The sequence below is a fragment of the Aegilops tauschii genome, chromosome 4 (assembly GCF_002575655.3).
Source record: "Aegilops tauschii subsp. strangulata cultivar AL8/78 chromosome 4, Aet v6.0, whole genome shotgun sequence".
In the NCBI taxonomy this organism is placed as follows: domain Eukaryota; kingdom Viridiplantae; phylum Streptophyta; class Magnoliopsida; order Poales; family Poaceae; genus Aegilops; species Aegilops tauschii.
In genome coordinates this window covers 126,003,526-126,075,614 of record NC_053038.3, presented here as the reverse complement: position 1 = coordinate 126,075,614, position 72,089 = coordinate 126,003,526, and positions in this window count along the sequence as shown.

The following is a 72,089-nucleotide window of genomic DNA, read 5'->3' as shown; positions in this document are numbered from 1 at the left end:
AATGGTGGCTACTCGATTGAAGGTTTTCCTTCCAGAAATTATTAGCCCGACACAGAGTGCTTTTGTACCTGGACGAATGATTACTGATAACGTTTTAGTGGCTTATGAATGTTTTCACAAAATAAAAAATAGAAGGGATGGAAAGGAAGGATTGTGCGCGATCAAACTTGATATGCATAAAGCTTATGACCGAGTGGAGTTTTCTGAAGGAGATCATGTTGAGATTAGGCTTCCAAGAGAGTTGGGTCAATTTTATCATGCAATGTGTTTCTACCGTTGAATATCGAGTTAGATTTAATTCAGAAGAAACTGAGAGTTTTAAGCCATCCAGAGGTTTACGACAAGGAGACCCGTTATCGCCTTATTTACTTTTGCTATGTACTGAGGGGCTGTCTGCTCTCTTGTCACATGCGGAGGAAAGTGGGAAAACTGAAGGTGTGAAAGTGTGTAGAGAGGCACCACCGATTACGAATCTTCTTTTTGTGGATGACTCATTGATCCTGATGAAGGCAAGTATTCACAATGCAGAGGCTTTGAAAACCATTCGGGACTCGTATTGTAAAGCATCGGGGCAATTGATCAGTGTTGATAAATCAAATATATTTTTCAGCCCCAATAAAAAAGTGGAAATCAAGGAGCAACTATGTACAACACTCAATATCATGACTGAAGCTCTCAATGATAAATATCTGGGGTTACCGGCTAATGTGGGTATGGATAAATCTGACTGTTTTCAGTATCTGATTGACCGTATCATCATGAAGATAAGTGGATGGAAAGAAAAAAAATTATCCACGGGAGGGAAGGAAATCCTCCTGAAATCTGTTATACAAGCTATCCCCACCTATGCGATGTCCGTCTTTAAAATTCCTAAAAAAATTGTAAGGGAATCACTGATGCGATATCTCATTTCTGGTGGGGGGACGAGGATAATCAGAAGCGGGTGCATTGGATGGCTTGGTGGAAAAAGTGTGTACCCAAAAATCAAGGGGGCATGGGATTCCGGGATATTCATTGTTTCAACCTAGCAATGCTGGCAAAACAAGTGTGGCGTATTATTGACAATCCAGACTCCTTATGTGCGACCGTGTTGAGAGCAAAATATTCCCCAAACAGTGATTTATTAAATACAAAGCTAAAAAAGGGCTCTTCTTTTACTTGGCAAAGTATTATGGCAGGGTTAATTGTCTAAATCTTGGTTATATTTGGCGTGTTGGAAATGGTCACAACATTGATATTTGGGAAGATGCTTGGATTCTTAATTGTGCAAATAGAAAAATAATCACACCGAGAGGGAGTAATTTGATCTCAAGGGTATCTGATTTAATTGATCCTGTTACTAGTAATTGGGATGAAAATTTGGTCACACAAATGTTCTGGCCAGTTGATGCACAAAGGGTCCTTGCAATTTCTTTGTCACAACATGATATGTCGGATTTTGTCGCTCGGAGCTATTCAAAGAATGGAACTTTTTCTGTTCGATCAGCCTATGCAGTGCAATGGGAACACCAACACGGGGGAAATTAAGAAGAACACCAACACCAACATATGACTATCAGTCCTATTTGGAGTGAGATTTGGAAATTATCATGTCCATCAAAGGTTAAAATTTTCATTTGGTGCACACTGCATGGCACCCTCCCGTGTAGAGTTAATTTGGTGAATAGACATATAAAGATTACCCCCAATTGTCCGGCATGTTCCTTTGGATCAGAGGATACAAAGCATATATTATTTCAATGTTAGAAAGCCAAGGAGGTTTGGAAAAAACTAGGTCTAGATCAGGTCATTAAAAGAGCGTGCGAAGTTGATTATGCTGGTGAGGCGGTGCTTGAATTTTTGCTTTCTATGCCTGAACGTGTAACATCCCAAATTTTCAATTTGGAATGTTATACATTAGATCAACATTGCATATCATATTTTATTGCATTTTGGCTTGATCCTAGAAATTCTACGCAACTCAAGGACCCACGGAGAGAGTTGGGGATTTCGTTATTTTCATATTTGAGTTTTCTCAAATTTTGAAAAGAGGATCGTTTGATTTTAATTATTTTCTCTTCAAATATTTCTTTTATGAAAATAAAAGAGAGGGGATAAAATGATTTCCCCAAAATAAAGAAATATTGGAGATTTAATATTAAAATCAAATAAGAACTTTATTCGGAATTTTATCGCTATTATTTTTGAATTAGGAAAAATATGCGTTTTTCAAAATTGCATTAGAGGCCCAAATAAATATTCACTTCGTCCGCTATATTTTTAGAGGACGGGGAAAATTTATTTCAGGATTTTTGGAGTCCGTTTAGTATTTCTATTCTTTGTTATTCAGCGCGGAATTATTTAAAAAAAAGAGTTACCGCCTTACCGGGCCGTGTCCGACTAGGACACTGCACCTGGCTGGCCTTTTTAAGGCCGGGGCCCGAGCCACCAGCCCCAAACCCTAGCGCCTCGCCCTGCCTCGAAATCCGCGCCGCCGCCGGATTCGCCGCTACCGCCGCCGCCGGATCCGCGCCGCCGCCGCCGTCTCGTCGTCGCCGCCGCTTCGCCGCCGCCGCCCCGCCGCTTCGCCGCCGACCCCGCCGCCGCCGCCGGACGCCGCCTCGCCGGAGTTGCCCGCCGCCGCCGCCGTCACGCGTCCCGAGGTAGCCGCCGGTTTTCTTAGAAAACCGTGTGGTTTTTTAGAACCCGCGGTTATTTTTATTTTAGTTCTTCTTTTCGGTTTAGTTATTTAGCGAACGCCTGTTCGTACGTTCGTTTTAACGAACGGTTTTCACCCGTTAACCGCAGACAGCGAACGTTCGTTCGTTAGCCTGTTTGTCAGTTTTTCTTTTTCCAGGGTTTTCCGCGATTATTTTCGATTGCGATTTTTGACCAGATTTTCGTTTTAGTTTATCTTTTCGCTCGTTTATCGGAATCAGGCGATTCAAGCGCCTAGATCTTCGTTTCGAAGACCTCTTTCTGTTTAACCAACTTGAACAAGATTTCGCTACTGTATATTTGTCCTAAGTCTAGATTAGTAAACGGATCTTGTTTCTTTCGCAGTTTGAGTTTCGTTGCTTCGTTTGATTTGATTCTTTTTGCAAACGAGAGTTCTAAAGTTGAAATTTCTGGTTAGATCTCTTATTTGAGTTTTACCCGTGCTTCTAGTTGAGTGCTTATTGTATGCTTGTTTGTTTGCGATAGAGTTCCCGGAGTGCGAAGCGTGCTACTATGAGTCTCTAGGTTTCACGGATCATCGGCAAGGCAAGTAACACTTTGATCATACCTTTTTACTACCCAGTTTTATTGCATTAGATCAATCCTCAAACAATTGCATGGTTAGGATCTGATTAAATTGTGGGTTTTGGGAAGTAGATGAGGTAGTACCTATTCACCTGTTTATTATCAAACCTATGGGAGTTACTTCTACGTTGCTTATATTGCTATGCTATGCTCGTAGACGTGGATTGGGTTTGAGTGTATCCATGACAGATGTGAGTTTGTTAATTAATGGTTCAACTTAAGGTGGCAACTTTAATACACATCTGGGTGGATTGCTTGTGGGAACCTGGAGAATCCAGTGTTGTCCTAAGATATCCCGGAGGACCCGTGTGATCATCCTACGGCCCGCCACCGAGGCTCAAAGGGATCATAAGATTATTCATGCTAGAAACTTCCGTGTGCACCCACAAGCCAATATGGGCTTTGGCATAGTTGAGTAAGTTGCGTGAAGCCCTTGAAGAGGTAGACTAGCAGATGTAGTGGGTTGTAGGTGGTACTGTCTATCCAGAGTAGAGAGTTAATGCTTCAGAAGGACTGTGTCTCGAATCTCCGACCATGGATGTATTCGAGTCTTGTGGGGAAAAGTGCGCAAACCTCTGCAGAGTGTATAAACTAATCATGGTTAGCCGTGTCCCCGGTTATGAACATCTTGAGTATCTAGTTCTTGGATTATCATGTTGATCTCATCACTTTTAATATAATTTGATTGGGTTTAATGATGATGCTTAGTTGGGATTGAGATGGAGGAACCTTCTCAATGTTTAATGACCACCATGATAGTTAAATAAAATGTATTCCTTTGTTGTAGGGAAAAATTGGCTTTATGCAAAACTATAACCATAGAGCTTACCACCAGCCAAATATGCATGTAGTGATAGCAATTAGTCTGTTCATTACTCTTTGTGTTACCTTGCCAGCATATTCTATGTGCTGACCCGTTTCGGGCTGCAACGTTCATGTTGCAGACTTTTCAGACGACGAGTAAGGAGCCATAGGTCGTTGTTTTTCACTCAGTGATGCCGTTGGAGTTGATGGACTCACTTTATCTTCCAAGCCTTCCGCTGTTATCGTTTAGATGGCCTTAAGCCATATTTATTGTAATAAGTTCTCCTTTGAGACATTCGATGTAATAAGTGTGTGATTGCTAATCTGTTATAAATCCTCAAGTACTGTGCGTGTCAGCATTACCGATCCAGGGATGACACTAATGCACAGAGATCAGACTGTTTGAGGTCTGGTCGCTACAAGATGGTATCAAAGCACACGCTGACTGTAGGACACGACCACTAAGCTAAAACCCTAGATCACTACTCTCTTCTCATTTCTGACTCCTCTACCTTTTCTACTCTTTAGGATGGCGGATGCAAGGAACAAGTTCACTCAACCGGATGAAGATACACCCTTTGGACGACACTTGAAGGAAGTTACTAGATACCTAAACATCGGAATACCAAGCTTCACTGGGACTTACAACGCCACTTTACCAGAAGAGGAGCGTTGGATGATTCGAGTTCAAGTTCCAGGAAGGACCTTCACGCCAGTCACTGAGCCCATAGAGTTTTCCTTTGATGCACCAACCTGGAGTCTAGGCAAGAGCATGGCAGCCCACATCACCATGGGACGCATTGGAGAAGTTTACCACAAGGATCTCAAGGATACTATCTACCAGATTTGTGGGCGTCGAGATGAGCAATGGGAGATGATCAGCACCAGGAAGGATAGGTCCATTGCAGCTTTCATCCAGGAGTTAAATCAGCACATTCGTCGCCAGGAGAACCAGATGTGTGCATGCATGATAGATCTGAAGAAGGCAATGACCAGGATCATGGAGCTAGAGGAAGAACTCAAGTCTACACGCGATGGATACGAGGAGGAAATGACGATACTCGTGGAGAAGAATGACGACCTCACAAGGAAGCTAGGAATTTTCATGGGAGGCCCCGCGCCAGGAGGAGAAGACGACGATTCCACTTGCCCGGAGAACTACACCATCATCGACGACACTGACTCGGACCCCGACGATAGCGATGATGACTTTGTTGATGAAGCTGGAGCAGATATTATGGAATCTTCCACCGATCAATTTTTCTAGTCGATCACCATATCAGTAGTAGAAATTCCCCCATGTATATAGTATAGTCCGAGCACTTTTGTAACGATAGTTAGACCGATTGTATGCCCTTGTTTGAATTGATTGAAGTGATATGATTGTGTTTGTCTCATGTGCATATGGGTAGTGTTTTCCCCCTAGACCTCATTCTATTCTATTTTCTCACCTTTTCTAAACCCAGCAGATGCCTCCGAAACGCGACAATGGATTTGCTTTCCCACCGGAGCTCACTCAGTTGATCCAGCAGCAGAATGCATTGATGCAGATACTAGTCCAGAATCAGAATCAGGGGAACAACAACAACAACAATAACCCACCACCACCACCACCACCTGTTGATCACTTAGCCCGTTTTCTAAGGCTGAATCCGCCGGTGTTCTCCAGTAGCACCGAGCCGATAGTTGCAGATGATTGGCTCCGCAAGATTGGAAGGGAGTTGACCACTGCAGGATGCACAGATGCGGAGAGAGTGTGTTTTGCCGCACATCAGCTTGATGGACCCGCAGCATCATGGTGGGAGAATTTCACAGCCACTTACCCCATCGACACTGTCACATGGGACCAGTTTCAGCAGGCTTTTCACACTGCCCATGTATCAGCAGGAGCTATGGCCATGAAGAAGCGTGAGTTTCGCAACTTATGCCAAGGAGACGCACCGTCAGCCAGTATGTGGATGATTTTAGTAAGCTAGCACGTTATGCCCCAGATGACGTTGCTACGGATGCAGCTAAACAGGAGAAGTTTCTGGAAGGACTGAATGATGAGCTGAGCATGCAGTTGATGGTGGCAACTTTCAATAACTACCAGGAGTTGGTAGATAGAGCTCTCATGATTGAAGGGAAGCAGCAGCAAATTGACAACCGCAAGAGGAGGACAAGGGAAGTATAATTCTGGAGCTCAGCAGAGACCCCGTTTTACCCCGAACTCGGGAGGACCCCTTCAACATAACCATGGAGGTCACAATCACAATGGAGGGATTTCGCACAACCATAGGGGCCCCAGGAATGGGAATGGTAATGGAGGAAGCAACGGCCAGAACCGTACCAACCCAGCAACACCTGCCAAGAAGGATCTAAGTCACATTACTTGTTTCAAGTGCGGGAAGAATGGACATTATGCCACGGAGTGTTCTGAAGCAAAGAATGGAAATGGCAATGGAAGCTTTGGGAAGAAGCCCAACCCTTTCAACAGGGGACACGTGAACCACGTTAGCGTGGAGGAGGTTGAAGCACAACCCGATGCAGTAATAGGTAAAATTTTGGTTAAGTCATTTACTGCAATCGTTCTTTTTGATACTGGTGCATCGCATTCATACATATCAAGGGGATTTGTGGATAAGTTTAAACTACCAACCCAAGCCCTTAGGTCACCCATGTTAGTAACCTCGCCAGGAGCAGAGTATATGGCTAGCCTACGGTGTGATCGGTTACCATTAAGGATTGGTAACTACCTGTTTCCCTCAGACCTAATAGTATTGGAGTCGCAAGGAATGGATGTGATATTAGGCATGGATTGGTTATCGAAGTATGGAGGGAACATTGACTGCGCCAGTAAGTCGATTTTACTTACCACCCCAGAAGGAAGAAGGATTAAGTATGTACCCCGGCATGTGCCGAAGGGTACTCAAGTAAATTCCTTATCAGGAGTTGTACAGGAGGAAGTACCAGTGGTGAAGGATTTCTCGGATGTATTTCCAGAAGAGTTGCCAGGCATGCCACCGGATAGAGACATTGAGTTTTTGATCGAGCTTTTGCCAGGCACCGGGCCTATATCTAAGAGACCGTACAGGATGCCCGCTAAGGATTTAGAGGAAATTAAGAAGCAGATTAAGGAGTTACTGGATAAAGGCTATATTTTCCCAAGCTTGTCACCTTGGGGATCACCAGTGCTTCTAGTGGAGAAGAAGGATGGATCATTGAGGATGGTTGTTGATTATCGAGGATTGAATGAAGTAACAATCAAGAACAAGTACCCACTGCTGATGATAAATGATTTGTTTGACCATCTGCAAGGAGCTAAGGTGTTTTCCAAGATCGATCTGCGATCAGGGTACCACCAGCTGAAGATTCGAGAGCAGGATATACCTAAGACAACTTTTACCACAAGGTACGAGCTATATGAGTATACCGTTATGTCATTTGGTCTGACTAACGCACCTGCCTATTTTATGAACATGATGAACAAGGTGTTTATGGAGTTTTTGGATAAGTTCGTCATGGTGTTCATTGATGATATTCTAGTCTACTCGAAGAATGAAGAGGAGCATAAAGAGCATTTGCGTCTGGTACTTGGGAAGCTCAGAGAACACCAGTTATATGCCAAGTTCAGCAAGTGTGAGTTTTGGTTGAAGGAAGTTGGATTCCTCGGACATGTTATATCCGGAGAAGGAATAGAAGTAGACCCTACCAAGGTTGTCACTGTGACAAATTGGGAAGCACCCACGTCAGTTGGAGAGATCCGGAGTTTTCTTGGACTCGCAGGATACTACCGGAGGTTCATTGAGAATTTCTCGAAGATTGCAAAGCCCATGACGGAGTTATTGAAGAAGGACACCAAGTTCAAATGTACTGAGGAATGTGAGGCCAGTTTTCAGGATTTGAAGAAACGCTTGGTTACATCTCCAGTGTTGATTCTGCCAGATCAACGCAAGGATTATCAAGTGTATTGCGACGCTTCTCGTCGAGGACTTGGAGCAGTGCTTATGCAGGAGGGGAGAGTTGTCTCATATGCCTCACGACAGCTTAAACCCCATGAGTTGAATTATGCTACCCATGATTTGGAGTTAGCAGCCGTAGTGCATGCATTGAAGACATGGAGACATTTTCTCATCGGAAATCATTGTGAGGTGTACACAGATCACAAGAGTTTGAAGTATATCTTCATGCAGAAGGAGTTGAATCTCAGGCAGAGGAGATGGTTGGAGCTCATTAAGGATTATGATATGAAGTTGCATTATCATCCCGGAAAGGCTAACGTAGTAGCTGATGCGTTGAGCCGCAAGAGTCATGTCAACACACTCATGACCGGAGAGTTACCCAAGGAGTTAGCAGAGGATCTTCGTGAACTATGTTTGGAAATAGTTCCGAGAGGTTATGTAGCAGCATTGGAGATCCAGTCCACTTTGATGGATAAGATCAGGGAAGCTCAGAAGATGGACAAGGAGATTGTCGAGATAAAAGAGAGGATGAGCAAAGGAAAAGCTAAGGGATTTCGTGAGGATGAGCACGATACCCTATGGTTTGAGGACCGTGTATATGTGCCAAATGATCCAGAGATCAGGAAGTTGATTCTGCAAGAGGCCCATGATTCGCCGTATTTGATCCACCCAGGAAATACCAAGATGTATCTGGATTTGAAGGATAGCTTCTGGTGGACCGGAATGAAGAAGCATATTGCGGAGTATGTAGCAGTTTGTGATGTATGTCAGAGAGTGAAGGCAGAACATCAGAAGCCAGCTGGATTGTTACAGCCATTGCCGATACCCGAATGGAAGTGGGATAAACTAGGCATGGACTTTATCACGGGATTGCCCAGGACTCTTTCAGGCTATGACTCGATATGGGTTGTAGTCGATCGTTTGACAAAGGTAGCTCATTTCATCCCAGTGAAGACCACCTACACCTGTGCTAAGTTGGCAAAGATATACATGACCAGGATCGTATGTCTGCATGGAGTTCCGAGGACCATTGTATCAGATAGAGGAACCCAGTTTACCTCAAAGTTTTGGAATCAGTTGCATGAGACTTTGGGAACCAGGCTAGAGTTCAGTACAGCTTTTCACCCGTAGACAGATGGACGGACTGAGAGAGTCAATCAGATTCTGGAGGACATGTTGAGAGCTTGTGCGCTAGACTATGGATCTAGTTGGGACGACAATTTGCCATATGCAGAGTTCTCTTACAACAACAGCTATCAAGCCAGTTTGAAGATGGCCCCTTTTGAAGCATTGTACGGAAGGAGGTGCAGGACACCATTGTTGTGGGATGAAGTTGGAGACCGTTAGTTGTTTGGACCGGATTTGACTAAAGAGTCTGAAGAGAAGGTTAAGCTGATACGCGATAGACTCAAGGTAGCCCAGTCCAGGCAGAAAAGCTATGTGGATTCTAAACGCAAGGAGATAGTTTACGAAGTCGGACACAGAGTGTATCTTCGTGTGTCCCCACTTTGAGGAGTGAAGCGTTTTGGAGTTAAGGGAAAGTTAGCACCACGTTTTGTGGGACCATACAAGGTTTTGGAATGTATGGGAGAAGTTGCTTACAAGTTGGAATTGCCCGAAGGATTGTCAGGAGTTCACGATGTGTTCCACGTTTCTGAGTTGAAGAAGTGCCACGCAGAGATGGCTGATATCCCTCTGAGAGATACAGTGGCACTGGAAGCGATTCAGTTGGATAGCGATTTGATCTACGAGGAGAAACTAGTCAAGATTCTTGAGTTTGCCAGCCGAGTCACACGCAGCAAGGTTATCAAATTCTACAAAGTTCAGTGGAGCCACCATACCGAGGATGAAGACCTACGGAAGGATCACCCTCACCTATTTTCTAGCCAACCCGAATCTCGAGGGCGAGATTCATCTTAAGGGGGGTAGGTTTGTAACATCCCAAATTTTCAATTTGGAATGTTATACATTAGATCATCATTGCATATCATATTTTATTGCATTTTGGTTTGATCCTAGAAATTCTACGCAACTCAAGGACCCACGGAGAGAGTTGGGGATTTCGTTATTTTCATATTTGAGTTTTCTCAAATTTTGAAAAGAGGATCGTTTGATTTTAATTATTTTCTCTTCAAATATTTCTTTTATGAAAATAAAAGAGAGGGGATAAAATGACTTCCCCAAAATAAATAAATATTGGAGATTTAATACTAAAATCAAATAAGAATTTTATTCGGAATTTTATCGCTATTTTATTTGAATTAGGAAAAATATGTGTTTTTCAAAATCGCATTAGAGGCCCAAATAAATGTTCGCTTTGTCTGCTATATTTTTAGAGGTCGGGGAAAATTTATTTCAGGATTTTTGGAGTCTGTTTAGTATTTCTTTTCTTTGTTTTTCTGCGCAGAATTATTTAAAAAAAAGAGTTACCGCCTTACCGGGCCGTGTTCGACTAGGACACTGCACTCGGCCGGCCTTTTTAAGGCCGAGGCCCGAGCCGCCAGCCCCAAACCCTAGCGCTTCGCCCCGCCTCGAAATCCGTGTCGCCGCCGCCAGATTCGCCGCTGCCGCCGCCGGATCCGCGCCGCCGCCGCCGTCTCGCCTTCGCCGCCGCCGCGCCGCTTCACCGCTGACCCCGCCGCCGGACGCCGCCTCGCCGGAGTTACCCGCCGCCGTCGCCGTCATGCGTCCCGAGGTAGCCGCCGATTTTCGTTAGAAAACCGTGTGTTTTTTTAGAACTCGCGGTTATTTTTATTTTAGTTTGGTTTTTTTTCGGTTTAGTTATTTAGCGAACGCCCATTCGTACGTTCGTTTTAACGAACGGTTTTCACCCGTTAACCGCAGACAGCGAACGTTCGTTCGTTAGCCTGTTCGTCAGTTTTTCTTTTTCCAGGGTTTTCCGCGATTATTTTCGATCGCGATTTCTGACCCGATTTTCATTTTAGTTTATCTTTTCGCTCGTTTATCGGAATCAGGCGATTCAAGCGCCTAGATCTTCGTTTCGAAGCCCTCTTTCTGTTTAACCAAATTGAACAAGATTTTGCTATTGTAAAATTTGACCTAAGTCCAGATTAGTAAACGGATCTTGTTTCTTTCGCAGTTTGAGTTTCATTGCTTCGTTTGATTTGATTCTTTTTGCAAACCAGAGTTCTTAAGTTGAACTTTCTGGTTAGATCTCTTATTTGAGTTTTACCCGTAGTTCTAGTTGAGTGCTTATTGTATGCTTGTTTGTTTGCGATAGAGTACCCGGAGTGCGAAGCGTGCTACTACGAGTCTCTAGGTTTCACGGATCATCAGAAAGGCAAGTAACACTTTGATCATACCTTTTTACTACCCAGTTTTATTGCATTAGATCAATCCTCAAACAATTGCATGGTTAGGATCTGATTAAATTGTGGGTTTTGGGAAGTAGATGAGGTAGTACCTATTCACCTGTTTATTATCAAACATATGGGAGTTACTTTTACGTTGCTTATATTGCTATGCTATGCTCGTAGGCGTGGATTGGGTTTGAGTGTATCCATGACAGATGTGAGTTTGTTAATTAATGGTTCAACTTAAGGTGGCAACTTTAATACACATCTGGGTGGATTGCTTGTGGGAACCTGGAGAATCCAGTGTTGTCCTAGGATATCCCAGAGGACCCGTGTGATCATCCTACGGCCCGTCACCCAGGCTCAAAGGGATCATAAGATTATTCATGCTAGAAACTTCCGTGTGCAGCCACAAGCCAATATGGGCTCTAGCATAGTTGAGTAAGTTGCGTGAAGCTCTTGAAGAGGTAGACTAGAAGATGTAGTGGGTTGTAGGTGGTACTGTCTATCCAGAGTAGAGAGTTAATGCTTCAGAAAGATTGTGTCTCGAATCTCCGACCATGGATGTATTCGAGTCTTGTGGGGAAAAGTGCGCAAACCTCTGCAGAGTGTATAAACTAATCATGGTTAGCCGTGTCCCCGGTTATGGACATCTTGAGTATCTAGTTCTTGGATTATCATGTTGATCTCATCACTTTTAATATAATTTGATTGGGTTTAATGATGATGCTTAATTGGGATTGAGATGGAGGAACCTTCTCAATGTTTAACAACCACCATGATAGTTAAATAAAATGTATTCCTTTGTTGTAGGAAAAAATTGGCTTTATGCAAAACTGTAACCATAGAGCTTACCACCAGCCAAATATCCATGTAGTGATAGCAATTATTCTGTTCATTGCTCTTTGTGTTACCTTGCCAGCATATTCCATGTGCTGACCCGTCTCGGCTGCAACATTCATGTTGCAGACTTTTCAGACGACGAGTAAGGAGCCATAGGTCATTGTCTTTCACTCAGTGATGCCGTTGGAGTTGATGGACTCACTTTATCTTTCGAGCCTTCCGCTGTTATCGTTTTAGGTGGCCTTAAGCCATATTTATTGTAATAGGTTCTCCTTTGGGACATTCGATGTAATAAGTGTGTGATTGCTACTCTATTATAAATCCTCAAGTACTATGCGTGTCAGCATTACTGATCCAGGGATGACACTGATGCACAGAGATCCGACTGTTTGAGGTCTGGTTGCTACAGAACGGGAGCTTACGATCTTGGGTATTCCGAATGTCCGTGAATTAATTGCAATTTGAACTTGGTATTTATGGAAGGAGAGGCAAAAACTGGTCCATAAGGAGAAAACCCAAGATGCTAACCAGATCTCCATGGGAATTCGTGCAATTACGGTAAACTATGTTTTGGCTATATCACCAAAGGCTACAATGAAAAGAGGAGATTGGGTCCAACCTCCAAGGGGGTTTGTAAAACTTAATGTGGATGCTTCTTTTGATCATGACTGGCTCAGGGGCACGGCTGGTGCTTTTTTGAGAGATGATAAAGGAAAATTCATTGCAGGGGGAATTGGAGAATTGATTGGTGCACAGATGTTCTAACGGCTGAAGCTATGGTGCTTAGATATGGTCTAACTATTGCTCAAAGGGCGTGCTGCAACCGCTTAGTTCGTAACTCAGATAACATGGAGGTTATCGAAACCATGAACAATGGAGGACGGTCATCTAGTACTGCGGCGGAAGTGTTTGACGATTGTTATTTTTTAGCACGTGAATTTCCCATTACTAAATTTGAGCATTGTAATAGAGAAGCAAATAGGGTCGCACATGAACTTGCTAAGTTAGCTAGATTTTCTTCATCTTTGAACTGGTTTGAGGAGCCCTTGAGTGAAATTGCACCCCTCCTCATAAATGATGTACTTGTTATCGCAAATGAATAAAGTTTCTATGTTTCTTTTCAAAAAAGGGGGGGTCCTTTTGCTACAAGAATTTGATTTGCATACTATTGACTAAAAGGGAGCTGAGAATCCCGTAGCTGATAACTTGTCTCGAATGGAAAATGTTCTTGATGACCCACTGCCTATTGATGATAGTTTTCCTGATGAAAAATTAGCCGTTATAAATGCTTCTCATAATACTCCTTGGTATGCACACTATGCTAATTACATTGTTGCTAAATATATACCTGATACATCTCCAACGTATCTATAATTTTTGATTGTTCCATACTATATTATATTCTGTTTTGGACATTATTGGGCTTTATTATACACTTCTATATCATTTTTGGGACTAACCTATTAACTGGAGCCCCAGCCTAGAATTGCTGTTTTTTGCCTATTCAGAGTTTCGCAGAAAAAGAATATCAAACGGAGTCCAAACGGAATGAAACCTTCGGGAACGTGATTTTCGGAACGAACGTGATCTAGAGGACTTGGACCCTACGTCAAGACATCAACCAGGAGGGCACGAGGTAGGGGGCGCGCCTACCCCCCTGGGCGCGCCCTCCACCCTCGTGGGCCCCATGTTGCTCCACCGACGTACTTCTTCCTCCTATATATACCTACGTACCCCCAAACTACCAGATACGGAGCCAAAAACCTAATTCCACCGCCGCAACCTTCTGTACCCATGAGATCCCATCTTGGGGCCTTTTCCGGAGCTCCGCCGGAGGGGGCATCGATCACGGAGGGCTTCTACATCAACACCATAGCCTCTCCGATGATGTGTGAGTAGTTTACCTCAGACCTTCGGGTCCATAGTTATTAGCTAGATGGCTTCTTCTCTCTTTTTGGATCTCAATACAATGTTCTCCCCCTCTCTTGTGGAGATCTATTCGATGTAATCTTCTTTTGCGGTGTGTTTGTTGAGACCGATGAATTATGGGTTTATGATCAAGTTTACCTATGAACAATATTTGAATCTTCTCTGAATTCTTTTATGTATGATTGGTTATCTTTGCAAGTCTCTTCGAATTATCAATTTGGTTTGGCCTACTAGATTGATCTTTCTTGCAATGGGAGAAGTGCTTAGCTTTGGGTTCAATCTTGCGTTGTCCTTTCCCAGTGACAGTAGGGGCAGCAAGGCACATATTGTATTGTTGCTATCGAGGATAACAAGATGGGGTTTATATCATATTGCATGAGTTTATCCCTCTACATCATGTCATCTTGCTTAAAGCGTTACTCTGTTCTTATGAACTTAATACTCTAGATACATGCTGGATAGCGGTCGATGTGTGGAGTAATAGTAGTAGATGCAGGCAGGAGTCGGTCTACTTGTCTCGGACGTGATGCCTATATACATGATCATACCTAGATATTCTCATAACTATGCTCAGTTCTGTCAATTGCTCAACAGTAATTTGTTCACCCACCGTAATACTTATGCTCTCGAGAGAAGCCTCTAGTGAAACATATGGCCCCTGGGTCTATTTTCTATCATATTAATCTTCCAACACTTAGTTATTTGTATTGCCTTTTATTTTACTTTGTATCTTTATCATAAAAATACCAAAAATATTATCTTATCATATCTATCAGATCTCACTCTCGTAAGTGACCGTGAAGGGATTGACAACCCCTTTATTGCGTTGGTTGCGAGGAATTATTTGTTTGTGTAGGTGCGAGGGACTCGTGCGTGGCCTCCTACTGGATTGATACCTTGGTTCTCAAAAATTGAGGGAAATACTTACGCTACTTTACTGCATCACCCTTTCCTCTTCAAGGGAAAACCAACGCAGTGCTCAAGAGGTAGCAAGAAGGATTTCTGGCGCCGTTGCCGGGGAGTCTACGCAAAAGTCAACATACCAAGTACCCATCACAAACCCTTATCTCCAGCATTACATTATTTGCCATTTGCCTCTCGTTTTCCTCTCCCCCACTTCACCCTTGCCGTTTTATTCGCCCTCTCTTTTCCGTTCGCCTTTTTTTCGCTCGCTTCTTGTTTGCTCGTGTGTTGGATTGCTTGCTTGTCACGATGGCTCAAGATAATACTAAATTATGTGACTTTACCAATACCAACAATAATGATTTTCTTAGCACTCCGATTGCTCCTCTTACCGATACTGAATCTTGTGAAATCAATGCTGCTTTGTTGAATGTTGTCATGAAAGATCAATTCGCCGGCCTTCCTAGTGAAGATGCCGCTACCGATCTAAATAGCTTCGTTGATTTGTGTGATCTGCAAAAGAAGAAAGATGTGGACAAAGATATTGTTAAATTGAAGCTATTTCCTTTTTCGCTTAGAGATCGTGCTAAAGCTTGGTTTTCGTCTTTGCCTAAAAATAGTATTGGTTCTTGGAATAAGTGCAAAGATGCTTTTATCTCTAAATATTTTCCTCCCGCTAAGATCATTTCTCTTAGAAACGATATTATGAATTTTAAGCAACTTGATCATGAACATGTTGCACAAGCTTGGGAGAGGATAAAATTAATGATACGTAATTGTCCTACACATGGTTTGAATTTATGGATGATCATACAAATTTTTTATGCCGGATTGAATTTTGCTTCTAGAAACCTTTTAGATTCGGCCGCAGGAGGCACTTTTATGGAAATCACTTTAGGAGAAGCTACTAAACTCCTAGATAATATTATGGTTAATTATTCTCAATGGCACACTGAAAGATCTACTAGTAAAAAAGTGCATGTGATAGAAGAAATTAATGTTTTGAGTGGAAAGATGGATGAACTTATGAAATTATTTGCTACTAAGAGTGTTTCTTTTGATCCGAATGATATTCCTTTGTCTACTTTGATTGAGAATAATAATGAATCTATGGATGTGAATTTTGTTGGTAGGAATAAATTTTGGTAACAATGCGTATAGAGGAAACTTTAATCCTAGGCCTTATCCTAGTAATTCCTCTAATAATTATGGTAATTCCTACAATAATTCTTGTGGAAATTTTAATAAGATGCCTTCTGAATTTGAGACTAGTGTTAAAGAATTTATGAATTCACAAAAAAAATTCAATGCTTTGCTTGAAGAAAAATTGCTTAAAGTTGATGAATTGGCTAGGAACGTTGATAGAATTTCTCTTGATGTTGATTCTTTAAAACTTAGATCTATTCCACCTAAGCATTATATCAATGAGTCTTTCAAAGCCATGAGAATTTCCATTGATGAGTGCAAAGAAAGAACCGCTAGGATGCGTGGTAAGAAAGATTGCTTTGTGAAAGCGTGTTCTTCTAATTTCTATGAAAATAAAGATGAAGATCTAAAAGTTATTGATGTGTCCCCTATTAAATCTTTGTTTTGCAATATGAATCTTGATAATGATGGGACTAAATATGATCCACCTTTACCTAGAAGGCGTTCCAAAAATTTGGAATTTTTAGATTTTGATGCAAAAATTGGTAAAAGTAGGATTGAAGAGATCAAAACTTTAGATATTAATGAACCCACTATTTTGGATTTCAAGGAATTTAATTATGATAATTGCTCTTTGATAGATTGTATTTCCTTGTTGCAATCCGTGCTAAATTCTCCACATGCTTATAGTCAACATAAAGCTTTTACTAAACATATCGTTGATGCTTTGATGCAATCTTATGAAGAAAAACTTGAGTTGGAAGTTTCTATCCTTAGGAAACTTTATGATGAGTGGGAACCTACTATTAAAATTAAAATTAAAGATCATGAATGCTATGCTTTGTGTGATTTGGGTGCTAGTGTTTCCACGATTCTAAAAACTTTGTGTGATTTGCTAGGTTTCCGTGAATTTGATGATTGCTCTCTAAATTTGCACCTTGCGGATTCCACCATTAAGAAAACTATGGGAAGAATTAATGATGTTCTTGTTATTGCAAATAGGAATTATGTGCCCATAGAATTTATTGTTCTTGATATAGATTGCAATCCTTCATGTCCTATTAATCTTGGTAGACCTTTTCTTAGAACGATTGGTGCAATTATTGATATGAAGGAAGGGAATATTAGATTCCAATTTCCGTTAGGAAAAGGCATGGAACACTTCCCTAGAAAGAAAATAAAATTACCATATGAATCTATCATGAGAGCCACTTATGGATTGCCTACCAAACATGGCAATACCTAGATTTATCCTTGCTTTTATGCCTAGCTAGGGGCGTTAAACGATAGCGCTTGTTGGGAGGCAACCCAATTTTATTTTTAGTTTTTTGCTTTTTGCTTCTGTTTAGGAATAAATATTTGATCTAGCCTCTGGTTAGATGTGTTCTTATGTTTTAATTAGTGTTTGTGCCAAGTTAAACCTATAGGATCTTCTTGGATGATAGTTATTTGATCTTGCTGAAAATTGCAGAAACTTTCTGTTCACGAAAATAATTGTTAAAAATCACCCGAACGTGATAAAATATTGATTCCAATTGCTTCTGATCAACAAACAAATTTTCTAGGTCGTCCTATTTTGGCTGAATTTTTGGAGTTCCAGAAGTTTGCGTTAGTTACAGATTACTACAGACTGTTCTGTTTTTGACAGATTCTGTTTTTCGTGTGTTGTTTGCTTATTTTGATGAATCTATGGCTAATAAAATAGTTTATAAACCATAGATAAGTTGGAATAAAGTAGGTTTAACACAAATATAAATAAATAATGAGTTCATTACAGTACCTTGAAGTGGTGTTTTGTTTTCTTTCGCTAACGGAGCTCATGAGATTTTCTGTTAAGTTTTGTGTTGTGAAGTTTTCAAGTTTTGTGCAAAAGATTTGATGGATTATGGAACAAGGAGTGGCAAGAGCCTAATCTTGGGGATGCCCAAGAAACCCCAAGATAATCTAAGGACACCAAAAAGCCAAAGCTTGGGGATGCCCCGGAAGGCATCCCCTCTTTCGTCTACTTCCCTCGGTAACTTTACTTGGAGCTATATTTTTATTCACCACATGATATGTGTTTTGCTTGGAGCGTCTTGTATTATTTGAGTCTTTGCTTTTTATTTTACCACAATCATCTTTGCTGGACACACTTTTTGAGAGACACACACATGATTCGGAAATTATTAGAATACTCTATGTGCTTCACTTATATCTTTTGAGCTATATAGTTTTTGCTCTAGTGCTTCGATTATATCTTTTAGAGCACGGTGGTGGTTTTGTTTTATAGAAACTATTATTCTCTCATACTTCACTTATATTATTTTGAGATTCTTAAACAGCATGGTAATTTGCTTAGATAATCCTAATATGCTAGGTATTCAAGACTAGTAAAAAAACTTTCTTATGAGTGTGCTGAATACTAAGATAAGTTTGATGCTTGATGATTGTTTTGAGATATGGAGGTAGTGATATTAAAGTTGTGATAGTTGAGTAGTTGTGAATTTGAGAAATACTTGTGTTGAAGTTTGCAAGTTCCATAGCATGCACGTATGGTAAACGTTATGTAACAAATTTGAAACATGAGGTGTTCTTTGATTGTCCTCCTTATGAGCGGCGGTCGGGGACGAGCGATGGTCTTTTCCTACCAATCTATCCCCCTAGGAGCATGCGCGTAGTGCTTGGGTTTTGATGACTTGTAGATTTTTGCAATAAGTATGTGAGTTCTTTATGACTAATGTTGAGTCCATGGATTATACACACTCTTACCCTTCCATCATTGCTAGCCTCTTCGGTACCGTGCATTGCCCTTTCTCACATTGAGAGTTGGTGCAAACTTCGCCGGTGCATCCAAACCCCGTGATATGATACGCTCTTTCACACATAAACCTCCTTATATCTTCCTCAAAACAGCCACCATACCTACCTATTATGGCATTTACATAGCCATTCCGAGATATATTGCCATGCAACTTTCCACCATTCCTTTTATTATGACACGCTCATCATTGTCATACTGCTTTGCATGATCATGTAGTTGACATCGTATTTGTGGCAAAGCCACTGTTCATAATTTTTCATACATGTCACTCTTGATTCATTGTTATCCCGGTATACCGCCGGAGGCATTCATATAGAGTCATACTTTGTTCTAGTATCGAGTTGTAATCATTGAGTTATAAATAAATAGAAGTGTGATGATCATCATTCATAGAGCATTGTCCCAATAAAAAAAGAGAGAAAAGCCAAATAAAAAAAGGAAGGCCCAAAAAAATAAAAATAAAAATAAAAAGGGACCATGCTACTATCCTTTTTTTCCACACTTGTGCTTCAAAGTAGCACCATGATCTTCATGATAGAAAGTCTCTTGTTTTGTCACTTTCATATACTAGTGGGAATTTTTCATTATAGAACTTGGCTTGTATATTCCAACAATGGGCTTCCTCAAATGCCCTAGGTCTTCGTGAGCAAGCAAGTTGGATGCACACCCACTTAGTTTGTTTTGTTGAGCTTTCATGCATTTATAGCTCTAGTGCATCCGTTGCATGGCAATCCCTACTCCTTGCATTAACATCAATCGATGGGCATCTCCATAGCTCATTGATTAACCTCGTTGATGTGAGACTTTCTCCTTTTTTGTCTTCTCCACATAACCCCCATCATTATATTCTATTCCACCCATAGTGCTATATCCATGGCTCATGCTCATGTATTGCGTGAAGGTTGAAAAAAGTTTGAGATTACTAAAGTATGAAACAATTGCTTGGCTTGTCATCGGGGTTGTGCATGATGAGAGCATTCTTGTGTGGCAGAAATGGAGCATGACTAAACTATATGATTTTGTAGGGATGAACTTTCTTTGGCCATGTTTTTTTAGAGGACATAATTGCTTAGTTAGTATGCTTGAAGTATTATTACTTTTATGTCAATATTAAACCTTTATCTTGAATCTTTCGGATCTGAATATTCATACCACAATTAAGAGAATTACATTGAAATTATGCCAAGTAGCATTCCACATCAAAATTTTTGTTTTTATCATTTACCTACTCGAGGACGAGCAGGAATTAAGCTTGGGGATGCTTGATACGTCTCCAACGTATCTATAATTTTTTATTGTTCCATGCTATATTATATTCTGTTTCGGACATTATTGGGCTTTACTATACAATTTTATATTATTTTTGGGACTAACCTATTAACCGGAGGCCCATCCCAGAATTGCTGTTTTTTGGGCGTATTTCAGAGTTTCGCAGAAAAATAATATCAAACGGAGTCCAAACAGAATGAAACCTTCGGGAACGTGATTTTCAGAACGAACGTGATCCAGAGGACTTGGACCCTACGTCAAGACATCAACTAGGAGGGAACGAGGTAGGGGGGCGCGCCTACCCCCCTTGGCGCGCCCTCCACCCTCGTGGGCCCCATGTTGCTCCACCGACGTACTTCTTCCTCCTATATATACCTAGGTACCCCCAAACTACCAGATACGGAGCCAAAAACCTAATTCCACCGCCGCAACCTTCTGTACCCGTGAGATCCCATCTTGGGGCCTTTTCCGGAGCTCCGCCGGAGGGGGCATCGATCACGGAGGGCTTCTACATCAACACCATAGCCTCTCCGATGATGTGTGAGTAGTTTACCTCAGACCTTCGGGTCCATAGTTATTAGCTAGATGGTTTCTTCTCTCTTTTTGGATCTCAATACAATGTTCTCCCCCTCTCTTGTGGAGATCTATTCGATGTAATCTTCTTTTGTGGTGTGTTTGTTGAGACCGATGAATTGTGGGTTTATGATCAAGTTTATCTATGAACAATATTTGAATCTTCTCTGAATTCTTTTATGTATGATTGGTTATGTTTGCAAGTCTCTTCGAATTATCAGTTTGGTTTGGTCTACTATAATGATCTTTCTTGCAATGGGAGAAGTGCTTAGCTTTGGGTTCAATCTTGCGGTGTCCTTTCCCAGTGACAGTAGGGGCGGCAAGGCACGTATTGTATTGTTGCCATCGAGGATAACAAGATGGGGTTTATATCATATTGCATGAGTTTATCCCTCTACATCATGTCATCTTGCTTAAAGCGTTACTCTGTTCTTATGAACTTAATACTCTAGATGCATGCTGGATAGCGGTCGATGTGTGGAGTAATAGTAGTAGATGCAGGCAGGAGTCGGTCTACTTGTCTCGGACGTGATGCCTATATACATGATCATACCTAGATATTCTCATAACTATGCTCAATTCTATCAATTGCTCAACAGTAATTTGTTCACCCTCCGTAATACTTATGCTCTCGAGAGAAGCCTCTAGTGAAACCTATGGCCCCCGGGTCTATTTTCTATCATATTAATCTTCCAACACTTAGTTATTTTTATTGCCTTTTATTTTACTTTGCATCTTTACCTTAAAAATACCAAAAATATTATCTTATCATATCTATCAGATCTCACTCTCGTAAGTGACCGTGAAGGGATTGACAACCCCTTTATTGCATTGGTTGCGAGGATTTATTTGTTTGTGTAGGTGCGAGGGACTCGTGCGTGGCCTCCTACTGGATTGATACCTTGGTTCTCAAAAACCGAGGGAAATACTTACGCTACTTTACTGCATCACCCTTTCCTCTTCAAGGGAAAACCAACGCAGTGCTCAAGAGGTAGCAATACCACCTAGTTTCACATACCAATAAAAGAAAAAGTTCTTCTTTGGTTTAAGACATTACTTTTGGGATGACCTTGATACGCCTCCAATGTATCTATAATTTATGAAGTATTCATGCCACATTTACAACAATTTTATATGGTTTGAGTGCAATTTTATATGATTTAAATGAAGCTAACATGGACTGACACTGTTTTCAGCAGAACTTCCATGGTGTTGTCTTTTGTGCAGAAATCAAGTTCTCCAAATGCAGCGGAACTTTTGATGATTTTTTTTGGAAGAAAAGAGGCACTAGAAGCTTCGTGGGAGGGCCAGAAGATCCATGAGGGCCCCACTACCCACCTGGGCGCGCCAGCCGTGAGGTGGGCCCAGCTTGCCCTGGTGGGTAGTGGGCCCCTCGAAGCCCATCTGGACGTGAGACCGACGCCAAAAAATCCTAGAAATACAGAAACCCCCAGAAATAACCCTAGATCAGAAGTCCCGCCACCGCAAGCCTCTATAGCCATGAAAAACCAAGCTGGACCCTGTTTCGGCACTCTGCTAGAGGGGGAAATCATCACCGGAGGCCATCTTCATCATCCCGGTGGCCACCATGATGAGGCTTATTTTGGGGCCTGCGTTGCCCTTTGCACTATTCATGGTACTAGGGCGGTAGTTAACCGGTAGTACTGCTTCGTGCGGTACTGCCGCTCTGATGACCACTTCAGTATCGCAGTTCCACTGGGCCAAGCGATCCTAATCGGTAGTACCGCTCGGATGGACGGCACTACTGCTCCAGTATTCTATGCTCGCTGGCGTCTGACTGGTATTGCCGCCTTAAATGGTAGTACCGCTCCTCGGAGCGGTAGTACCACTTTACTACTTGCTGAGCATAACGGTTGGATATTTTGGCCCACAATATAAAGGGGTCTTCTTCTCCAAGAAGACCCACATCTTTTCCCCCAAGCTCCATTGTTGCACTATAGCTCATTTTCACCTAATCTCTCTCCCTAGCCATCAAAACTTGTTGATCTTCTAGGGTTTGGAGGAGAGGGCCTTGGATCTACGCTTCCACCAAGAGATATTTGATTCCCCCACTAATCCTTTGCAGATCTTATTACTCTTGGGTGTTTGGGCACCCTAAACGGAAGAGGTCACCTAAGAGCCATAATCCATCGCGGTGAAGCTTCATGATGGTGTTGGGAGCTTCCAATTAAGTTGTGGAGAGAGCCCCAACCTTATTTGTAAAGGTTCGGTCGCCGCCTTCAAGGGCACTGCTTGTGGATTCATGGCATCTTGCATTGTGTGAGGGCGTGATGAGGCTACGGTAGCCCTAATGGCTTCTTGTGGAGCATTGTGCCTCCACACCCCTCCAAAGGAGACGTACCTCGGATTCCAACATATCCTATAATACTATACAGGTATTCGCTCGGTTCATTTTCCTCTCGTCCTTGGCGGCTGGAACCCTAGCCGCTGCGAGGAGAGGCCAATCTTCCAGCACCGTCTTCCGGCGGCTCCCCTCTGTTGGGGAACGTAGTATTTAATTTTTTTTGCCTAAGATCACGCAAGATCTTTCTAGGAGAAGCATAGCAATGAGCGGGAAGAGTGTGTCCACGTACCCTCGTAGACCGAAAGCGGAAGCGTTAAGTAACGCGGTTGATGTAGTCGAACGTCTTCGCGATCCAACTGATCAAGTACTGAACGCACGACACCTCCGCGATCTGCACACATTCAGCTCGGTGACGTCCCTCGTACTCTTGATCCAGCTGAGGCCGAGGGAGAATTTCGTCAGCACGACGGCATGATGACGGTGATGATGAAGTTACCGATGCAGGGCTTCGCCTAAGCACTGCAACGATATGACCGAGGTGGAAATCTATGGAGGGGGGCACCGCACACGGCTAAGATAACTGTTAACTTGTGTGTCTATGGGGTGCCCCCCTCCCCCGTATATAAAGGAGGGGAGGAGGGGGGCGGCCGGCCCTCATGGTGCACCCCAAGGGGGGATTCCTACTCCTACTAGGAGTAGGTTTCCCCCCTTTCCTAGTCCTAATAGGAGGGGGAAGGAAGGGGAAGAGGAGAGGAAGGAAAGGGGGACCGGCCCCCGTCCCAATTTGGATTGGGCTTGGGGGGCACGCCCCCACCTCTTGGCCGCCTCCTCTCTCTCCCACTAAAGCCCATGTAGGCCCATTTATCCCCGGGGGGTTCCGGTAAACCCCCGGTACTCCGGTATATGCCCAAACTCATCCGAAACCTTTCCGGTGTCCAAACATAACCTTCCAATATATCAATCTTCATGTCTCGACCATTTCGAGACTCCTCGTCATGTCCGTGATCACATCCGGGACTCCGAACTACCTTCGATACATCAAAACACAAAAACTCATAATACCGATCGTCATCGAACGTTAAGCGTGTGGACCCTACGGGTTCGAGAACTATGTAGACATGACCAAGACTCACTTCTGGTCAATAACCAATAGCGGAACCTGGATGCTCATATTGGTTCCTACACATTCTACGAAGATTTTTATCGGTCAAACCTCATAACAACATACGTTGTTCCCTTTGTCATGGATATGTTACTTGCCCGAGATTCGATCGTCGGTATCATCATACCTAGTTCAATCTCGTTACCGGCAAGTCTCTTTACTCGTTCTGTAATGCATCATCCCGCAACTAACTCATTAGTCACATTACTTGCAAGGCTTATAGTGATGTGCATTACCGAGAGGGCCCAGAGATACCTCTCCGACAATCAGAGTGACAAATCCTAATCTTGATCTATGCCAACTCAACAAACACCATCGGAGACACCTGTAGAGCATCTTTATGATCACCCAGTTATGTTGTGATGTTTGATAGCACACTAAGTGTTCCTCCGGTATTCGGGAGTTGCATAATCTCATAGTCATAGGAACATGTATAAGTCATGAAGAAAGCAATAGCAATAAACTAAACGATCATTATGCTAAGCTAACGGATGGGTCTTGTCCATCACATCATTCTCTAATGATGTGATCCCGTTCATCAAATGACAACACATGTCTATGGGTAGGAAACTTAACCATCTTTGATTAACGAGCTAGTCAAGTAGAGGCATACTAGGGACACTCTGTTTGTCTATGTATTCACACATGTACTAAGTTTCCGGTTAATACAATTCTAGCATGAATAATAAACATTTATCATGATATAAGGAAATATAAATAACAACTTTATTATTTCCTCTAGGGCATATTTCCTTCAGTCTCCCACTTGCACTAGAGTCAATAATCTAGTTCACATCGTCATGTGATTTCACACCAATAGTTCACATCTTTATGTGATTAGTTCACATCTCCATGTGACTAATACCCAAAGGGTTTACTAGAGTCAATAATTAGTTCACATTGCTATGTGATTAACACCCAAAGAGTGATCATGTTTTGCTTGTGAGAGAAGTTTAGTCAACGGGTCTGCCACATTCAGAGCCGTATGTATTTTGCAAATTTTCTATGTCTACAATGCTCTGCACGGAGCTACTCTAGCTAATCGCTCCCACTTTCAATATGTATCTAGATCGAGACTTAGAGCCATCTAGATCGGTGTCAAAGCTTGCACCGACGTAACTCTTTACGATGAACTCATTGTCACCTCCATAACCGAGAAACATTTCCTTATTCCACTAAGGATAATTTTGACCGCTGTTCAGTGATCCACTCCTCGATCACTATTGTACCCTCTTTCCAAACTCATGGTGAGGTACACAATAGGTCTGGTACACAGCATAGCATACTTTATAGAACCTATGACTGGGGCATAGGGAATGACTTTTCATTCTCTTCTTATTTTCTGCCGTGGTCGGGTTTTGAGTCTTTACTCAACTTCACACCTTGCAACACAAGCAAGAACTCCTTCTTTGACTGTTCCATTTTGAACTACTTAAAAATCTTGTCAAGGTATGTACTCATTGAAAAAACTTATTAAGCGTCTTGTTCTATCTCTATAGATCTTGATGCTCAATATGTAAGCAGCTTCACCGTGGTCTTTCTTTGAAAAACTCCTTTCAAACACTCCTTTATGCTTTCCAGAAAAATTCTACATTATTTCCGATCAACAATATGTCATTCACATATACTTATCAGAAATGCTGTAGTGCTCCCACTCAGTTTCTTGTAAATACAGGCTTCTTAAAAAGTTTGTATAAAACCATATACTTTGATCACAGTATCAAAGCGTATATTCCAACTCCGAGATGCTTGCACCAGTCCATAGATGGATCGCTGGAGCTTGCACATTTTGTTAGCACCTTTAGGATTGACAAAACCTTCTGTTTGTATCATATACAACTCTTCTTTAAGAAATCCATTAAGGAATGCAGTTTTGACATCCATTTGCCAGATTTCATAAAGTGTGGAAATTGCTAACATGATTCGGACAGACTTAAGCATCGCTACGAGTGAGAAAATTTTATCGTAGTCAACTCCTTGAACTTGTCGTAAACTTTTTGCGACAATTTGAGCTTTGTAAATAGTAACACTACTATCAGCGTCCGTCTTCCTCTTGAAGATCCATTTATTCTCAATGGCTAGCCGATCATCGGGCAAGTCAATCAAAGTCCATACTTTGTTCTCATACATGGATCCCATCTCAGATTTCATGGCCTCAAGCCATTTCGCGGAATCTGGGCTCATCATCGCTTCCTCATAGTTCGTAGGTTTGTCATGGTCAAGTAACATGACCTCCAGAACAGGATTACCGTACCACTCAGGTGCGGATCTTACTCTGGTTGACCTATGAGGTTCGGTAGTAAGTTGATCAGAAGTTTCATGATCATCATCATTAGCTTCCTCACTAATTGGTATAGGAATCACTGGAACTGATTTCTGTGATGAACTACTTTCCAATAAGGGAGAAGGTACAACTACCTCATCAAGTTCTACTTTCCTCCCACTCACCTCACTTCTACTTTCCAATAATGTGTCTTCATCAAGAGAGACTCCTTCTCTAGAAAGGGTCCAGTCTTAGCAACAAAGATCTTGCCTTCGGATCTGTGATAGAAGGTGTACCCAACAGTTTCTTTTGGGTATCCTATGAAGACACATTTCTCCGGTTTGGGTTCGAGCTTATCAGGTTGAAGCTTTTTCACATAAGCATCGCAGCCCCAAATTCTAAGAAAAGACAACTTGGGTTTCTTGCCAAACCACAGTTCATATGGTGTCATCTCAACGGATTTAGATGGTACCCTACTTAACATGAATGCAGCTGTCTCTAATGCATAACCCCAAAACGATAGTGATAAATCGGTAAGAGACATCATGGATTGCACCATATCTAATAAAGTACAGTTATGATATTCGGACACACCATTATGCTGTGGTGTTCCAGGTGGCGTGAGTTGCAAAACTATTCCACATTGTTTCAAATGAAGACCAAACTCGTAGCTCAAATATTCGTCTCCGCGATCAGATCTTAGAAACTTTATTTTCTTGTTACGATGATTTTCCACTTCACTCTGAAATTCTTTGAACTTTTCAAATGTTTCAGACTTATGTTTCATCAAGTAGATATACTCATATCTGCTCAAATCATCTGTGAAGGTCAGAAAAATAACGATGCCCGCCGCGAGCCTCAACACTCATCGGATCGCATACATCAGTATGTATTATTTCCAATAAGTCAGTTGCTTGCTCCATTGTTCCGGAGAACGGAGTTTTAGTCATCTTGCCCATAAGGCATGGTTTGCAAGCATCAAGTGATTCATAATCAAGTGATTCCAAAAGCCCATCAGCATGGAGTTTCTTCATGCGCTTTACACCAATATGACCTAAATGGCAGTGCCACAAATATGTTGCACTATCATTATCAACTTTGCATCTTTTGGCATCAATATTATGAATATGTGTATTACTACGATCGAGACTCAATAAACCATTCACCTTTGGGTGTATGACCACAGAAGGTTTTATTCATGTAAACAGAATAACAATTATTCTTTGACTTAAATGAATAACCGTATTGCAATAAACATGATCCAATCATATTATGCTCAACGCAAACACCAAATAACATTTATTTTAGGTTCAACACTAATCCCGAAGGTAAAGGGAGTGTGTGATGGTGATCTTATCAACCTTGGAATCACTTCCAACACACATCGCCACCTTGCCCTCAACTAGTCTTTGTCCATTTTGTAACTCCTGTTTCGAGTTACTAATCATAGCAACTGAACCAGTATCAAATACCCAGGGGCTAGTATGAACACTAGTAAAGTACACATCAATAACATGTATATCATATATACTTTTGTTCACTTTGCCATCCTTCTTATCCGCCAAGTATTTGGGGCAGTTCCACTTCCAGTGACCATTTCCTTTGCAGTAGAAGCACTCAGTTCCAGGCTTGGGTCTAGCTTTGGGCTTCTTCATGGGAGCAGCAACTTACTTGCTATTCTTTTTGAAGTTCCCTTTCTTTCCCTTGCCCTTTTACTTGAAACTAGTAGTCTTTGTCAACCATCAACATTTGATGCTATTTCTTGATTTCTACCTTCACCGATTTCAGCATCGCGAAGAGCTTGGGAATTACTTTCGTCATCCCTTGCATATTATAGTTCATCACTAAGTTCTAGTAACTTGGTGATAGTGACTACAGAAATTTGTCAATTACTATCTTATCTGGAAGATTAACTCCCACTTGATTCAAGCAATTGTAGTACCCAGACAATCTGAGCACATGCTCACTGGTTGAGCTATTTTCCTCCATCTTGTAGGCAAAGTACTGTCAAAGGTGTCATACCTCTCGACACGGGCATGAGTATGAAATACCAATTTCAACTCTTAGAACATCTTATATGCTCCGTGGAGTTCAAAACGGTTTTGAAGTCCCGGTTCTAAGCCGTAAAGCATGGTGCACTAAACTATTAAGTAGTCATCATACCAAACTTTGTCAAACGTTCATAACGTGTGCATCTGCTCCTGCAATAGGTCTGTCACCTAGCGGTGCATCAAGGACATAATTCTTCTGTGCCGCAATGAGGATAATCCTCAGATCACGGACCAAGTCCGCATCATTGCTACTATCATCTTTCAACATAGTTTTTCTCTAGGAACATATCAAAAATAAACAGGGAGTTACATCGCGAGCTATTGATCTACAACATAGTTATGCAAATACTACCAGGACTACGTTCATGATAAATTAAAGTTCAATTAATCGTATTACTTAAGAACTCCCACTTATATAGACATCCATCTAATCATCTAAGTGATCACGTGATCCATATCAACTAAACCATGTCCGATCGTCACTTGAGATGGAGTAGTTTTCAATGGTGAACATCACTATGTTGATCATATCTACTATATGATTCATGCTTGACCTTTCGGTCTCAGTGTTCCGAGGCCATATCTGCATATGCTAGGCTCGTCAAGTTTAACCCGAGTATTCTGCGTGTGCAAAACTGGCTTGCACCCGTTGTATGTGAACGTAGAGCTTATCACACCCGATCATCACGTGGTGTCTCGGCATGACGAACTGTCGCAACGGTGCATAGTCAGGGCGAACACTTATACCTTGAAATTTAGTGAGAGATCATCTTATAATGCTACTGCTACCTCTTGAGCATGCGTTGGTTTTCCCTTGAAGAGGAAAGGGTGATGCAGCAAACTAGCGTAAGTATTTCCCTCTGTTTTTGAGAACCAAGGTATCAATCCAGTAGGAGGCCACACGCAAGTCCCTCGTACCTACACAAACAAATAAGAACCTTGCAACCAACGCGATAAAGGGGTTGTCAATCCCTTCACGGCCACTTGCAAAAGTGAGATCTGATAGAGATGATAAGATAATTTTTTTGGTATTTTTATGATAAAGATTGAAAGTAAAGATTGCAAAATAAACGACGCCAGAAATCGCTAGTTGTTGGGAGATTAATATGATGGAAAATAGACCCGGGGGCCATAGGTTTCACTAGTGGCTTCTCTCAAGATAGCATAAGTATTATGGTGGGTGAACAAATTACTGTCGAGCAATTGATAGAAAACCGCATAATTATGAGAATATCTAAGCATGATCATGTATATAGGCATCACGTCCGCAACAAGTAGACCGACTCATGCCTGCATCTACTACTATTACTCCACACATCGACCGCTATCCAGCATGCATCTAGAGTATTAAGTTCATAAGAAATAGAGTAACACATTAGGCAAGATGACATGATGTAGAGGGATAAACTCAAGCAATATGATATAAACCCCATATTTTTATCCTCGATGGCAACAATACAATACGTGTCGTTTCCCCTTCTGTCACTGGGATCGAGCAACGCAAGATTGAACCCAAAGCTAAGCACTTCTCCCATTGCAAGAAAGATCAATCTAGTAGGCCAAACCAAATAGATAATTCAAAGAGACTTGCAAAGATAACAAATCATACATAAAAGAATTCAGAGGAGATTCAAATATTGTTCATAGATAATCTTGATCATAAACCCACAATTCATCGGATCTCGACAACCACACCGCAAAAAAGAGTTACATCGAATAGATCTCCAAGAAGATCGAGGAGAACTTTGTATTGAGATCCAAAGAGAGAGAAGAAGCCATCTAGCTAATAACTATGGACCCGAAGGTCTGTGGTAAACTACTCACGCATCATCGGAGAGGCTATGGTGTTGATGTAGAAGCCCTCCGTGATCGATTCCCCCTCCGGCGGAGCACCGGAAAAGGCCCCAAGATGGATCTCACGGGTACAGAAGGTTGCGGCGGTGGAAATAGGGTTTCGTGGTGCTCCTGGTTGGTTTCGGGGTGTATGGGTATATATAGGAGGGAGAAGTAGGTCGGTGGAGCTACGAGGGGCCCACGAGGGTGGGGGCGCGCCTCCCTGCCTCGTGGCCTCCTCGTTGATTTCATGACGTCCACTCCAAGTCCTCTCGATCACGTTTGTTCCAAAAATCACTCTCCCGAAGGTTTCATTTCGTTTGGACTCCGTTTGATATTCTTTTCTGCGAAACACTGAAATAGGCAAAAAAACAGCAATTTGCACTGGGCCTTGGGTTAGTAGGTTAGTCCCAAAAATAATATAAAAGTGTATAATAAAGCCCATTAAACATCCAAAACAGAATATATAATAGCATGGAACAATAAAAATTATAGATACGTTGGAGACGTATCAGCTACCGCCGAACTAAGCAAAATAAGATGCATAAAGGATAAACATCACATGTAATCAATATAAGTGATATGATATGGCCATCATCATCCTTTGATCTCCATCTCCAAAGCACCGTCATGATCACCATCGTCACCGGCTTGACACCTTGATCTACATCGACGCATCGTTGTCGTCTCGCCAACTATTGCTATCACGACTATCACTACCGCTTAGTGATAAAGTAAAGCAATTACATGGCGATTGCATTTCATACAATAAAGCGACAGCCATAAGGCTCCTGCGAGTTGCCGATAACTGTTACAAAATATGATCATCTCATACAACAATTTATATATCATCACATCTTGACCATATCACATCACAACATACCTTGCAAAAACAAGTTAGACGTCCTCTACTTGTTGTTGCAAATTTTACGTGGCTGCTACGGGTTTAGCAAGAACCGTTCTTACCTACGCATCAAAAACCACAATGATTTTTTCGTCAAGTGTGTTGTTTTAACCTTCAACAAGGACTGGGCGTAGTCACACTCGATTCAACTAAAGTTGGAGAAACAGACACTGCTACCTCTTGAGCATGCATTGGTTTTCCCTTGAAGAGGAAAGGGTGATGCAGCAAAGTAGTGTAAGTATTTCCCTCAGTTTTTGAGAACCAAGGTATCAATCCGGTAGGAGACTACACGCAAATCGCCTAGTACCTGCACAAACAATCAAGAACCTTGCAACCAACGCGATAAAGGTGTTGTCAATCCCTTCACGGCCACTTGCAAAAGTGAGATATGATAAAGATAATAAGATATATTTTTTCGGTATTTTTGTTGAATAGATTGGAAAGTAATGATGGAAAAATAAACGGCGACAGAAAAAGCTAGTTGACGGGAAACTAATATGATATGAAATAGACCCGGGGGCCATAGGTTTCACTAGTGGCTTCTCTCAAGATAGCATATATTTTGGTGGGTGAACAAATTACTGCCGAGCAATTGATAGAAAAGCGCATAGTAATGAGAATATCTAGGCATGATCATGAACATAGGCAACACGTCCGTGTGACCGAAATGATTCTGCATCTACTACTATTACTGCACACATCGACCGCTATCCAGCATGCATCTAGAGTATTAAGTTCATAAGAACAGAGTAACACATTAGGCAAGATGACATGATGTAGAGGGATAAACTCAAGCAATATGATATAAAACCCATCTTTTTATCCTCGATAGCAACAATACAATACGTGTTGGTTCCCTTTCTGTAACTGGGATCGAGCACCGCAAGATTGAACCCAAATCTAAGCACTTCTCCCATTGCAAGAAAGATCAATCTAGTAGGACAAACTAAACCGATAATTCGAAGAGACTTGCAAAGATATCAAATCATGCATATAAGAATTCAGAGAAGAATCAAATATTGTTCATAATCTTGATCATAAACCCACAATTCATCGGATCTCGGCAAACACACCACAAAAAGTATTACATCGAATAGATCTCCAAGAATATCGAGGAGAACTTTGTATTGAGAACCAAAGAGAGAGAAGAAGCCATCTAGCTAATAACTATGGACCCGAAGGTCTGTGGTAAACTACTCACACATCATCGGAGAGGCTATGGTGTTGATGTAGAAGCCCACCGTGATCGAATCCCCCTCCGGCAGATCGCCGGAAAAGGCCCCAAGATGGGATCTCACGGGTACAGAAGGTTGCGGCGGTGGAGAAGTGGTTTCGTGGCTCCCCTGGATGTTTTTAGGGTATAAGAGTATATATAGGTGAAAGAAGTAGGTCAGTGGAGCTACGAGGGGCCCACGAGGGTGGGGGCGCGCCTACCCCTGGGTGCGCCCTCCTGCCTCGTGGCCGCCTCGTTTCTTCCTTGACTTCCACTCCAAGTCTCCTGGATTGCGTTTGTTCCAAGAAAGATCCTCGTGAAGGTTTCGTTCCGTTTGGATTCCATTTGATATTCCTTTTCTGCGAAACACTTAAATAGGCAAAAAAACAGGAATTTGCATTGGGCCTTCGGTTAATAGGTTAGTCCCAAAAATAATATAAAAGAGCATATTAAAGCCCATTAAACATCCAAAACAGATAATATAATAGCATGGAACAATCAAAAATTATAGATACGTTGGAGACGTATCAAGCATCCCCAAGCTTAATTCCTGCTCGTCCTTGAGTAGGTAAATGATAAAAACAAATTTTTTGATGTGGAATGCTACCTAAAATAATTTTCAATGTAACTTTGTTTATTGTGGCATGAATGTTCAGATCCGAATGATTCAAGACAAAAATATTGACATAAAAATAATAATACTTCAAGCATACTAGCTAAGAAATTGTGTCTTCTCAAAATAACATGGCCAAAGAAAGCTCATCCCTACAAAATCATATAGTTTGGCTATGCTTCATTTTCGTCACACAAAATGCTCTCATCATGCACAACCTCGATGACAAGCCAAGCAATTGTTTCATACTTTAGTATTCTCAAACTTTTTCAACTTTCATGCAATACATGAGCGTGAGCCATGGACATAACACTATGGGTGGAATAGAATATGATGATGGAGGTTGTGTGGAGAAGACAAAAAAAGAAAGTCTCACATCGACGCAGCTAATCAACGGGTTATGGAGATGCCCATCAATTGATGTCAATGCGAGGAGTAGGAATTGCCATGCAACAGATGCACTAGAGCTATAAATGTATGAAAGCTCAACAAAAGAAACTAAGTGGTTGTTCATCCAACTTGCTTGCTCACGAAGACCTAGGGAATTTGAGGAAGCCCATTGTTGGAATATACAAGCCAAGTTCTATAATGAAAAATTCCCACTAGTATATGAAAGTGACAATATAAGAAAATCTCTATCATGAAGATCATGGTGCTACTTTCAAGCACAAGTGTGGAAAAAAGGATAGTAGCATTGTCTCTTCTCTCTTTCTCTCTCATTTTTTTGGGCCTTCTCTTTTTTATTTGGCCTTTATCTTTTTTTTGGCCTTTCTCTTTTTTTCCTCACACGGGACAATGCTCTAATAATGATGATCATCACACTTCTATTTATTTACAACTCAAGGATTACAGCTCGATACTAGAACAAAATATGACTCTATATGAGTACCTCCGGCAGTGTACCGGGATAGGCAATGAATCAAGAGTGACATGTATGAAAAATTACGAATGGTGGCCTTGCCACAAATACAATGTCAACTAATGATCATGGCAATATGACAATGATGAAGCGTGTCATAATAAACGGAACGGTGGAAAGTTGCATGGCAATATATCTCGGAATGGCTATGGAAATGCCATAATAGGTAGGTATGGTGGCTGTTTTGAGGAAGATGTAAGGAGGTTTATGTGTGATAGAGCGTATCATATCACGGGGTTTCGATGCACCGGCGAAGTTTGCTCCAACTCTCAAGGTGAGAAAGGGCAATGCACGGTACCGAAGAGGCTAGCAATGATGGAAGGGTGAGAGTGCGTATAATCCATGGACTCAACATTAGTCATAGAGAACTCATATACTTATGAAAAAATCTACAAGTCATCAAAACCAAGCACTACATGCATGCTCCTAGGGGGATAGATTGGTAGGAAAAGACAATCGCTCGTCCCCGACCGCCACTCATAAGGAGGACAATCAAAGAACACCTCATGCTTCAAACTTGTCACACAACGTTTACCATACGTGCATGCTACGGGACTTGCAAACTCCAACACAAGTATTTCTCAAATTCACAATTACTCAACTATCATGACTCTAATATTACCATCTTCATATCTCAAAACAATCATCAAGTATCAAACTTCTCATAGTATTCAATGCACTCTATATGAAAGTTTTTATTATACCCATCGTGGATGCCTATCATATTAGGACTAATTTTATAGCCAAAGCAAATTGCCATGCTGTTCTAAATAACTCTCAAAATAATATAAGTGAAGCATGAGAGATCAATAATTTCTATAAAATAAAAACACCACCGTGCTCTAAAAAGATATAAGTGAAGCACTAGAGCAAAATTATCTAGCTCAAAAGATATAAGTGAAGCACATAGAGTATTCTAATAAATTCCGATTCATGTGTGTCTCTCCCAAAATGTGTGTACAGCAAGGATGATTGTGGTAAACTAAAAAGCAAATACTCAAATAATACAAGACGCTCCAAGCAAAACACATATCATGTGGTGAATAAAAATATAGCATCGAGTAAAGTTACCGATAGACGAAGACGAAAGAGGGGATGCCTTCCGGGGCATCCCCAAGCTTAGGATTTTGGTTGTCCTTGAATTTTACCTTGGGGTGCCTTGGGCATCCCCACGCTTAGGCTCTTGCCACTCCTTATTCTGAAATCCATCAAATCTTTACCCAAAAACTTGAAAACTTCAGAACACAAAACTTAAACAGAAAATCTCATGAGCTCCGTTAGTGTAAGAAAACAAACCACTACTTTAAGGTACTGTAATGAACTCATTCTTTATTTTTATTGGTGTTAAACCTACTGTATTCCAACTTCTCTATGGTTCATACCCCCCGATACTAGCCAGAGATTCATCAAAATAAGCAAACAACACACGAAAAACAGAATCTGTCAAAAACAGAACATACTGTAGTAATCTGTATCAAACGTATACTTCTGGAACTCCAAAAATTCTGAAATAAATTGGTGGACGTGAGGAATTTATGTATTGATCATCTGCAAATATAATCAACCTAAAATCACTCTCCAGTAAAAAATGTCAGCTAATCTCGTGAGCTCTAAAGTTTCTGTTTTTTACAGCAAGATCGCAAAGACTTCACCCAAGTCTTCCCAAAGGTTCTACTTGGCACAAACACTAACTAAAACATAAAAACACATCCAAACAGAGGCTATATGAATTATTTATTACTAAACAGGAACAAAAATAAAATTGGGTTGCCTCCCAACAAGCGCTATCGTTTAACGCCCCTAGCTAGGCATAAAAACACGAATAGATCTAGGTATTGTCATCTTTGGTATGCAATCCATAAGTGGCTCTCATAATAGATTCATAAGGTAATTTAATTTTCTTCCTAGGAAAGTGTTACATGCCTTTCCTTAACGGAAATTGGAATCTAATATTTCCTTCTTTCATATCAATAATTGCACCAATCGTTCTAAGGAAAGGTCTACCAAGAATAATAGGACATCTAGGATTGCAATCTATATCAAGAACAATGAAATCTACAGGCACATAATTCCTATTTGCAATAATAAGAACATCATTAATCCTTCCCATATGTTTCTTAATGGTGGAATCCGCAAGATGCAAATTTAAAGAACAATCATCAAATTCAGAGAAACCTAGCACATCACACAAAGTTTTTGGAATCGTGGAAACACTAGCACCCAAATGATATAAAGCATAGCATTCATGATCTTTAATCTTAATTTTAATAGTAGGTTCCCAATCATCATAAAGTTTTCTAGGGATAGAAACTTCTAATTCAAGTTTTTCTTCATAAGATTGCATTAAGGCATCAATGATATGTTTAGTAAAAGCTTTATTTTGATCATAAGCATGAGGAGAATTTAACAGACATTGCAACAAGGAAATACAATCTATCAAAGAGCAATTATCATAATTAAATTCCTTGAAATCCAAAATAGTGGGTTCATTGCGATGTAAAGTTTTGACCTCTTCAATCCCACTTTGACCAATTTTTGCATCAAGATCTAAAAACTCCGAATCATTGGGACACCTTTTAACTAAAGGTGACTCATCTCCAGTCCCATGTTTATCAAGATTCATATTGGAAAACAAAGATTTAATAGGAGACACATCAATCACTTTTAGATCTTCATCATTATTGTCATGAAAACTAGAAGAACATGCTTTTACAAAGCAATCTTTTTTAGCACGCATCCTAGCGGTTCTTTCTTTGCACTCATCAATGTAAATTCTCATAGATTTGAGAGACTCATTGATATCATGCTTAGGTGGAATAGATCTAAGTTTCAAAGAATCAACATCAAGAGAAATTCTATCCACGTTCCTAGCCAACTCATCAATCTTAGGCAATTTTTCTTCAAGCAAAGCATTGAAATTCTTTTGTGAATTCATAATTTTTTTAACACTAGTCTCAAAATCAGAGGGCATCTTATTAAAATTTCCATAAGAGTTGTTGTAGGAATTACCATAATTATTAGAGGAATTACTAGGGAACGGCCTAGAATTAAAGTTTTCACTATACGCGTTATTACCAAAGTTGTTCCTACCAACAAAATTCACATCCATAGATTCATTATTATTCTCAATCAAAGTGGAAAAAGGCATATCATTAGGATCAGAAGAAACACTCTTATTAGTAAACAATTTCATAAGTTCATCCATCTTTCCACTCAAAATATTAATCTCTTCAATCGCATGAACCTTTTTACTAGTGGATCTTTCGGTGTGCCATTGAGAATAATTAACCATAATATTATCTAGGAGTTTAGTAGCTTCTCCTAAAGTGATTTCCATAAAGGTGCCTCCCGCGGCCGAATCTAAAAGATTTCTAGAAGCAAAATTCAATCTGGCATAAAATTTTTGTATAATCATCCATAAATTCAAACCATGTGTAGGGAAATTACGTATCATTAATTTCATCCTCTCCCAAGCTTGTACAATATGCTCATGATCAAGTTGCTTAAAATTCATAATATCGTTTCTAAGAGAGATGATCTTAGCGGGAGGAAAATACTTAGAGATAAAAGCATCTTTGCACTTATTCCATGAATCAATACTATTTTTAGGCAAAGAAGAGAACCAAGTTTTAGCACGATCTCTAAGCAAAAACGGAAATAGCTTCAATTTAACAATATCATTATCCACATCTTTCTTCTTTTTCATATCGCACAAATCAACGAATTTGTTTAGATGGGTAGCGACATCTTCACTAGGAAGGCCAGAAAATTGATCTTTCATGACAAGATTCAACACAGCAGCATTAATTTCACAAGATTCAGCATCGGTAATAGGAGCAGTCGGAGTGCTAATCAAATTATTGTTGTTGGTATTGGAAAAGTCACACAATTTAGTATTATCTTGAGCCATCGTGACAAACAATGAATCCAACAGACAAGCACAGAAGAAGCAAGCGAAAAGAGACGAACGAAAAAGGGCGAATAAAACGGCAAGGGTGAAGTGGGGGAGAGGAAAACGAGAGGCAAATGGCAAATAATGTAATGCGAGGGATAAGTGTTTGTGATGGGTACTTGGTATGTCTTGAATTGTGCGTAGAGCTCCCCAGCAACGGCGCCAGAAATCCTTCTTGATACCTCTTGAGCATGCGTTGGTTTTCCCTTCAAGAGGAAAGGGTGATGCCGCAAAGTAGCGTAAGTATTTCCCTCAGTTTTTGAGAACCAAGGTATCAATCCAGTAGGAAACTACAGGCAAATCGCCTAGTACCTGCACAAACAATCAAGAACCTTGCAACCAATGCGATGAAGGGGTTGTCAATCCCTTCACGGCCACTTGCAAAAGTGAGATCTGATAAAGATAATAAGATAATTTTTTTGGTATTTTTGTTGGATAGATTGGAAAGTAAAGATGGCAAAATAAACGGCGACATAAATAGCTAGTTGATGGGAAACTAATATGATATAAAATAGACCCGGGGGCCATAGGTTTCACTTGTGGCTTCTCTCAAGATAGCATATATTATGGTGGGTGAACAAATTACTGCCGAGCAATTGATAGAAAAGCGCATAGTTATGAGAATATCTAGGCATGATCATGAACATAGGCATCATGTCCGTGTCAAGTAGACCGAAACGATTCTGCATCTACTACTATTAATCCACACATCGACCGCTATCCAGCATGCATCTAGAGTATTAAGTTCATAAGAACAGAGTAATGCATTAGGCAAGATGACATGATGTAGAGGGATAAACTCAAGCAATATGATATAAACCCCATCTTTTTATCCTCGATGGCAACAATACAATACGTGTCGGTTCCCTTTCTATCACTGGGATCGAGCACCGCAAGATTAAACCCAAAGCTAAGCACTTCTCCCATTGCAAGAAAGATCAATCTAGTAGGCCAAACTAAACCGATAATTCGAAGAGACTTGCAAAGATATCAAATCATGCATATAAGAATTCAGAGAAGAATCAAATATTGTTCATAGATAATCTTGATCATGAACCCACAATTCATCGGATCTCGGCAAACACACCACAAAAAGTATTACATCGAATAGATCTCCAAGAATATTGAGAACTTTGTATTGAGAACCAAAGAGAGAGAAGAAGCCATCTAGCTAATAACTATGGACCCGAAGGTCTTTGGTAAACTACTCACACATCATTGGAGAGGCTATGGTGTTGATGTAGAAGCCCTCCGTGATCGAATCCCCCTCCGGCAGATCACCGGAAAAGGCCCCAAGATGGGATCTCACGGGTACAGAAGGTTGTGGCGGTGGAAAAGTGGTTTCGTGGCTCCCCTGGATGTTTTCAGGGTATAAGAGTATATATAGGCGGAAGAAGTAGGTCGGTGGAGCTACGAGGGGCCCACGAGGGTGGGGGCGCGCCTACCCCCCTGGGCGCGCCCTCCTGCCTCGTGGCCGCCTCGTTGCTTCCTTGACTTCCACTCCAAGTCTTCTGGATTGCGTTTGTTCCAAGAAAGATCCTCGCGAAGGTTTTGTTCCGTTTGGATTCTGTTGGGGATATAACTATTGAGTATAAACCGCCCAGGAGGGGCCGGGTTATACCCGTAATGAGTTATCCATATTGAAGCCCATGAAGACAAGGAGTATGGCGCTTTACTGTAGAGATCTAAAGGCCCAGGGCCCAAAGGCGGATTAGGGCCCGTAGACATAAACCGCCACATGATGTGTAACTTGTGTTGTAAGGTAGGAAAGGATAGAAACCGAGCCGGACACGTGTATGAGCCGGCCGGGATTCTGTAAACCGCTGGGCATCAACCTATGTATATAAAGGGACGACCCGGCGGCGGTTCAAGGACAACAAACAACAACTCGAGAGCCAGGTCAAGCGGATTCGCTCCCTGGTCATCGAAACCCTAGCAATTCCACATCAACTGGATTAGGCCTTTACCTTCACCGCAAGGGGCCGAACTAGTATAAACTCCTTGCGTCCTTTGTCCCGCTTTAACCCCTTTAAGCTAACCCATCGCGATGGCTCCACGACTAAGTCCTCATGCCAGGACATCTGCCGTGACAAACCCACAACAGTTGGCGCCCACCGTGGGGCTATCGCATGATGGTTTCAAGTTCTTAGAGGGCAGCTTCAAAGGGCTCAAGGGATACGCGGTGGGCCGGATGACCAAGAGTCGTCGCGGCAAGCTCTACATTGACGATGCAGGCTGGAGCCCCGAGGCCGGCTCAACTGAGTACGGGTACCGGGTCCCCTTTGGTGGTATTCACGTCTTCATTGGCAAGATTGGCGAACTGGGCCCTGAGCCGGACATCTGCACCGACATCGTCGAAACGGCTCAGTGTGCAAGACCCGACCGGGTTCAGCCTGCCATGAAGCGTGCCTTCGTGGGAGTCGTCCACGGAGTGGAATCTGAGGATAGATCGGTGTCTGGTGGTGAAACCGTCGTTTACTCTGATGACGAGTCATCTACCGGAGAGACCGAGTCATTGTACCAACTGCAAGATGGCCGGTTTGGGGGCTGTTCCGATGGCGACAGTATTCCGGACCCCCTCGATCTGCCGAGCCGAGTTGCAATCTTCATGTCCAGTACACAGTCAGCGCAACTCTCTTTGACCACAGCAGCGATGGTCTCCGGTTCAGCGGCGGCGACAGCAGCTGGGGCAGGAGGCCCAGTGCAACCACCGGCTCAGGTTTTGTCCGATTTATTCGACACTTTGGTAGCACTGCTGGCCGCTGAAGTTAACTCGGCAGATCAGGATCAGCATAACGCAGAAGTTGCGAAGGTGAAGGATCAGATAGCTCAAGCCAAGGTAGATCTGGCAGCTGAAAACACCAAGATGGCTACAGAGGGGCCGAGTTGGATGCACAGGCTTATTGGCTTATGTTGGATCAGAACGCGTCAAATGATGTAATGAGGAGAAGGTACCGGTCTCACCTGCCTCCGGTTTATGAGGCAAGGAATCTCTTTAACACGCCAGGAGCAGGAACCAGCAACCAGCCAGTGGTAAACTGGGGCGCCGGTCCAGCCGCGCACAACGGATCCGCCTCGTCAGAATATCCCATCACATCATGTATCGACGCCTCTGGGTCATTACTTCAACCCCTTGGATAACATAGTTGCTGCCGCTTCACGATTGGCGGCCCTCCCAGTCGAAGGCGAGTCCCCCGTAGCTGTTGAGACGTGACGGGCTAGGGAGCTCCTTTAGACAGCTTTGACTCAGTAGCAGGCTTATTCGTACAGCCGCGAGAGGATTCATTCCACCCCCCGCCCAAGCCGGAGTTACAACAGGCACATTGATGAACCGGCCGTGTCAAGTAGTGTGCGGAACCGTAACCTGCCCCAAGGGGAGAACCCGGCGGGTGGTGGCGCTAATGCTCAGGACATGGTGGATCATGGTAGAGCACGTCAAGAAGCCGAGTTAGCAGCGCAGTACACGGCCCGTCAGCTTACTCCGGTTCGTCCAACAACTTCGGTGGAACCAGGAGTTACCTCCAGTTCTTTGGGGGTGCCGTGTCTCACCCCGGCCTTACGTAATGTACGGCTGCCCAAGGATTTCAAGGGTCCTCGTAAAGTGCCCAATTACACTGCCGATTTACCCCCCGAGTCATGAGTCAAAAGCTATGAGATGGCGATGGAGATGCTGGATGTGGATGATGCGGCATGTGCTAAACACTTCACCATGATGTTGGAAGGAACGCTCGCACTTGGTTGAAAAGTTTGCCGGCTAACTCCATTGGGTCATGGGCCGAGTTAAAGGCCCGGTTTATCCAGAATTTCAAGGACACGTGCAAGCAGCCCATGTCAATTGTGGACTTGGCCACCTGTGTTCAAGAAGAAGGTGAATCGACAACCCATTGGGTGTGCTGGGTTTCCGGAATCTTGCATTCATCAACTGCATCAATGCCGATACAGCAGTCTTAACGTTGGAGGGCAATTGCCGGTTCACACCTCTGAAGCTGAAGTTGGGACGGCTCAAGCGTCACTGCAACGACATGGGAACGCTTATGGCAGCTCTGGTTAAGTATGCCGACTTTGATAGTACCAAGGGCCCCGAGTCTGAGGATGAAAAGCCGGGAAAGGGAAAGAAGAGCGGCAGCAACATAACCCGGCGGGCCATGGAAAGAATGGTAAGCGTAAAGCGGATAACAATTTAGATTTTGTGGCTCACACCAACACACAGAATAATGGTCAGCGTCATAAGGGTAAACCGCCCCCGCGGAGTGGAGGATCAGGTGTCAATCTTGAGCGCCTGTTAAACCAGCCCTGCCCAAGGCACGGGACGCGAGAAAGGCCAGCTACGCACCTCCGGAAGGATTGCTTTATTATGCGGGAGTTCAAAAACTCGGATCTTTTCCGATATGATCGTGGACCATCCGGCGGTTCAGGACCCGGGTCTCATGGGCCGGGTTATGGTGAAGGCAGTTCTGGCTCAGGATTTCAAGGTAATCAAAGCGGACATGGCAATCAAGGCAGTCAGGGCAACCAGGGTGGTTATAATCATCAGGGGAGTCAGCAGCAGCATCAGTTAGGTTACCAGAGCGACGGAAGGTTTCATGGGGTGGTGCCTGGTAAATCGGCGTATCCAGTTGGTAAGATAGCTCTGGAGGTTGCTTTTGGAGATGATCATGATTCAAGATCAGAGACATTGACTTTTGAAGTGGTGAAAATCAAGAGCCCATATCATGCCCTGTTTGGACGGCCGGCTTATGCTAAGTTCATGGCAAGGCCCTGTTATGTTTATCTGCAGCTCAAGATGCCGGGTCATAAGGGGACCATCATGGTACATGGGAGCCGTAAGATCGCTTTGGAATGTGAAGAAGGTGATGCGGCCTATGCTGAGTCGGTTTGTGCAACAGAGGAGTTGAAGTTCTACAAGGACAATGTTGATCCGGCGGATATGACTTCTTTGAAAAAGCCAACTACAGAGCATGATCCGGCCTTAAAGTTTAAATCGGCTGATGGGACTAAGCTGGTTGATTTTGTTCCTGGCGATTCATCCAAGCAGTTTAGCATCAGCGCTAACCTGGATCCAAAATAGGAAAGCGCGCTCATCGAGTTCATCCGTGAGAACCGGGACATCTTTGCATGGAAATCTTCTGACATGCCAGGTGTACCGAGGGAACTCGCTGAGCACACTCTTAATGTTGATCCCAAGTTTAAACCGGTCAAGCAGTTTCTCCGCCGCTTCAATGAAGAAAGACGCAAGGCCATTGGTGAGGAGGTAGCCCGGCTCTTGGCAACAGGGTTTATTGTGGAGGTTTTTCACCCTGAGTGGTTAGCTAACCCGGTGCTAGTACTTAAGAAGAACGGCACTTGGCGTATGTGTGTGGACTACACATATTTGAACAAGGCTTGTCCAGCCGATCCCTTTGCTCTCCCTCGTATTGATCAAATTATTGATGCTACGGCGGGTTGTGAGCGTTTTACCTTTCTGGATGCTTATTCTGGTTATCATCAGATCAAAATGGCAGTTAAGGACCAAGAGAAGACAACTTTTATAACTCCCTTTGGAGCCTTCTGCTATATATCTATGCTTTTCGGGCTCAAGAGTGCCCAGGCGACTTATCAGCGCTGTGTGCAGAATTGTCTTCATAATCAGATTGGGCGCAATGTTCATGCTTATGTGGATGATATTGTGGTGAAATCCAGAAAGGAGGAGACGTTAATAGATGATTTGAAGGAAACTTTTGATAATCTCCGGGTTTATAAGATGATGCTTAATCCGGCCAAGTGTGTTTTTGGTGTACCGGCAGGCAAGCTCTTGGGTTTCTGGTGTCTAACAGGGGCATTGAAGCTAATCCGGAAAAGATCAAGGCTATTATGTCTCTGGCTAAACCGGCGTGTATCAACGATGTTCAACGTCTGGCGGGTCGTATTGCAGCGCTGAGCCGGTTTATCAGCCGGATAGGGGAGAAAGCTATCCCTCCATATTAGATGATGAAGAAGACAGATAACTTTGTCTGGAGTGATGCTTCCAATGCGGCGTTTGATGACTTGAAGAAGCAGTTAGCCGAGCCACCTGTCCTTGCTGCTCCGGTCGATAAAGAGCCGTTGTTGTTATATGTGGCTGCCAATGCCCGGGCTGTCAGTGTGGCCATTGTGGTAGAGCGCAAGGAGGCTGGGAAGGAGTATCCGGTTCAATGGCCAGTTTATTATATTAGTGAGGTGCTTATTGAATCCAAACAGAGGTACCCACATTGGCAGAAACTGGTGTATGGAGTTTTCATGGCGAGCCGGAAGCTTAAGCAGTATTTTCAGGGTCATCCCATCACTGTGGTCAGTTCTGCCCCTTTGGGAGATATAATCCAAAACAGGGAAGCAACTGGCCGGGTTGCCGAGTGGGCCATTGAGCTTGGACCTCACGGGTTAAAATATGTGCCTCGTACGGCAATAAAGTCCCAAGCGCTTGTGGATTTCATCAATGACTGGACAGAGTTGCAGGCACCGGAGGAAAAGCCGGATCATACTTATTGGACTACTCATTTCGATGGATCCAAGCAATTGGAGGGCTCGGGGGCTGGAGTCGTGTTAACTTCCCCACGAGGTGATAAGTTTTGATATGTTCTCCGTTTAATGTTCCCGTGCACTAACAATGCAGCTGAATATGAGGCTCTACTCCATGGTCTTCGAATGGCTAAAGAGATGAATTTAAGCCGGGTTAAGTGTTTCGGTGACTCGGACCTGGTGGCTCAACAAGTGTCTGGTACTTGGGATTCCAAGGACCCACTCATGGCAGCGTATCGTCGAGAAGTAGATATTGTTGCTGGTCACTTCAAGGGTTATCAGGTTGACCATGTGGACCAGCGAAAGAACGAAGCGGCGGACGCTTTAAGCCGGTTGGGTTCCCAACGTAAACCGGTTCCACCCAATGTTTTTCTGGATGTTTTGCATAACCCGTCGGTCAAGCTACCTACAGAGGAGGATTTGGTTGTTCTTGATCCGGAGGCTCAGTTGGTGGCGGCTCTTCATATTATCCCAGATTGGACAGTCCCATATTTGGCGTATATGAACCGGGGCGAGTTACCGGAGGATGAAACTTTGGCCAGGCAGATAATCCGGCGATCCAAGTCAATGACCATTGTCAATGGAGAATTGCATCATTGCAATGTAACAGGGGCGTTTCAGCATTGCGTATCTCCTGAGGAAGGCCGTGAGATTTTGCGTGAGATCCATGAAGGAGATTGTGGTCACCACGCCGGTTCAAAGTCCTTGGTAGCTAAAGCTTTTCGTCACGGCTTCTATTGGTTGACGGCTCATGCTGATATTGAGGACTTGGTGAAAAGGTGTGATGGTTGTCAGAAGTTTTCACGCCGAGCTCATGTTCCGGCTCAAGAATTGAGGATGATTCCAATCACTTGGACGTTTGCAACTTGGGGGCTGGATATGGTTGGGCCCTTTAAGAGGTCCAATACTACACAAAAAAGACACATTCGTGACATTTTGGGCCGAACGAAAATCTTTTCTGTCATACTTATGACACTTCTATGACAATAATTGTGACAAAACACGGTATCATCATAGATGTGGTGGGGTCCTACTTCTATGACAAAAAATCATGACAGAAAATGGGCTTTTCGTCCTGGGCGGGCCGGAGAAGCAGCTGCATGACATTCTTTGGGCCGTCCATGACGGAAAAAACCATGGTAGAAGTGAGGGCGAGGAAAATATCGGGGTGTTCCCGGTTACGGTGGGTGGCCGGGGCCGAGCGATGCGTGTTTCTCTTGTACACACACGCGCGTGGGTGCGAGGCGTTGGGCTCTAACTGAACCCGAGCGAGGCGTTGGGCTCTAACTGAACCCGAGCGATTGCACTGCAGGCTACGCGTTACTGAACCCGAGCGATCGATTGATGGCTGATAACTGAACCCGATCGAGCGATTCCTTCGCTACTGCTGCTAACTGAAGCCGATCGATGCTGCCTCTGGATGAACAGTGAGTGTTGCGCGGGGGGTGGGTGGATGAATAGTTCTCGGTGGGGGTGGATGAACAGGACCCCGTGGTGTTGCCTCTGGATGAACAGTACCCCGATCGTTCGAGCCGGTTGGGGCTAGATGAACAGGACCCCGTGGAGGGCAAGATGAACAGGACCACCCCGTGGAGGGCAGGATGAACACTAGACGGTGGAGGGAAGGATGAACAGTAGCCCGGGGAGGGGTGGTTGAACAGGAGCCCGTGGAGAGGGCTGGTTGAACAGTAGCCGGTGGAGTAGCGCGCGGTGGAGGCTGGATGAACAGGAGCCCGTGGATGAACAATCGCAGGTGGAGGCTGGAGGAGGTCGACGGTAGATGAATAGTAGCCCGTGGAGGCTGGAGGGGGTCGACGGTGGAGATGAACAGTATCCCGTGGAGTCCCGTTTTGCGGTACGCCACACCCCTCCCGATGAACAGGACCCCCGTTTCAACCGTAGCGCTCCAACACAAGTCCATTTCCTCCGTTTTGCGGTACGCCACACCCCTCCCCATCAACAGGACCCCCGTTTCGACCATAGGAGGTCCGTTTCCTCTGTTTTGCGGTACGTCAGACCCCTCCCGATGAACAGGATCCCATTTCGAACGTGGCCGGTCGAACACAAGGCCGTTTCCTCCGTTCTGCGGTACGCCAGGCCTCGTTTCCATCGGCTGTTCCGTCCAAGCCCTCCCGATGAACACGACGACGCATTCCGTTCCGACCCAGCCGGTTGGCTCCCCATGAACACGACGACGACGCTGTTTCTCCGTTCCGACCCAGCCATGTACACGAGCCCTGGCCGTACGTATGCGCGAGTAGGCGTTCGAGACACTGCCCGTATGTACGTACTTGGCCGTATTTTCTTTCTTGCACCCTGGCCGCTGTACGTACGTGTACATGCTACGTGCGCGCCTCTACTACGACACATGCACGCCTCTACATCGACCAGTATGTACGTACACGTTCGCGACCAGAATGACAACGCTACGTACGCTTCGACCAGGTGGGTCCCGACTGTCAGGCACTTCCTTGCCTGCGAAGATGTAGTTGGTGGGTCCCAGCAGTCAGGGGGGGCGAATCGTTTTTTTGCCCGGACGCACTTCCTTGCGTGCGAAGATGTAGCTGGTGGGTCCCAACAGTCAGGGGGAAACTTTTTTTCACGAAATACGGTGGCCCATCCGGTGGGTCCCCGCTGTCAGGTGGAGGAATAATTATTTTGCGCGTAATAAGGAGGCACTTTCTTGCTGCAGCCGTGGACCCAGCTGTCATTCCTTGACCATGCCGCGCCAAGAGCACCAAGGCGGTGGGCGACGGTGAGGCCTAGGAAGGGGACGACGCGGAGCCGGGGAAGACGCGGCAGTGGAAGCCCGCGCGTAGAGGAGTACAAGGGTTCACTGGTTCGCTGCGGTGTGAGGCTGCCGTCGCCGCAGAATAACAGGGGGTGTGGGTGAGTAGAGGGATGGCCTGGCCAGCGGTGGGAATAGTAGGGGGCGGTGAGGCCTCCGCGGCAGCACAGCCGACCACGGGAGGTAGGAGCATGCGGCACGACCGGCGCTGCTTTGGGCGGCTGGAGCAACAAGACCAGAGGTTGAAGAAGCACTACGGCCGTTGGATGGACATCGTACGGTCACTGGAGCTAGAATCGTTCATATTGACTAAGTTGACAAAGAACTCCGTCCCCGTCAACTTAGTAGGCCCACAAGTCAGCCTCCCACCAAGGTGGGTCCCAACTAGCAGGGGGAGTATTCATTTTTTTGTGCGTAATAAGGAGGCACCTCCGGTGGGTCCGAGCTGACAGCGGGGGGAACTTTTTTTCACAAAATACATTGGCCTGTCCGGTGGGTCCCAACAGTCAGGGGGAAACGTTTTTTCGCCAAATACGATGGCCCGTCCGGTGGGTCCCTACTGTCAGGTGGAGGAATAATTATTTTCCGCGTAATAAGGAGGCACTTCCTTGCGGCTGCCGTGGACCCAGCTGTCAGCCTCTCCACGTATAGTACTCTTCCGATGGAAGTCGTTCCTTGACCACGTTGACCATGCCACGCCGAGAGCACCAGGGCGGTGGACGATGGCGAGGCCTTGGAAGGGAACGACACGGAGGCAGGGAAGACTCGGCAATTGTTTCCCACGTGGAGGGGAGTACGACTGTACGAGGGTTTACTGGTTCGTCTGCCGTCGCCGGAGAATAACAGCAGGTGTGGGTGAGTAGAGGGATGGCTAGGCCAGCGATGGGAGTATGGTGGGGCGGTGAGGCCTGCGCGGCAGCACAGCCGGCCGCGGGGAGGAGGGAGCAGGCAGTCTCGCCGGTGCTTGTTTGAGCGGCTGGAGCAGGAAGAGCAGAGATTGAAGAAGCACGACGGCCGTTGGATGGACATCCAACAGTCACTGCTTGTGCGTCAACCTTTTTTTAGGAAAGCCTCAAATCTGTGGAAAACAGCATACATCCCATCTGCCATTATTTCTAATAATTTACAGCCCATTTGCTAATTCTTAAGGTTTTTTTGGAGCCCATATTCTTTTTGTTAGTATTACAGCCCATATTGTGGCCACGGTTAAAAAATATTATGAAATTTTGCATATTTCGGTGCAGTCTGAACTGTTTTTAATCCCGAAATTTTGAGTCACATTCAAACTGATTTTAAAAATAAATGTGTATCAATATAAAATCCAACAAATTGTCCACGCATAAAAATTAATGCAATTTAAAATCTCGAAATGAAAAAAAGAAATTTGAAACTAATTGCCGGTTTGATGTGTTTTAAAAATGTATAGCCCATTTCTCATTACTGATAAGCTATTTTCTCGGCCAGCCGAATGAAGCTCTCCTCATCTTGAAAGATTTGCAGCCCAACAGGCCTGACAAAGCGACTTACTTGGTAAATCACAAAAAGACTGGGCTGTGGCCGTGGACCCAGCTGCGGCCGTGGACCCATGTTGTCAGCCTCTCCACGTACAGTACTCTTCCGATAGAAGTCGGTCGTTGACCACATTGACCACGCCGCACCGAGAGCACCAAGGCGGTGGACGACAGCGAGGCCTAGGAAGGGGACGACGCGGAGCCGGGGAAGACGCGGCAGTGGATGCCCATGCGGAGAGGAGTACGAGGGTTCACTGGTTCGGCTGCGGTGTGAGGCTGTCGTCGCTGCAGAATAACAGGGGGTGTGGGTGAGTAGAGGGATGGCCTGGCGAGCGGTGGGAGTAGTAGGGGGCGGTGAGGCCTCCGCGGCATCACAGCCGGCCACGGGAGGCAGGAGCACGCGGCACGACCGACGCTGGTTTGGGCGGCTCAAGCAAGAAGACCAGAGGTTGAAGAAGCACTACTGCCGTTGGATGAACATCGTACGGTAACTGGAGCTAGAATCATTCATATGGACTAAGTTGACAAAGCCCTCCGTCCCCGTCAACTTGGTAGGCCCACAAGTCAGCCTCCCATGATGCTGGGTTCCAGCTGGCAGGGGGAGTATTCATTTTTTTTGTGCGTAATAAGGATGCACTTCCTTGCGTGCGAAGATAGCTGGTTGGTCCGACCTGTCAGCGGGGGGCACGTTTTTTTCACGAAATACAGAGACCCTTCCGGTGGGTCCCAGATGTCAGGTGGAGGAATCAAAGACTTGAGAAGGCGTACAGAACAAGCTAGTGTACCAGTAAAGAGACGTTGCTGAGTTTTAGAAAAAAGAGAGACGTGCTCCTGTAGCTGGTTCGAATCCAAACCTAGACTATGACGATATATGGTGCTATGCTACTCTGCAAGTAATGAAACTGACATATCCAACGTTCGCTTCTCCTCTTCTCTACTTACTCTGCCTAGCATCAGAAGCTCTGGCCGCAACAACCATGTCCGCTGGCTGCTCGTCCACCTGCTCTTCAGCAGGCAACAACCAAATATGCGCCAAGTCGCCACCCGTACCATCGCCTTTGGGTCTCATCACACCCCCGCCGGCACGCGCACCGCAGCCGGTTGCTCATCGCAACCCGCTGCCGTTGGTGTGGTGCCACTGCTGCAAATCACGCAGAGTCATCCGTCGCGTCTCAACCACAATCCGCAACCCTGGCCGAGTCTTCTACAAATGCCCGAATCATGGGGTAATAATATGTTTAAGTGTTGTTTTGCTGCTTTCAGTCGCTGATTTTTTTAATAGTTTGGTTGAGGATCTTCCAATTTGATTCGTGCAGAAAAGGGAAGATTCGTGTGATTTATATTTCTGGGAAGTTGCTGATGTGGGGGGGTGCAACTACGCTGATTATTTGGTTAGCCGAGGAATCCCAATACCAGCAGGTTGGGTGTTGGACAAGTAACTGAAGGAATGGCAGAAGAGGAAGATGCAGAGCAGAAGGTTAAAGATGCAGTTCCTCTGATCATGGCCAAGCAACAGCTGCTGAACGGCCTTGACAGCAATGAGGAGATGAAAGAGCTTGTGAAGATAATGGGCAAAATCGATGTGCTCTGTAGGATGATTGTATCTTTATTTGCAGTGTATGTAGCACTCGTGATGTATTCAGTGGCTATGACATGAGCACTTTGCTGAAACTAGTAATGAATGAAACCTGTGTAGCAGGCTGGGCGTAGTGTTGTGAACATCTAATGATTTCTATTAACGGAAATCAGGGGTATCCCCTTTTGCTCATAAATAAATAAATCGCAGAGGCCCTTTTGGTAATAAATACATAAATTAGCAGAGGACCTGTCGGGTCAGCTTTGTTCTCATTCGAAGATGTCGAGAAAATTGCAGTCCAACAACAAACTATGTCATCAAATTCAAGTTTCACAGCCAAATATGAGTACAACTAAACAACAATGTCATCATGTTTTAGTCGTCATACAATCACCAAGCACAAATCAGCATACATAACAAGTGATGTTCTCACAGGAAAAATACTAAACAACATGTTCACCAGGTTTCAGTTGTCATAGCAAACACAATTTCACACAGTAGATAAAAAACGTCTTCTGACAGGAAAATACGACAAAAGCAATGTAATCATCATCCGCAGCAGCAGCGTCAACATCTTCGCCATGTGTATCAGTCTGAATCGTAATTCCCCATGGTGTCATCTTCTTCTTCGTCCTGAACGTCCTCGAACGTTGGCTTCTTCTTGATCAACTCTTGTATGTCCACAGCACGACAGGCAATCTTTTCGCCGGCGTCATTGACGTGATGGTTCTCAAAGATATTAGGAACATCTGTGTTATCTTGTACATCAGGAGCAGTGTAAGCATCATCTTGTTGTGCAACTTCATTAAACGAATTCCTCTGCTCAAACCTTTGCACTACTCTCCAGTCATCGCTACGTGCAAATGTGTCTTCCAAGAAAAATATCTGTGTTGCTTGATTTGCCAAAATAAAAGGCTCGTTGGTCTAGTACGCCGCCTTGACATTGATGGATTTGAAATAATCGTCAGCTCTGGGTTTTGCGATCCTGGAAAACAGGTTATACCAACGACAGCACAACAGAACCACACACCGATGATCCTCGAAACTGGAGATATACTGCAACTGAACAATGTCTGTTATATTAGCATACATTTCAGTTGTCTCTTTGTCATACGTATCCATGCTCATGATGGCACTGTTTTGTGTCTTCCTGCCTTCGTCTTGTGCAAGGGTGTTGTAGCGCACATCTCCAACAACGCAAGATTCATAATGTCTTACCCGAGTATCAGGACCCATTGCTAGTGAGTAAAGGGCATCATCAACTGCCTGCCCATCCTCCCGCATCTTCTTAACCTATGGTTAGAAAATAGACAAGCTGATCATCTTATGTACTCAATATATTAAAAAAACTGACAGTGCAATTCAAAAGCTTACATGGCTCTTGAACCATTTCGCAAATCCTGCCATAACCAGTTTGTCAATGTTTCTTGGATTTTGCGGCAGTAACTCCTTTTTGTAGATGCTGCACAACATAGTGATCGCGTCAAACATCTAAATATATAAGAATGTGCTGCAAGTTTAGTAGATTACGATGTATAAGCTGCAATACTTAGCACTTACTTGATATAAGGTAGTATCTCAGGACAGTAATTCAACACATACCAAACCATTTTGTCCAAATCTTTAGGTTTGTCCTCTTGTCGACTCTTCCCTGTAACTCGAACAGAATAATCGAAAACACTGAGCCCGGGATTGTCTTCATCCACGTCTTTGCTAAGCTGATCAGCTGTTTCAATGTATTTTGAGCAGAATGTCAACGCTTCTGTAGCAATGTAGGCCTCTGCAATGGAACCCTCGGGTCTAGCTATGTTCCTAACATAGCCCTTGAAAGTGCCTAGCCGCCTTTCAATAGGGTACATCCAGCCATACTGTACTGGACCTCTAAGTAGTGCCTCATCAGGTAGATGAACAGCCAAATGCACCATCACATCAAAGAAGGCTGGAGGATATATCTTCTTAAGGTCGCATAGGATAGTTGGTATCTTGTCTCTAAGACGCTCCAAAGCATCTATCCTGATATTTCTACTGCAGAGTTCCCTGAAGAATTGTCCCAACTCTGCAACTGCTCTGTATAAGTCAGGGCGGCCCAATCCTCTAAGGATAACAGGTAAAACCCTTTGAAGTAGGACGTGGCAGTCATGAGTTTTCAACCCTTGTACCTTGTCTCCATCTGCACTGACTCTCCTTTCAGGGTTGGAAGCAAATCCATGTGGGAATCTCATACGTGACAGGACCTTGCAGAATTCTTTTCTTTTTACCTTGTCCAAGACGTACACAGCTGGTGCCATATCCCATGGTTTACCTTCATCTTGCACCAGCAAATCCTTTCTGATACCCAGGTGTGTCAAATCAATCCTAGATTTTAAGGTATCTTTCGTCTTGCCTTCAATATTAAGAAGTGTGCCGATGATGTTGTCACATATATTTTTCTCGATGTGCATCACATCAAGATTATGCCGCAGATCCAAATCTTTCCAATACTCCAAGTCCCACAAAGTGGACCTGCGGGTAAACAATAATCTCTCTTCTGCCCTGCCACGCTTCCTTTTCCCGCTACCATTATCAGGATGGTTTCCTGGTGTAATACGCCTGACCTTCTCTAATTCCACTTGCAACTCATCGGTGGTGAGCCTCTTTGGCGCATCACGGTTTTCATGCTTTGCATTGAACACATGTCTTCGGTATTTTCTAGGATGCGGCTTGTCCTTGGCAAGGAAACGGCGGTGTCCAATGTAACAGATCTTGCTAAGTATTGCGTATGACAGCGGATTCCTGTCACAGCGAACACATGCATTGTAACCATGTGTCGTTCGCCCTGACATAGTGCTCAAAGCCGGATAATCATGGATGCACCAAATTATAACAGCACGCAGAAAGAAATCAGCTGATGGGCTGCTATATAGGTCTCGAGTGAGAACACCCCTCCATAGCTGTTGAAGTTCCTCCACAAGAGGCTCCATGAACAAATCAAAATCCTTTCCAGGACTTTTTGGACCTGGGATGAGCAAGGCCATCATGTAGTTTGATTCTTTGGTGCAGACATTTGGAGGCATGTTGTAAGGGATAACAAGCACTGGCCACATGCTATATGTGGCGCTCCGGTGGCCAAATGGGTTAAATCCATCTGAAGCTAAGCCAAGTCTAATGTTTCTCGGGTCAGCAGCAAACGTTTCGTGCTTCTGATTGAAGCTTTTCCACTCACTACCATGAGATGGATGGCTCATTACATTCTGATCTCTGAAATCCTGGTTCTTAGAATGCCACAGTACATCCTCTCTTGTTTCAGCATCATGAAACAACCTCTGCAATCTTGGTGTAATTGGAAAATGTCTCAGAACATTACGAGGAATCCTCTTCACAGCATCGCCATCTTTCCATCTTGATGATTTGCATTTCGGGCATTCACTTAAGTTGGCATAATCCTTTCGGAACAGAACACAATTATTCTTACAAACATGGATCATATAATATCCAATTCCAACTGCACGAAGGAAATTCTTCATTTTACTGTAGGTGTGTGGCAGCTCAGACGCATCTAGGAAAGCTTTGCGGAAAGCAGCCAACATCGCATCGAATGATTTGTTGGTCATCCGCTCAGATGTCTTAACCTGAAGAAAGGTGACCATAGCTGAGAATACTGACAGCTTATTTCCTGGGGTGACAGCCACGTTGCATTGTTCCAACATGCGGGCCCACCGTTTTTCTTCTGCGGGTGAAAGTTCACGGAATGCACGAGCATTTCATAGCATTGTTTCAATGTTGGTCAAACTCACTGGCTCCGCCACCACCACCTCCTCCTCCTCCTCTTCCACCTGAGCTCAGGCAGATCAAGATGGTGATCTGCTGCTTCCACGTAGTCAATAACATTGACGTTCACAGCTTCACCACGATGAACCCACCTAGTATATGTGACCGACATCCCATACAAGTGTAGATGATTTTGCACAGTTGACTGGGGTCTTGTAACTGAATTCATACAACTGCTACACGGGCAGAGCACATCTGATTTCGGACCACCGTACTCAGCTCTGATAAAGTTCATGAAGTTTTCAACCCCCTCGACATATGCAGCGGAGAATCTTTGAGCAGAAGTTATCCAAGTCCTGTCCATCTGTTAGACATACAAATTAGTTCTTCTACTAGATATTACAGGAAAAACATATAAGTTTTTTATGAAGTACAGAAGAAAATACCTAGGTCGATGTCTAAAGCTATGGCAAGATATTTGGACGAGCAGATCTAAGTAACGAAATATATGTAAAGCTAATTCAGCAAACAGATTTGAGTGCTAAATTATGGCAGGCTGTTTCAACAGTCAATGAGGCCGAGCACACAGCCATCGAACTATCGAAGGCCATCGCAGCAACAAAGATCGAGTATAAAACGGTGTAGAGCTATTTCACCTAACAGATTGGCTACTAGACCATGGCAATCTACGTCACAATAAATATATGGCAGGATATTTTAGCAACTAATCGGCCTTGGCATGCCATCTCAGCTAAGCAGATTGAGTGCAAAATAGGGCAAGGAAGCTTCTTAAGCAGAGCATATTGACTGTAAACTACTTCGGCAAACAGTGAGATTAACAGCGTCTATCAGCTAACATTCAACGCTACACCGGCATGCACGGGGCCTCAGTCTAGAATGCGCGTACCGTGGGAGAAGCTGACCGCCGTGCGTCTCCACACGAACGTCGCCAGCGGTGGCGGCGCTGACCGCCGTGCGCCTCCACAAGAACATCACCAGCGGTAGCGGCGCGGCTAGAGGACGGCAGTCTACGAGAGCGTACTGTGGGAGCGAGAGGATCGCCGTGCGTCCCCTCGACGAACCGCAGCGCCGACGTATCAGCGTGGCGGGAAGGGCGGCTTTGGCGGAGCGAATGGAGTGGAGGGGGACGGGGGGGAGGGGGGTTTGGGGAATATGATTGGCTAGTTGGCCGAAGGGCGGTTGAACCTAGGATTTGGGGGGAATTTTTGGGTGGGGGGAGGATTTTCACACGGTGGGCGGGGGGAGTTTGGCGCATGGTCGGTTTCTCCAAGTGCAGTCCCATGTGTCAGTGAAGAGGCAAGCTGAAGCGCGTTCCGTTTGCGTGAGCCGTGTGCAGGACCGAACGTGTGTGGGGTGCAATGCGACCGCGACAGGGGTGCTATGAGTGTACCGCCTTTTTCCTTTTAAACTAGGTGCTTCGCCCCCTCAAAAAAACTTGTTGCTTCGCACGATCCATCGATACTACTACTAGTAATCCGGTAATCCCGACTAAAACGGCGCGGCCGGGTCTTTTCCCGTGCGATATGCTGGGAGGTTGGCTTAGTTGGGTTTTTTAGGACGAGTAATGCTACACCTACGTAGTCCTAGTTACGTAACTAACATAATGTGAAACGTGTGAGCTGTTTATTGTAGATTGGGTGGAGGGAGGGGCCCACCACCATGAAAATCAGGGGAGGAGAGAGAGAGGCAATTTACGTTAACCTTTTCGTAGGTTCCCGTAGATGTAGAAAAATGTGAAATGCATGATTGTGCATTTGCAGATAAGGCCTTCCCTCGTTCATCCTTCTCTTCCACAAGATCTTGATCTTCCGTGCAACGCACGGGCATCTTGCTAGTACTCCTACACCGGCCGAGATTAATGCAAACACGGCAGATTTTCATTACGTTTCGAACTTTTATAGGATAGAAAAATAAAAGAAACCCGACCCTAAACCTATTCTACGGCGGCGACCGACGTCCTCCATCTGCGATCTCCATGTACGGGGGCGGGGTTCAAGACCCGTGAAGTGAAGGTGCGGTCTCCGGCGAGGAAAAGTAGAACACGGGAGATGGACCGGCCAGTTGGCACACCATGCCCTGCCGCCTCCCATGCCCTACTCATCCTCGGAGGAGTCCCCGACCTCGGCGGTGCCGGACGTTGGACGGCGGCAAGTAGGACGCGTGGCTGACGGTGCTCACGTCGTCGGCCGCCAGCGTGGCCACCGCTTGTGCGGCGACTTGAGCGAGGGCAGCGACCTCGAGCTCCATCCCCGAAGACAAGCTCTCCCACAGAGCGTTCACGCTTGCGTTCATGGCGGATGTGGTGCCAGGTAGGAGGACGATGCGCTATGGTGTGGAGGTTAGCTGGGCGTTGCCGCTTTAAGTAGCGCATTCCGGTGAGGCCAAGCGTCATGGTGCGTCATTAAGTCGCCGGAGTTGGTTCCTCGGGCACTGAGCCTCTTAATGACGGCATACGGACGGACGGCATGAATGCGGGCAGCTGGCGCCGGCTGGGAACGCACCGCGCGACGGCGCGAGGGACGAGGGTTTTTGGTGTGCCAGGGTAGTCAGTTGCGGTCGTGGCAACGTTGGATATGCCCTTTGCTCACATGCGATCGACGCATGTCATTGAAAAAGCAAGACGACCCGGCATGGTCTCAGGTCCTGAGGATGCAGTTGGCCGCGCTACACTACTCCGCGGACGCGTCTCGGCGCCCCGTGCATCCTCGATGAGCCGGGTGTTGGGGGGTGTTTGGATTGTGGCCAAAGTGCACCTTACCAAAATTTTGGTCATGACCCAAAGATTGGTCTTTGTTTGGATGGTTGCCATTTTTTTTGAGGTTTTGGTCATGACCCAAAAATGAATGGTTGCCATTTTTTTGGCATGCCAATGAACTCTAGCCAACTCTAGTTCATTTTTCTTGCCTATGTAGGCCAAATCATGGGCAACCAAAACCTCAACCAAAATTTTGGCTACCCAATGCTTCGATGGGGCAACCTTGGGCACAAACCAAACATACTAGTTGTTGGTCGTGCCACAGCACTAATGCCACCCTCGGCACACTGAAACCGACCGTGTCTAGCGACGATGAGCGTGTCGCTCACCGCGGTCGCCGTGTCCAGAGGCGGTGCTGGAGCTGCGCCACGTTGTTGGCCCCCACGACCCACATGAACGGTTGTCGGTGGCGAGGAGGTCGTGGGCCAGCTCCTCCATTGGACTAGTTTGTGCTATGTCGTCCCGACAGGTGTGCCCCACATGTCGGTTTCCCTGTTTTCCTGGACATATTCGAGCGTCAGTGCTCCGCGTTGCGCATTAGGCCTTTCACTATGTAGGCCAAGCGAGACAACTTATTGTTTATTTGAGCCGGTCAAGTATAATCATGTGGCGTTTGCTTATTTCTCATTCATCTCCAAGCCTCTTCTACATCGATCATGTCGCCCTCCGGTCGAGTCCATCCTCCCGCATGCCTCATTTGAACATTCTGCCGAGTATCATTCGCATGTGGGCCTAGACCATGCTTGTATTTCCAATGTTTATTTGTAAGTTGTCCGACATGCATACAAACAAACGGTTTGTTTGAAGTTTCACTTTGCCTCCACTACGTGTCGCTTCGCGTCTTAGTTTTGGCATCCCATTCGGTTCATGCATGCCCCGACACATGTTGACGAGATCGATTGATGTTCAGAGATCAATTGCGTGTCGTGCAAGGAGATAAAGGTTTGGTCTGTTTCTATGATAGAAATGACCCGCGCGGGGGGGGGGGGTGTGGATCAGAGGGAGTATATTGTACGTTCATAAGAGAAACGAACGTATTGTACCCCCCTAGTCCTGTTTCAATCGATCTTCAGACCCCGAGATGAAATCGAGAGAGAACGAGTGGGGGCATGTGTGATACCTAAGGCGGATTCAAAATTTTGAACCGGTGATCATAGCATCCGCAAATCATATATAAAGGGTATTCAATGTTCGTTTCGTTTTTGAACGTACAATATACTCCCTCCTATCCTTTCTAGTTTACATATAAGTTTTATGTGTAGTCAAAGTATCTCTACTTTGATAAAAAAAAGTATCAACATTCAACAACGCCCAATCAATATTGTTAGATTCGTACGTACTCCTAGATTTGTACTCGAGATGGTTTTCAATTTGTTTTCAACCACGTGAATGTGCTTGTTCTCGCGCATGCTCTTCCTAGTAGGATTTCGCCACGTATAGCCCCAATAGTAACTTTTTTTAAGCTCCCTGTCCAATAGTACTAGTGGAGTAATGACAACATGTGTACTAGAGTATGCAGTGCTCATAGTTGTACTCCCTCCTTCCATTTATATAGGGCCTATGTGGAGGAGAGAGATGTGAAAAAGTAAGGGGAGTGAGCTCTCATGCAAGAGCCTAGCTATATACGCATTCCTAGTTAAATACGTACAATAAATATGAAGAAAGAGATGGAGAGGAGATGGAAAAAAGTACTAATACAATAGCCAACCTTATAATTTTTTGCGGGAAATAGCCAACCTTATAGCCCACACTACTGTATGAGTGCATATAATAGATGATGGCTATAGATGACATGGCAGTTCCTTATAGCCATCGACTGGCTATATTATTAACCATGCTCTAATGCGTTTTTCAAAACCGCATTTGACTATTGACAAGATTAATAGTACATGAGATGTATAATGTGAAAATTATATCACTGGAAGCTCCTTTCACATACGTATCCCTGCCTTACCCTCCCTTTCGGTCACTTACTATCGGACCCCATGCTTGCTAGGCCCCGCATGTCAGTTACTCAATGGGTTCGGCCACGTCAGGGGATCCTGATCCGTAGTATACTCCCTCTGTTTTTATTTACTCCGCTTAAAATGACGCGGGCGGGGGAGGGGGAAGGACGTCGGTTTGCTCTCAACTGCGGTCCCACAAGCGAGCGAAAATGCAAGACGAAGCGTGTTCCATTCGGTGAGCAACGTGGAGGGTCCAGCTTGTCGGGCTGCAACGCGAAGGCGACAAGAGCGATGTACAGTCAAAACCGATTGACCGGTCGTCACCGGAACCACTATTCACACCAGAACCTTCGCTGCTCGGCCTACGCCAGCCACTGCCCTAAAACCACACCTAATCTCTAGCCCCTTCCCCCACCTTTCGATCCCCTAGCCCACATCAAACGTCCCCTAGTTCGCCGGAAAGCCATGGTGCGCCGCAAGATCATGTACTACAAGATGCTGACGCCGGAGCGCCGCGCAGAAATCGCGGCGGCGGTCGGCGCCAGAGACCTCCGTTCCCAAGCTCGCTTTGCGGCGGGCCAATCCCCGAGTTCTCTGGAGCCAAGCTACGAGGAGGAGGAAGCCGATCCAATGTTCATGGCGGAGGTCGCGGCGCAGAAGGCCCCCGATGGGTATGAGACGATGGACGTCGACTTCTTGCCGGCGTCCGAGTCCCCCATGGTGCAGGCGGACCAGCGGTTCAACCTGGCGATACTAAAGGAGGACCGGGAGGCAGAGGCTCAACTCGACGCGGAGCGCGCACATGTCGCTGCCATCGAGGCTCTCCTGCAGGCGGAACCGGATGTCGTGGATGTGAACCGGGCGGCGGAGGCTCAACTTGAGGCGGAGCACGCGGATGCCGCTGCCATGAGGCCCTCCTGCAGGCGGAACCGGACGTCCTGGACTTGAACCGGGCGGCAGAGGCTCAACTCGACGCGGAGCGCGCGGATACCGCTCTCATCGAGGCCCTCCTGCAGGCAGAACTGGACGTCCTGGACTTGAACCGGGCGGCGGAGGCTCGACTCGACGCGGAGCGCACGGATGCCGCTGCCATCGATGCCCTCCTGCAGGCAGAATCGAACGCCCTCGACTTGAACCGGACGGTGCTCTCGTCCGTCCAGAGCACCCGCACGCTCCGCGTGAACGAGTAGCTGGAGGCCGAGGACAACCACGGTGCGGAGACACACGTCGGCAGCTACGGCTGGTTCACGCCGGCAGCCAAAGACGACGAGGCCGTCTCGTTCCACGAGCAGTGATAGTTTTTCTTTATGTTGTTGTTTTTATGGATCTTTTGCTGTGTAAAAACATATATTGTTATGCAAGTCGCCTGACTTGGGTCAGTCTACCATTTCAGGAGGTTGGACGAATATCCTACGTCTCCTAACCCTTCTTCCTCACCTCTTCTTCTTCCCCAACAGACCACCGCACGGGCCGTACGGATACTCCCCAACATGCGGTTGGATAAACATACTCTATGAACGAAAATTATGTGTCAGCGGTAGGATGGCTGAGTTTGGTTTGTTCACATGCGACAGCACGTGTCAGTGAGGGTGCATTCCCTTGGTTGGGTTTGCGGCGTGCAGGAGCGACTGTGCATTTGAGAGGGTGCGGTGCGACCGCGGCGTGCAGGAGCGACCGTGTGAGGGTGCGGTGCGACCGCGACAGCCGTGCGCAAGTGAACCTCCTTTTCATTTTGAAAACTTTAGGCAAGCTTGGCAAAAATGTGTGGCAAAGTATGGCAATGCAAGGCGTAGACCCAAACAGGATAAGTACATAGTACTACGTACTAGGAGTACTAGTGTTAAAAAAGAAAGGCGGGGTTTTCCTTCGCGGGATTAATCGATACAAATCCTCATTTCACGTGTCAATTAATGCGTATTTTTTCTCCAAAGCCCAAAGAGCTAACCATCTCACTCCTCATCGCTTGATTAATGCAGCGCCATGCAAACCAACCTTCTCACTTCTGCATGCATGCAGGGGATATTAATATCCTTGGTTGATAGTACGAGGCAAACCCCATCAATTTTGCCTCGATTAGTGTTAGTGGCCTTTTGCAAATTGTAATTTTGATATACTGGCCTTGTGTACAAAAAAATGGAGGTAGTAACTATATTTGACTTCCTTCCCCATTGCGGTGACGTCGACGATATCTCGAACGTTGTGGTTTGGCGAAGTGCGTTCGACGGAGAACACCATTGAGGGAGACCACGGTAAGTTGTTCGCAAGTGCCGCCTGCAAGCCGAGACAACCGCCTTATTTGCATCCAGGAAGTCCGTTGAACCAAAGGACGCGTAAATGTACTAGTACTACTCGTACACAATAGCGTCGTCCGTCCAGCTTAGTGCGGTGAGATGGTTTCTCGAAGAAGACGATGGAGAAGCGGAGTCAGCGAAGAGTGAAATGATGGTTGCTTCGTCCGTGCTTTGTGATTTGATGCATCACTGCTTTGTGATTTGTGATAGAAGGGACAGGGGAGTAGACTCTGTCCTCTATATTGTACATGCGTCCAAGCACGGGAGAAGGAGGAGAGACGTTGCATTTTTCTATTCCTTCAATCAATCAATCAGGGAGCTTTGGTTCCATCCTTTTGGCTTTGGCAACACCGTCCACAATGGTTCCCACGATGCCAAAAGCTATTTTCACATTTGGCTACACATTGTGGATGCCCTTAACCGTACCACTTGGTTTTGCTCATGTGTGCTATCTATACAAATCTCAATTATATTGATCTAAAAAATTATAGAATCAAGATTAGTAAAAGGGAGGTGATTTTGCCACGTGGATGGCGGGGGAGGTTTCTTATTTTTAGAGGACGTTGTCCTGGCGGTTTACTAACATGCGGTCCCACGTGTCAGTGCTTTACCAAGCCGATCCGCTTCCCACATGAGGCAGAACAACGGCAGAAGCAACGCGTGGTTAACTTGAAGAAGATGAGGGAGAAGCGGATTCAGCAACGAGTGAAATGATGGTTGCTTCGTCCCTCCAACTTCTTTTTTTTAGCATTATTACTTCGTCCCTCCAACTTAACTGCGGGAAAGGTGCAGCTTTGTGATTTGACGCCTCATTGCTCATTACTACGCCGGCGCCATGACTGGGTGCTTCACCCCGGCTGCTCTGCACTATATTCCGGTATGGCACGTGGACCCGGTAGCTTGATGCCCCACATGTCGACGAAAGGGACTAGAAGATTTATGAAAGCGAGCGCTCCACTCTTACGACGGAGGAGTACATGAGACGACGGCCCAGTGAACTGTCACTTGTACTGTATATAGTACTATAGTTTTGCTGTTTCTCACGATCCATCGATACAAACCCGATTAAACAGGAAAGGGCGGGATTTTTCCCGCGCGGTATATGATACTGGCCATACATTTCAAAGGCAATTTTAATGTATGCAAACTGAATAATTAAGTAATAATATGATATCTAGTAAAACTAAAAACACATATGATGTATTGTGTTAGAGTGTAGTAGTAGTGCTGTATTGCATAGTTGTTAGATGTAACATGCGAGAACATGTAGAGATGTAGTTTTGGAGGGCCTACAGAGAGAAAAGCGTAATACGTTCACCGAACTTCAGAATAAGCTGATTACGGTCACTATATAAGTTTTGCGGTGATTATACGGTCACTTGCTCACGGTTCAGCATCGGATTGCACTCTGTTGACCGGCCAAATAGTCTGCGTGGCACCATGTTGACTAGTTAAATTGACCACGTTCCTTGTGGTTCCCACCTGTCAGTTCGCATAGGGAAAAGGTCAGATAAACACAAATTTACGCAGGCGCGACAAGACTCCACCCCGTGCATGGGAATCACCTGGTTGTGTATGTGTCTGTCAGGGCCTGATGTGTGCACATGCACGTGTAGGTTGAGCACTTGAGCGTGAGAGTGTGTGTTGGTCGTGTGGTGTACTGGTGTGTGCATGCATGCGTGCGTGTGTGCGTGTGAGTGTTGTGTGCGTGTGTGGCTGCATGTGTACGTGTGAGTGTTGCATGCGTGCGTGGGTGCATGTGTTCGTGTGAGTGTTGCGTGCATGCAGTTCGTGTGCATGCGTGCGTGTGTGTATAATCACCACACCAGCTCCTGTGTGTTAAAATAGACGGCTCAGCATACCAATACAAGGCCACCTTGTCTGCTGTGCCCACGGTCATGACTTCGAACCACCGTCCAATATTTTGTTGTTGTTTGTTTTCATTCTTACTAGCAAGATGCTCGTGCGTTGCACGTAACATCAAGATGCATTTGTATGACTAGTTTATCTTGTGAGAGAAAAGGATGAACGAGGGAAGGCCTTATTTGCAAATGTGGAGAGGTGTGTGGGTACATCTTAGGCAAAATTGTCATATTTTATTTCCTATCCGTCAGATATAAATCGGACGGCCTATATTGCAGGATGGCAGGCACACCATCATCACCAACTCTGTTTTTTATAAGAGTGTATTTATCCCTACTCTTATAAAAAAGCATAGTCAGTGATGATCGTGTGCCTGCCATCCTGCAATATAGGCCGTCCGATCTATATCTGACGGATAGGAAGGAAACTATGGCAATTTTGCAAAAAGATACCCACACCCCTCTCCACACTTGCAAATAAGGCCTTCCCTTGTTCATCCTTTTCTCCCACAAGATAAACTACTCATACAATGCATCTTGATGTTCCGTGCAACGGATGGGCATCTTGCTAGTATTTTATAAGAGTGTAGATGTAGAGTAGATACAAGCCGACAGGTTGGCCCGATGGTAGTGAGATAATGTGATGCAAAACTAGAGGTGCCATGTGGAGCGTTTAACTGGTCAACTAGTCGTGTCTTGAGCAAATACAGAGTTGTACGGTGAGCCCGTGATTGTATAATAACCACAAAACGTAAATGGCGACCGTAATGAGTGGATTCTGAAGTCCAATGTACGTATCGTGCTTTCGCTTCAAATACAATGATCGCCATTGTGTATATCGCGAGAGAAAGATGAAACATGCGTGAATGTGCTGGGGGCTTACTTTTAGAGGACCTGGAGATAGTTTGTGTGCGTACCTGAAAGGGGCGTAGAGGGGGGTATGCGATGGAGAGAGAGATGCTCTTCGTTTCTCTTTATTATGACTACCTTTATATATAGTATAAAAATATACAAATTCACAGTGCGGAATAAATATCATTGTGGGCACCATGCAATGCAAGCGTCCATACTCCATATAACTTTGTAATGTTGTATATATGTAGAAATTCTAAAATATTTTTTTGGCCACACTTTATTCAAAAGGAATGTTGTATGCGAAATAAATGTGAAGAGATGGCTTTTTAGATCAATGGGGTACGTGATGTAACATGTGTGAATGTGTAGTTGATGCATTTGGCAGGGCCTAGAGAGGTATGTGTGTGTATTACATATTCGAGAGAGGCATGGATCGAGGGGCCGACAGGGGGGCGTGGGAGAGATAGCACGAGAAATGAGAGTGGTCTAGAGAGAGAGACGAATATGACATCACGGCGAGAGATTCCCTTGAGTGTGTATATGCAAGGGGGAGTGGATAAGGCACTAGGAGAATATATTTTTTGTGTGTGGTGTCTGTATTGGTATGTGTGGGTGTGAGAAGATAACGAGACATGGGGGCAGAGGGTGTGTCACCGCGTGAGGTCCGGTGGGTCGAGGTGAGGCCCTTCGTTCGGTTCCGTCCCGCGCCACATTGGTCGGCCCGTGACGCATTTAGGGAGACCCATGGATGACTAGTCGTACAAGACAAAGATAGCATAATTGTGAAGGACTCTATGTCCACTGACAAAGCCGGCTAGGATTTGTAACCCTGGGTTCTCGGACTAAGGTAACCCCTTTATCTCTGATATTACTATTCATCCAACCTAACTTTAAGGGGCATCCTACAGAATGCTCTGCTAGAATCATACTCGTCGATTAGGAAGAGAGGTGTGAGACAATGCGTGAGAGACATGCCTAAAGATAATGTGCGTACAGGAGACACGTAGGCAGGTCTATGTATATAGAAAGGGTCGATGGGGATTGTGCGTGTGTATGCTTGCGAGAGGAAGAGTGCTTGTGATAAAGGTTAGTGAAAACAGTCGTAAATGGTTACGAGAGGGAGGGAGGGTTATATCGAGAGCATGTGTGCGATAAAGACACCTCGGGAGAGAGTGTGTGAGCATGTGTGAGAGACCACCGATGGAGAGTGAAACTACACGTACAAGACTGCTGTACACATTGATTAAAGATATAAATTGTATCCAAATATTAGGATGGGATCATGATATTTGCAATTCACGTAAGGAACGGTCATTGATCCATCAGACATCTAGATTCTATCGAATTTGAGCATGTCTATGTTATTATTCGACACAATTGATCCACATAGTTAGTATTTTGAACTCCAGACAATGCATCGCTTTAGCAATCGAATATAAACGTGAGTATAGTTCATGTTGTGTGTGTAAAGCACATTATACATACGAAAGTTACACAATGAACATTATAAATAGCTACCTATGAACTAGCATACATTTGAATTCAACTTAAGGTGGTTTCAAAAAATCGAATTCAACATGAAGTCCATTCAATTATTTGAATTTGATATCATGGCGTTTGTAAATCATACCTAAATTATGGGGGCACCAATATTTGCTCTGATTTTGTACATAATAGCATTCTAATTTAGCTCCTCCATTCCAAAATAATCGTAGTTATAGGATTTTCAAGTGTCAAAATTTCAAAAAGAAGCGGATAATTTAATGAGGTTTTCAAACATACAAGGTCAAATTTAACGTTGTCTATTTAGGTCAATCCTCAAAGTTCAAGAGTACTCTAAACGTGAATGCTTGTGTTTCAAAATTTCGAACCAAGCGCCAAAAGAGGCTCTACTCGCCCGAAACCATGTGAGACCAATGTTTGGTAGTACAAGGAAATTACTTTTCTAATAACTCCGACCTGTGAAACCTACCGGCCCGACATCCAAAGGTCTAAACCGGGGTAGGTTTGTAGCTTCATCTAGACGCCACGCAACCGCCTCCAAAAAACATTCATACACAATGGCCGCCTAAGCACACATGCGCGCGGCCTGGGATTACCATCCTACCCCCGACCCGCAGTAGGTCCGAAATTTAAGAGGGGGCAAAGTTTGTACTTTCCCCAAATTTCAAACAAGTGCGTCCCATCTTCTATTCAGAAAAGCCAAAAACAAGCACGTCCCAGACCGAAACATAGTTCTCCCCCTCCCCCCCCCCCCCCCCCCCGCCCACCCGTCCGATTCCCCATTCGTACTCCGTGGGCGCAAAAACTACCTCTCCACCAGCCGCGAAACCACGGCGTCCTCCGTCCGCCACCCCATTCCACCCATCAACCGCCGCCCTCCTCCATCACGCCAGAGCCGATATCCCGACGTCGTCGTCCACCGCAACCTCAACCGCAACGCCCTCCACGTCTAGTAGTTGAAGCCGAGGCCGAGCCGTCCGTACCCGAGCCAGTTCAACCACGCCGTCCTGCGCATCACCGCTGCCGCTCCAACTTCGCCACCCTCCACCGCACCGGAGCTATTCCTGCTACGCCGTCCTTCGCCGCCTCGGATCTGCTTCCCCTGCGCCGACATACGGCCATGGCAACATAGTCAACAATTTGGCCATGGGTTCGTCCAAGCATGCACCCTCCAGAACATCGGTTTCCCCGGTAAAAAGAGGAAGATCGGCGCGACATGTGGAGGGGACCACACCGGCAACCGAAAATGGTACTCCTCTTCCCTTATTCGTGCAAATCTTACCTGTCTGCTTGCACGGTATTCATACCACAGAAGACACTAGTTGACCGCTTCTTCTTGATACTAGATGTTCCTAGTAACTCGTGATGCACAAGATTTCTCCTCATATACTATTTCACCTTAGCTAGAGGTCCGTCGCCCCCCTGAATTTCAATTCCCGGTCAGTTGATTCCCAATTAACGGAAGCATTCCCCAGCGTAACAGGCGCTAGTCCTCCTATTACGCCGGGGAAGCAGCGCCTCGGTGTTTATCTTAGGGGCGTGTGGGGCCTAGAGCTACTGGCGCCTGATCAGGAGGTCGGCCGGGATTAAAGGGATGGCCTGGGGGCGCTGCCAAGCAACGCGGTGGTGTGAGGTCGAGGGGAGGGCGGGGCGGCGAAGGCAGGAGTCTAGGCCGGTGGTCGCTGGCGGTTCGAGAAAGATCGTCAACGGTGACTGGCGGGAGGTAGACGAAGGCCATCTGCCCATTCCTTATAGATCGGACGGTTCATTAAAAAAATCGACTGACCTATTTATTTTCAGTCGACTGTTATCTTAGATAAGACCACATGTGGTGGTGTGCTGGAGGAGTACCTGCATTTCCTGTGCTCATATATTACAAAATCATACGGAGTAGAATCTAATTTTGTTTGCCATGCAATGTTGTAGAGCTATCGTATGTCTCTTGTCATTTATTTTTCAGCCACCTGCTATCTGCTACTTTTACAGTGCACTAGTTCTGCACACACTTCACCCATACTCTCACTATTGTGTTTTTATGCAAGGGTATTTCAGACTCTGCTGCTATGAGAGAAGCAAAAAAGAAAAGAGAGAAGTCGCTCCAGTGTTGTACGCGGATAGGCCAGACATGTTTCAGCATTATAATAGGTGTAATGTCAGCAGATGGAGACGGTAAACGTAGCTCTGGAGTTGATGACCTCACTCGCAATGAACCACCATCCCGGGTGCTTGCTTTAACTTCGCGATGTCATATGTGGTTGCATGTTCCATATGGTGTCTAGCTTGTATTCGAAAGGCCGAAGTCGGTCTTTATTAAGATAAGGAAAGATATTTTTTACATGAACCACCATCCCGTGAGCACCAGAAGACAAATAGCTAGTCAGGGCACTGGCCGAGCCAGTGACAAGCCCAGCAAAGAGAGGCATCACCTGGAAGCCAACTAAAAAGCCGCGATGGTGGCAAAGCAGCCGGCCTCCCACCAGGCTCTCAGGTCCTAGATGATCATGCTCACCACTCTATCCGGATGTCTAGCTTGTATTGCTTCCAATTTGGTTAAATTGCATCTGCTTAGCTTACACATTATACCTTTGAATATGACATGCCTTTCTGTTTTTGGTACATACTAGTACATCTGTGTATTAACCATGTTCTTACATCAAACTAATGTTCTTGTGTATCCCTCATCAATCACTTATGATGAGGCAGTCAGGCAAGTGGATTACTCCTCATTTAAAGAATGCAGCGTCAGCCTCCCGACATGATTCTCAAGAAACAGCAAGTCTAGATGAAGATAGTGAACGTAGCTCTGTAGTTGATTACCGCATTTCCCCTACACTAGCATCGCAGGTGCTTGCTCTAACTTGGCAGCGTGATATGTGGTTGCATGTTGCATATGGTGTCTGGATTGTAATTCTTCCAATCTGGTTAAACTGCATGTGCTATTCTTCTTAGCTTATACATTATACCTATTAATGTGACATGCCTTCCTGTATTTAGTACATAGTACATTTGTCTATTAAGCATGTCCTCACATAAAACTATTGTTTTTTTGTATCCCGCATAAATCAATATGACGAGACACCTTCAGTATATGCAGTGTGATATTAGTTGCATCTTTGATATGATTTATAGCATGCGCTGCTTCTAATTTGTTGAAATGTCATTTATGATGGGACACTTTTAACTTGGCAGAGTCATATTGGTTGCATCTTTCACGTGGTGTCTACCTTGCATTGCTTCTTATTTGGTGAAATGGTTTCTGCTTAGTTTACACAAACAGTTGTGAATATGCCATGTCGTCCTGTTTTTCGTATTATTCCATCCTAGAATCATGTGTTTGCCTTACATCAAAGTAGTGATTGTCAGTATCATGCACGAATGAGTTCTGAAGAGTGAATTTTATTGCTTTTTCTTGTCGGTTTTACTTGACAATTCAAAATCAATAAAGCGGAAGGAAGTTAGCAAGGCAGCGGATGAAGGTGCTCCTTCCAAATGGAGGGCCTCTACAGATTCTACTCCTCCATCCCCCCAAGATGATTTCCAAGACAACACATGCATAGACACTCAACATAGCTGTGTTGGTGATGAGCACGTCTCCCCTAGTGCACCATCAAAGGTGCTCCCTCTAACTTGGCACTGTTATATATGGTTGCATGTTATGTATGATGTCTAGCTTGTATTGCTTCTAATTTTGTTGAATTGCATCTGCTTACTTTACACATTATACTTGTGACTAAGACACGTGTTCCTGTTTCTAGAACATACAATATCTGTCTATCACACCATGTTCTTACATCAAAGTACATATGTTCTGAAGAACTAAATTGTTATTCATTTTTCTTGTCGGCTTGACTTAACATGGCACAGAGAAAGAGGAAGCAAGACAGAACGACAGGGAAAGGGAAGCGCAACAATCCTGCAGATTCTGCTGGTACTGATGGTGCAATAGAAGGTCAAAGTCCAACAGAAAATTGTACCAATAGGTATCCCATGCTTCACGAGCTGCAGAACAAGCCAAACAGAAACAAATAGCTGCCACCAAACAAGCAGAGACAATCCTAGTTGTTGCAACACCTTCCACAGTACCACCAACTGCACGATTTACTCGTTCGTCAACTCAGCTAGCAGCACGTTCCCAAGCTCCCTTGCCACCTGACACTACTTCCGATGCACTCTTGACACAAGATGAGTTGGCAAGATCAGATGAACATTGTGAGCTTCAACAGTAAGAAGGTAGTTGCTGGAGTCAAGTTACAGTTGCATGCTTCTTTATATGTAGTCTCACAGTTTGATGTACACTAACACTTCCTATGTTTGTTGTTGGACTAGCACCTAGGCGCAAGAGGAAACAAACATCAGGGATAATGCTCGATAGGTTAACTAAATCTAGAGGAGGAAGAATGGAGATCCGTTTTGAGGCAGGTTTAAAAAGGCCACGTGATGCTACAGAGTCAGCCAAGTTAGTATCAGAGGTAGCGGTTGCTGTTAGGTGTCATGTACGTATCCTCCCAACATGGATTCAGTACAGGAATGACAAAGACAAAACCCAGTTCAACACCTTCCTCGACCATTTATCTGTAAGTATGGTTATGTATGGAAACTAGTAATATCGTCTTGCTCTATCCAATACTTTCTAGGTTGCTGATAATGAGACTCCCATAATTTTCAACAAATGAGGTTCAAGTTGGATAGCCAAGATGATGCAACCAGACAAGCTTGCACCCATGTTTTCAAGTCTGCTCTACGACAGTATCGGTATAACTTGAGGAAAACTCACTTTGAAGGCAAGGCTAACAGTGAACTTTCCCAAACATCTCCAGTGGAAAATATATCGGATGAAGACTGGAGGGGCCTTGTTAAACACTGGTCTGATCCGAAGTATCATGTACATTATATATATGTGATCAGATCACATGTTGAAGTCCTATTTACGCATGTGCCACACAAATGTGTCTTCTTGTAGGTGAACTGTTCAAAGAACAATGCCAACCGTACGAAAGTGAAATTCCAACAGACGACAGGATCTCGTAGCTATATTGCACACTACGAGGCTCTTGTAATTAGCTGCTATTTCACTCTTTTCGCTGTACCATATTATCAGATCTATATTGACTTGTTCCAAATGCAGAGGAAAGCCCGCAAGGACCAAAAAGTACCTGAACCAAATGCTGTGGAAATCTTCAAGGATTGTCACACCAGCAAGAAGAAGGGCATGACTACACCAGTCAAAGCCGCTGTTGTAAGTCCTTAATCCTCATGCCTTTTAACTACTACTTACTCTGACTTGTGCCTTGAACTGCATGGTTTGCAGCCAATGTCTATTACTCTTTTCAATTTTATACACAATTGTCTTAGCATATCATTGCACCTTACAAGGTTTAAAAGAGAGGAGTGATGTTCCTTTGATCTTGACCTGTAATTTAGTTCCGTGCTGGACTTGCCCACACAACGTTACAATTGCCTGTTTGTCTGTTCTCAGTTGTTTTGTGATATGAATGATGTCATACTATGCTTACCGTATTATAAACTTCGTCTCTTTATCCTTAGCCCTCAATACAATGTGAAGAAATAGACAATACATTAGCGATGGTACATGGTCATATGTTTGCAACCTGGTTTTATTATGTACTTTGCAATAAAATAAAACTATTATTTTACATGGGTTCACCAGAATAAGTTATGTATATAGACCAAAGCTATTTTGTTTGGTTTTGCTGCCTCCTTAATATCTTCTGTTCTGGTACTACTAATGTAAAACCACAACTTTTCAGCGAGCTATGGAAAAAATGGTGGAACCGCCACCTTCTGAAGGTGGCGAGGCAACTATAACCGCAATGTCAGCTCTTGCTGCAGTGGGTCAGTACATGTCCACTAACAGTGCCAAAAGCACGTTCCTGCGTAATACTGGGTTGGTTGTTAAGGCAATCTCGTCCAAACTGCCTCATGATCAAGATATGCAAGCTCAAAACAATGTTGTATCTGCGCTCCAGACACAAGTCCATTCCCTAACAGAGACCCTTTGTGAAACAAGGAGAGACATTGTTCGATGTTGTCAAGATATGCATGGTTTTGAAACCAGACTATCAGACATTTGCTATGTTGTTCAGGAGTCTAGGAGAACTGAAGGCGAAGGTTATGGTGCTCCATCGGACAATACAGCATGAAAACGTAACAGTCAGGTCAAATGAACTGAGCTTCTGAACTTCTGGTGGTGCATCTATCTGCTAGACGGTTAACTTTTATGCCAACCTTCCTTTTGTTTCATAGTTGTAATTTGTTTTGGTGCGATACAAAATTTGTACTTAACGTGCAGCCACCGGCTGAAAAAAACAGCAAGCCATTTTTGTATAGTGTAGGGTGTTCCCTATATTTGCACTGTGGCGAACTTTGATGCCCACCGGCTGTAGTTAACATGGGCCTCCTACGGGCCGTAGAAACAATGGGCCTTCTAAGGGCCGTAGAAACAATGGGCCTTCTACGTGGCGTAGAAACAATGGGCCTAATACGGGCCGTAGACACAATGGGCCTTCTATGGGCCGTATCATCAATGGGCCTTCTACGGGCTTATGATCGGTTGGCCAAACATGGGCCAATAACATCCCACATTATGGTCGTAAATGGGCTAGAGTTGAAATCGTCCGTTCATGGGCCGACCATAACGGGTCGTCGTTAATCGGTCGTATT